Source organism: Dasypus novemcinctus, chromosome 1 (assembly GCF_030445035.2).
Source record: "Dasypus novemcinctus isolate mDasNov1 chromosome 1, mDasNov1.1.hap2, whole genome shotgun sequence".
In the NCBI taxonomy this organism is placed as follows: domain Eukaryota; kingdom Metazoa; phylum Chordata; class Mammalia; order Cingulata; family Dasypodidae; genus Dasypus; species Dasypus novemcinctus.
The window spans coordinates 162,864,476-162,936,564 of NC_080673.1; the positions used below are offsets into that span (position 1 = coordinate 162,864,476).

Genomic DNA, 72,089 nt, shown 5'->3' on the forward strand with positions numbered 1-72,089 from the left:
CTGGGCATGGCTTTTTGTTGTGTCTTCTGCTCAGGGTCTCACAGGGCTCTAGTCAAGGTGTCAGTTGGCTGGTGCATCAGTCTATCCGAAGGTCAGAGTACTCTTCCATGATCTATTGTTGCATGGAACATGCTCCATGTCACTGTTGTCAGAATTCATTTCCTTGTGTTTGTACAACTGAACTCTTCAGCATCTAGAAACTTCCCCCTCTCCATAGGCAGTTTACAAGATGGCAATTTGCTTCCATGAGGTCTGCAGAAGAATTTCTTTGAAATCCACTTTCTTTAAAGGTCTCACCTGATTAAGGAAGGCTTACCCAGGATACTCTACCTCTTGATGAACTCAAAGTCAGCTCATTAAGGACCTTAATTTTGTTAAAAAATACCTGTGCCAGATAAAATACAGGACACCCAGGTAAATTTGAACTTTAGATAAACAATGAAGTGTTTGTTTTCAAATTTTTGCTGTCTACAGTATGTTGTCCTTCCAAAATTTAGATCCACTCTCTTAATAAACATACTGTTTTCCTTCTGTATAACCTCCAATTCCTTAACTTCTTTCCATTTTTCAGCCCAAAGATCAAAAACTGCTAGTCAAGACCAAATCTACATGTATGTGAGTGTGTGTGGATAGTAGTAGTAGGCTAGCATTATTATTTGTTTATTTTATTTAAATTAATTTAGCCAGGGCTTATTCCTTCTAGTTGTTATAGGCCCTTCTTGCTACCACTGCTATCTGATATCCATTCCTAATTGTTCATTATTTCCTCTCACAAATCCTGATAGGTATTTAAGTTTGTGTTCCTTGTTGAGTTCATTAGCCATGACTTGCTCTCATTTGCTTCCCTATATTGATTGGACAATCTAATTAGTCATGTTGACATCAACAATGCTTAAAATTGTGAGCCCCTTCTTTACTCAATATTCTAGGGTTTCCATCTCTGCTTTGCAGGATTCCAATCTCTATCACCTGCTATAGATAACGTAACCCAACTCTTGCCTGTGGTTTCAATAACTGTGTAACTCTTGAACCTATATGTTGCCTTGAGTGGTGAGATTTATCTTTCTTGGCTTTCCTGGCATATGCACCATAGGAATCTACCCTAACCTTTTTCATTTCACCTGTTACTCTCTACAGATGAATAACAATCTGGGGGATTGAGAACACTCCAATACCCCAAACTTTAGTTTTTCTCTTTCCAGCTTCAAAATCAGTTCTCTTTCTTTTCCTGCCTCCCTTTGTTTCCCTTCTGTGAAGATGGAAGATTGTATATCCTCATTTCCAAGACTAATCCTCTCCCTGAGCTCTTTTATTGGTTTAATATAGTTTAAGGATTAGAGAAAATGATTTTCAAATCCTGCCTTGGATATCTGGCTCAAGTCTAATATTTTACTGATGGAGCTTAATTGTTCTTAACCTCAGGTTTTGTTTTGAAAATTTGTATTTCTCTATGGAATATTCCCCCAAAAATCAAATTTATTGGTGATACCATTATGACGTCTGTGTCCCAAAATTATTTTTAAACCTTCAGTTGGGCAATTGCTACCTTGTCACATCCAGTTTGTTATGCATCTATTTATACATCAGTCCATACCTCTGGTCTATAAGCAACTCCAAGATAAGGGCATGGTCTTATTAATACTTTTATCCCTACTATACAGTCCTTGATTGATAATTGGATTTAATGAGTACTTATGAAAGAAATAAATGCCAGTTCTTTTTTCAAATACCTTTACTAGCATGTATTATTCCTCACGTTTGCCTGTTTGATTCAGAGTCTTGGTGGTAGTGTTCAGATGAGTATCTGTGTTGCTCATCATGCCTCCATGGACCCACAGAGGTCCTGGGTGGGGGATATCTCTGTCCAATATAATTAGTAACATTTGCTGATAATTTTTTAAGTGAAAAGTTGTCAGGCTATAGCCCATGGGCCAAATCTTCCACATTTCTTGTTTTTGTATACGCTGCAAGAAAGAAGTGGTTTCCACAATTTTAAATGGTTAAAAAGAAAACAAAAGGAGAATAATATTTTCTGACAAGTATTCAAATTTCAATGCCCATAAACTGAGATTTGGATTTCATTTCAAAAGTTATTCATGGATTTATTTTTTCTCTCTTGTTATGGAAGTACCTACATAAAAGCCTCACTTGCTTCTCTACGCACAACTCCTAAAATATTTACTAACTGTCCCTTAAGAGAAAAACTTTGCTGACCCCCTTCTCTAAATGCTTAACATGTTAAAAGAGGGAAAGTGAGTGGCCCACACTGATTGAATTAGAAATTTGCTGGACTGGAATGTGAGCACAAATTCAGTGATTCATGATTCTTCCTTTTACCCTAACACTGATTGAAAGTGTTAAATTGTGATGGTGATAGATCTTAAATAGATCTAGTAAGATCTATTTATATGTATGATCTTAACTTGGAATCTTTCCTTAAAAATCAAATTTATTAGTGATACTGTAAGAATTACTCAACATAAATAAATAAATTGAATATATATATGATGACCCTGAATTTTAACAAGGATTTGTATGGTGGATAGCTTGATAATTATTCCCACTCATAAACTATGACTGCATAATCTATTGAGTTACACCCGTCTCCTCTCTCTTCAAATGTTTGCAGACACTACTCCAGCATCTGCTAGTGGCCATTGCCTTTTGAACGAATGCCAGTACTACTGCTCCACCTTTGCCAGCTCCTCACTTGTCTCATGTTTTGGCTTGGAGGTCACTGGAACTGAAAGTGCTGAGGTGGGGGATTGGCACAGTTACTTTTGCAGCTTCAGGTCCTTAATGCTGCAGTTTCACACCAGTGTGCTTCAGCACTTCTTAATTGTCAGCAGTGAAGTTCTGCAGCTGACTTTGTCAAATTTGTCTATGTGCTCACAAAATTCCTGGGAAGGTTGACTGGAGTAACACCTAGACACTGTTCTTATTCATGGTCATAACTCCGTTTCTTTTTACATAAAGGCAGGGAAAGTGCTCGTACTCTCTTTAGGTTCCAGGAATCTCTTCTCTGCTTCAAGGGCATCGTCTCAGCATTTAGATATGGTTGTGACCCCTCCGTCTTTGTTTTGAACTATAGCAAAGGCAGCTGATTGAAAGCTGGATTCAAAGATCCCAAATTTCTCCCACAGGCCTGAGGATATTTCTATACAAGTCACATTTACCAGTGATAGCATAAGAATTACTCAAAATCAATATGCAAATTGAAGACACATGATGATCCTAACACTTAACAAGGGTCCTGGCAATGATAATGGCTTGAAACCTGTATAACTCAATACATGATCTTTAATGAATAAATGAATGAATTAAAGAAAATATTCAACTATGAGAAAGGTCAATTATATTTCCAAAGATTCATAATTTTTTAGTGACTTAACCAACTCCATTCTTTTGCAGATACATGAATAGCCCTCTGGGTTCCCAAGGAAAAGTAAATTTGAAACTTTGTGTAAGCGACATATATTTTCAGAGTTACTAACTGATATAAAAATAAACACATATGTTATAAAAGTACCAGGATTCATATCATGACCCTAAAAGTGTTCCTATGTTTTAGTATTGTTTGGGAAAACTTTGCATATACAGATTTTGGTCTTAATTATTTTCCACTAAACTCAAATATTTTCTTTTTTCTTCTAAAAAGAAGCATAGATCATACTCCTTTTTCTTTCCAGGGAGGGGGGATTTGGTTGGAGTTTTTAAACTGTGATCTTCTTCAAGGCAAGCTGCCTGCTCAGAGCCAAAAGATACCTCCCAATAGCCATTTTCTCTAATGGAACAAGATGATAATAACTTTCCTTGTCCATGATTGCCTCACAAAACTATTGAGTTTCATGGAAAGTTTCTAGTGATGGCTTATTTCTTCAATACAATCTTTCTACCACAGAATTTCAATTTAGTTATAGATTTATAGATTATAATCCCAATTTGATAGAGAAAATATTGTCAGGGTACTTAATATTTTTCAAGCAAAAGCATCCCAAAGGTCTTTTCCCTTCCTCCATTTATTTGACAATATGGCTCTCTGCAATCCAGTTTTGGCATGGGTGCAATTTTCTGGCTGTAGTGATTTTGGCTTTTCTTGTCTGCAAATTCCCTTATCCTATTTCATCCTCAGGCACTCATGCTGCCTGAACTGACCTCTACCCTCTCTCTTTAGGAATACTTTAGATACCCATAAAAACCTGTCATGATTTAATTTTTGGTTATGGTAACTTTGAAAAATAAGACCTCATTCCTATTTTAAATTTTTTAATCCACCAGATAGGTTAAACATTATACCTCTGTTTACTGGCTTTGGATTTGGAATTATTGACATTATCAACATTTGTGTATTATGCATGTTCTTCTCATTGTATGATACATATTTCATGCATGAAATTGCTTAATCCTTTTAAATTTTGTCGTGATGGGGATACTGTTATTAGTCCCATTTTACATATAATGGAACTGAGCAGAGCTTGTGCTCAAAGCAATTTCTTTCTGACCCAAAGTCTCTTTTCTCAACATCCATCCTGTAACACTCAGATAATTTTTAGATGATGTAACATAAGAACTTTTTCAAATCCCCCAGATTTTTTCCTTTCATAAATAGAAGTTATATATTCTATCATGGGCTTACCTAGTATGGATTTCAATTTCTTCTTGTGAATGTTGTTTTATCATTCTGAAAGAGAATGGAGAATAAAGAACTGATGATATTTCTCTTTTCCTTTAATTTCTCCAAATGATTGCAGTGGTTGTCTATGGTTTTAAGAAGTGAGCCTATACCATATTTGTGTCTGCTTATATTGGATGAAATGAAGCACTTTGAGAATTACTGTTTTCCTCACACTGATCCATCTTGATACTTATGTTTCTGACTCTAATATTACAAGTCCATATTTTTTTCCTACCATTTCTTGTTAAATACCCTCCTTTTCAATGTTTCCACTAAAAACTACTACTGTAGTCAAGTTTTTGATAGGTATATATTAAGTAAAGTTCTCTAGAGAAATAGAACTAAAAGGAGATACATGTAAATATTATGAGCTTTTTATAAAAGTTGTTTCAAGTATGCACATTCTATAGGTCAGGCTGCAAGCTAGAAATTCTAATGAAGGTTTTCAATTCTTTCCCCAAAAGAAACTGGCTGGCTGAAGTAGAGATGGGAACTCTCTCTTCTGCCTGCTGAAATCATCGTTTCTCCTTTTAAAGCCTTCAGCTGATTATATGAGACTTCTCTCATTGCTGAAGTCTTGCTCCTTAATTGAACATAGATACAATCAGCCAAAGATGCAGTCACCTTACTGATGACTTAATTTCAAGAAATATCCTCACAGTAACAATCAGACCAATGCTTGCTTGAGACAATAGCTGGACACGATATCCTGGTCAAATTGACACATGAACCATCAAAACATGCTATTTAAGTCTTGAAGTTAAAGCATATGTAAGTTGTCTTAACTTGCCAGAATTGATATCACAAGTACCAGAAATTGGTTTTAGCTTAAACAAGAGGAATTTTTGGCTCACAATTTCAGAGGTGAAAGTTCAACGTCATAATTTCAGTAAGGCCTGCTTTCTTCTCCAAAAGAAAAGAAAAGAAAGACTTCAAGTCAGAGTTCTAAATTCAAAACAGGAAAAACTAGAAAAAGATGAACAAAACTAAACTCAGAGTCAGAAGAAGGAAGGAAATAACAAATATTAGAGAGGAGATAAATGAAATAGAAAACAAAACCAAAACAACAATGACAACAAAATATTAGAGAAAATCAACAAAATCAAAAGATCAGTAAAATTGACAAATCTTAAGCTGGACTAAGAAAGAGAGAGGACACAAATAACTAAAATTAGAAATACCCAGAAATTACTTCCAACCAGTTTGGAAAAAAAAAGACATATAAGAATATTGTGAAAAACTGTACGCCTATAACTTAGGTAAACTAGATGTATTGGGAAAATTCTTAGAAACACACAGACTACCTACCTACATTGACTCAAGAAGAAATAGGGAAACGGACTTTGGCCCAGTGGTTAGGGCGACCGTCTACCACATGGGAGGTCCGCGGTTCAAGCCCCGGGCCTCCTTGACCCGTGTGGAGCTGGCCCATGCGCAGTGCTGATGCGCGCAAGGAGTGCCCTGCCACGAAGGAGGGAGCAGCCTGCTGAGGAATGGCGCCGCCCACACTTCCGGTGCTGCTGACGACAACAGAAGCAGACAAAGAAACAAGACGCAGCAAAAAGACACAGAAAACAGACAACCGGGGGGAGAGGAGGGGAATTAAATAAATTAAAAAAAATAAATCTTTAAAAAAAAAAAAAAGAAGAAATAAAAGGCCTCAACAAACCAATTACTATTAAAGAAATTGAATCAGTAATCAAAAACCTCCAAACAAAGAAAAGAACAGGACCAGAAGGCTTCACAGGGGAATTCTACCAACATTCCAAGAGAAAACTCCAATTCTGCTTAAAAAAACTCTTACAAAAAAATTGAAGATAAAGGAACATTCCCAAATGTATTCTGTAAATCCAACACCACCCTCATACCAAAGCCAGGGAAAGATACCACAAGAAAAGAATGATTCTTATGAACATAGATGCAAAAATCCTTAACAAAATACTAGCAAACCAAATTCAAGAGCATATTAAGAGAATTATACACCATGATTAAGTGGAATTTACCCCCTTGTGATTTATAAGAAAATCAATTAATGTAATAAACCACATTAATAGAATGAAGGAAATAATCACATTACCATTTAAATTGATACAGAAAAGGCTTCTGATAAAATCAGCATTCATTCATGATAAAAACACAAGGAATAGAAGGAAACATCTTCGACATGATAAAGGGCATATATGAAAAACACACAGCTAACATCCTACTTCATGGTGAAAGACTGAAAGTTTCACTCTAAGATCAGGAACAAGACAAGGATGCCCACTGTCACCACTTTTATTTGATATTGTATTGAAAATCCTTGCCAGAGCAATTAGGCAAGAAAAAGAAATAAAAGACATCTGATTTGGAAAAAAAAGAAGGAAAACTTTCCCTATTTTCAGATGATATTATCCTACTATACAGAAAATCCTGAAAACTCCATAAAAGAGCTCTTACAGATAATAAATGAATCTAGTGAATTGGCAAGGTATAAGATCAACACCTAAAAATCAGTAGTGTTTCTATACACAATGAAGAACTGGAAGAAGAAATTAAGAAAAAAAATTTTCATTCACAATAGTGACTAAAATAATCAAATATCTAATGATAAATCTAACCAAGGATGAAAAGGAATTATACTCCGCAAAATACAAAACATTGCTAAAAGAAATTAAAGAAAACCTAAATAAATGAAAGGACACTCTTTGTTCAAGACTGGAAAACCAAATATTACCAAGATGTCAATAATACCAAAAGCAATTTATCAATTCAGTGTAAAAACAATCAAAATTCCAACAACTTTCTTTGCAGAAATGGAAGAGCTAATGAACAAATTTATGTAGAAGGGTAAGGGGCTCCAAATGCCTAAAACCAGCTTGAAAGACATGAAGTAGGAGGACTCATAGTTCTAGATCTTAAAACTTATTACAAAGCCACAGTAATCAAAACAGCATGGTACTGACACAAGGTCAGACAAATAGACCAATGGAATTGAGTTGAGAGCTCAGAAATCAAACCTCACATATATAGACTAACTGATTTTTGACAAGATGGAGAAGACCACTTAATTGGAAAAGAATAGTCTCTTAAACAAATCATGCTAGCAAAACTGGATCTCCATTTGCAAATTGAGGATGACCCCTACATCATATGCAAAAATGAACTCACAATGGATAAAAGACCTTAATATTAATATAAAAGCTAGAACTGTGAAAGCAAAGCATCTTTAAGACTTTGTGTTAGGCAATTTATTCTTAGACTTTATACCCAAAGCACAAGCAACAAAAAAAATTGGATAAATGGAACTTTATCAAAATTAAAAACCTTATGCCTCAGAGGACTTTATCATGAAAGTAAAATGGCAACCTACAAAATGGGAGAAGATGTTTGGAAACCACATATCCAGTAAAGGTTTAATAGCCAGAATATAAAAAGAAACACTTCAGCTTAACAACAAAAAGACAGACACCCCAATTAAAAATGGGCAAAAGATTTGAATACACATCATTCCACAGAAGATATTGAAATGGCTAGAAAGCACATGAAAAGATGCTCAACATCTTTATCCACAGGGGAAATATAATTCAAAACTACAATGACATACCATTTCACACGCATTAGAATTGTTACCATTTAAAAATGGAAAATAAGTGTTGGAGAGGATGTGCAGAAACAAGAACACTTATTCACTGTTGGTGACAATTAAAAATGGTGGAGCCCCTGGGAAAAACAGTTTGGCACTTCCTCAGAAGGCTAAGTTTAGAACTACTACATAACCTGGCAATCTCACTATTAGGTATATATACCCAGCATAATTGAAAACAGGGACTGGAACAGATAATTTGCACACCCATGTTCATAGCCACAATTGCAAAAGGATGAAAGCAACCCAAATGTCCATCAACCAATGAATGGATAAATAAAATGTGATATATACATATAATGGAATATTATTCAGCTGTAAAAAAGAATGATGTCCTGATCTATGAAGAAAAATAAATGAACACTGATGACATCATGTTGAAGGAAATAAGCCAAACACAAAAGAATAAGGATTATATATACTCACTGATTTGAAACAGTTAGAATAAGCACTCATTGAGTTAGAATTTAGAATATAGGTTATCAGTGAATGGGGCATGGATAAGGAGTGGACATTTAAGGTTTAAAATGTACAGCATTCCTATGGAATGGTGGAAATGTTTTGGTAATGGATAGTGGTAATGGTAGCACAACATTGTAAATGCAATTAACAGCACTGAAATATATATCTGATATGATTAAAAGGGGAAATATTAGATTGCATATATGGCAATGGGATTAAAATTTTTGAAAAATCCATGAAACTACACCACACAAACTGGGAACCCTAAGGTAAACGATGGATTTTTAATTAGTAGTATAATTATAAAAATGTGTTATTATAACTTGCAAGGGATGCTCCACACCAATTCAAGATGTTGGTGCTGGGGAGTTTAATGGGAATCCTATAATTTTTGCATGACTATTTTGTAAACCCACAGCTTCTCTAATAAAGAAAAATTAAAACAGAATCCTTAAGTCAGAGAGTCCTTGAAAGCAATTAGTATTTTTATTTTCTTTCCGCCAGTACCAAATATAGCACTGGATTCACAGTTAGGTCTCATGAAATTTTGAATTTCAAAAAATACATTTTTGTGTTTATGTGTATATTATTTTGTATCATGTTTTGCTAATTGAATTATAAATTCATATAGGATTTATGATGAAAGTTTAGTTGGGAATATGGCAACAATTAGATCTAATTTGTCAAAAGTTAATTTTCATCTACTAAGCAGCAGCCTATTTTTCATCTTTAGTCTAAGCTCCAGAAAGAAATGGCATACAGTGTTACCTCTACATTTCAGCATTTTGTACACCCAGAGCTTCTGTGGATCTTGCTGCCTTTATTAGCTTTTGCAGAAGGACACATTAACCTCTGCTGACCAGTTAGTATTCAGAATAAAATTCTGGATATTTTATAACTTGTGGCAATGCTTATTAGAGAGCTGTGAATGGGCATGGGATAGAAGTGAAGAGTTTAGGGTGCTACTCATGATATCCCTTAAAACCTCCTGATTTTTAAATATGAGCAAACTTCTTGAAATTCCAATTTTAAAGATAGCATCAAGGAGAACTAACATGAATCAAAAAAGTTCATTTTCCTTAGAAAAAGACTAATGCTTTCACATAAATGATTAACACTCTATGGTGTTGTCATGTTTAACGTCCTCTTTCCATTTTCCTTTCCCCCTTTAGGCTGTCACTCACTGCCAAAAAAAAAATGTTATTAATTTTAAAGTTGTGCTTGTTCAGCTTTTTATCTTCCTACTGTTTAGTTTATATGAATTGAAAGTTTTAAAATAAAATTCATATTTGGTTTTATTAAGCCCTTATTTCTCATAAAGCCTGTTTGCCTGTTTTATAGTTTCACAGATTAGAGTATTAATGAATAAGCACAAAACTTCAGAGTGCAATCTCCCTTTGTAATTTCAAAGGTGACATTTTTCCAGGTAATGAGTAATTTCCAATGAACAGGCAGAGCCTCAAAAAGTCTTTTTTCCTCATATTTTAGGTGATAGGTTTATAATACCTATTGTGAATTCTTCACTGGATCTGACCTAATCAATCCATTAAGATAGCAGAATAGTAAATGGTTTTCCTTTTTATATTTTAATATTAAGTTCACTAATATTAACTAAGTAAGTAATTCTGCCACTTCATCTTGAAGGAGCCATTCTTGTAATGCAAAGGATATAAAATAAACAACTGTCTAATGAGAGATGGAGCTTTTTTTTTTTTTCAGCTATTCAATCCAAAGCAATGAAATGTTATGGAACTGAAAATAGACCATGCTGGGTTCTAAATGACAGATGGAAAGGAGGGAAGGAAGGAAGGAAGGAAGGAAGGAAGGAAGGAAGGAAGGAAGGAAGGAAGGAAGGAAGGAAGGAAGGAAGGAAGGAAGGAAGGAAGGAAGGAAGGAAGGAAGGAAGGAAGGAAGGAAGGAAGGAAGGAAGAAGGGAAGGGAGGGAGGGAGGGAGGGAGGGAGGGAGGGAGGGAGGGAGGGAGGGAGGGAGGGAGGGAAGGGAGAGAAAAGAAACAGTGAAGGATGGAACATCCTGGGAATAGAGTCTCTTACGTTAGGGAAGAGTGTTTGCTTTTGATCCTTTTTCACTTTGGCAACAATATAATAAGTGGCAATAAAGAGCCCCATGACTTACTATAACACAAGGCTTTTAGTGTGATGGATTCAATTTTTCATCGCTTAATAAAAATATATCATATATCAGCTAAAAACAATGTCCCTGGGACAGACATGGGCAAATAAGCATCAAAGTGATATGGGTAATTTTATGACTTTACTATGGTTATTTGGCCATCTCTGGCCCAGAGGTACTCTGTTTTTACCTAATGATGATATTATTTATTTCTTTTTTGCATTTTTAGGTGTTTATGCTTGTATCTATACTGTGACTCCATGAATCAATCAATAATGGTTAATACCTGAAATATGGAAGATGACCTACACACCCACATCAAACCAAACACGCACAAAAATATTTTCCTTCATTTTGTAATAGAATTACAAAAATTATTAAGGGTTTTAGAGATATTAGGTATTAATCTCAATTTATAAGTGAGGAGACTGGGATTAAATATCTTGCTACGCTAATAAAACATGGATTTAAATTCAAGTCTGTCGGGAAACGGACTTGGCCCAGTGGTTAGGGCGTCCGTCTACCACATGGGAGGTCCGCGGTTCAAGCCCCGGGCCTCCTTGACCCGTGTGGAGCTGGCCATGCGCAGTGCTGATGCGCGCAAGGAGTGCCCTGTCACGCAGGGGTGTCCCCCGCGTAGGGGAGCCCCATGCGCAAGGAATGCACCCCGTAAGGAGAGCCGCCCAGCACGAAAGAAAGAGCAGCCTGCTGAGGAATGGCGCCGCCCACACTTCCCGTGCGGCTGACGACAACAGAAGCGGACAAAGAAACAAGACGCAGCAAAGAGACACAGAGAACAGACAAGGGGGGGGGGATTAAATAAATAAATAAAATAAATCTTAAAAGATAAATAAATAAATAAATTCAAGTCTGTCTCAAATAAGAGCCCATTTAATTAATTAATTTATATACCAAGAATTCAAAACATAGAAAATACATTATGTTTATATTCACCCTTTGTATTTTCTCACAATTAGTTTAGTAAGCATCAATAATTTATTTTTAAAATATTGATTGAGAATTTACAATTAATACTTATAACACTATAGTGTGGGCAGAGAACAAATATTTTCCTTCTGTTCTTGGGAACTTAAAAATCCAGTGCTGTACTTAGGAAAATGTAGGAACATGTCATAAGAGAGGTATAGGTGACACAATGGCTGAAAGATGGGAATAATCCCTTTGTTCTTAAAGCCACAAAAGTTTTCATGGAAGAGATGGCCCTTTTCTTTTCCTTACTGTGATGGGTTGGGGGAATGATGCTCCCTGAGAAGGAATGGCGTGAGTCATTGCATAGAGGTTTGAAGGTACAGAACATAGTTAAGGAGGTCTGAGGAGTACAGTCTGTCCAGAGTGTGCACAGTTGAAGCAATGTACTGCAAAACAACTTTGGATAGAAAAACCAGGACTATATTCCAGCTTTCCAGGTAGGCTGTATTTTCATTTAACATTTGCATTGGGGCTGTTTGTGTGGTGGGGAACAGTTTGTAGGGAAAGGGAAAGGTGCATGCTGTCTTGCAGAGGCAAGGCTTCCTTATTGTCTCCAATGAATGGAGAGTATGTGTGTGTGTGTGTGTGTGTGTATGTCAGGTGGTGAGGTGCTATTCCTTACTAAGGAGGTATGGGCTATTTTTGCAGGCTCATATGGTTCATGGGAATGTGGACTTTCAAGATTTTCAGGCGAATCAACCTTGATGTTCATATGCCATTTGTCAGTGCCCCATTCTTCTCCAATCATTAGCTTGAATTTAATTTAAAGACTTGTATTACGTTAGTTTTTTCAGGGGCTTGCCTATACTTACTGTTAATTCTTGTGACTGGTCAATATTCTCCAGCAACTCACTGCAGGATAAAATAATCTCTTCAGCCTTCACACTTATTTTTTTAAGTGCCTATTAATAACTCTTAGCTTTTTAATTTTTACCCCCAGCTTTGGCCAATGAGAGTTTTTTCAGTTGGCTCCTGAGTAACAGTATGGAGTATATATGTATTCTTTCATATGGTTGTAGGTTTACAGAAAATATTCCTCAAACATCTGATATGTTGCCCTAGCTAATCTCTGCTTTTCCATCCCAGGTCACCACCAGAGAATTATACTACGATTGTGTGCCACGGGCATTCTGAGCTCTTCCTGCCACCAGTGATGGAGTTCTCAGTTTCTCTGTAGCAATACCCCATTTTAGTTTCTTGCACCATACCTATCACCAGCTGTCACTGGCTAGGTTTCCTGGAAACATTCTCTGAGATGGAAGCAAGATTGGGCAGAAGTTTAGCTGTAATGCAGCTTCATCCAAGGTCTCAAGTGAACACACAGGAAGTTTTGAAGACCTGGAGCTTAGATGGCCCATACTGGGATAGTGGAATTCAGTCATTGAATATGTGTAGCCCCAGGAAGTAAGCATGACTTTAGGCAGGGCACTTTTCTTCAGCTGAATCAATCCTCATCCTTAAAGATGGTTGAGAGCTGGGGCCCATCTTCTGGTGGTCCTTCCAGCCCCTGGGGGGATGACTACTTCTATTGTGATTGGATATCTGGCAGCGCATAATGTTATAAACCAAAATCTCTGTTTCCACTTTAATTCTACTTCAGAATTCATCCCACTGCTCATTGACTTTCCTAATTCCCACTCCACTAAAACAGATCTAGTAAAAGTCACTAATGACTTCCTTAAGGCTGCTTTGGTCAAAAAATTCTGATACTACTATATTGTGTCCTTGGACCTAGAGCCTAGTGGTGGCCTACTGTCTCCTAGGAAACAAAGGGTGTGCATTTGAGAAAAATGCCTGGTTCCATGTGGAGAAGGGACTGACTCTCCAATCTAAGTGATTACCCCATGCCTAATTTGTCCTTAGACTTAGCTCATTTTCTCATAGTATTTTCTATATGTGTTCAGTTCCTAAATAGACAGTAAAATGCTTAAAGACAGAGACTTATTCATATTTGTATTCTCATCAACTTTTATAATTTTTAGTACATGTTATGATAGTTTCCTATTCCTTCCCTTTCATGATAATGGTGGCCCAGAGGGAGAACTTCAAGATGTGACATAAATGAAAATGCTACTATAGTAGTGCAAGCAACAGATAATAAGAGTGAATTAGAATGAAACAATGAGGATAGAAAAGGGATTAGATGAAAAGATAACAGATTAATTTGACTTGATTTTATGATTTGCTTTCAATGTTAGCTGAGAGAAAGGTAGCAGGAACAATTATGGTGTTGTTAAGGATTCCAAGGACACAAAAAAGACTGGTTTAGGAGCAAGGGGAAATGATAAAGTTCATTTTGGCTATTGGAATTGAAGGCGCATGGGGGCCAAAAATTGGAAATATCTAGAAGTCTATTATAAATGTAGGAATAGGCATTGGAAGGAGAAGAGAACAGTGTGAGAAACTAAATCTAGAAGTTATTTGGATAGTACTCATAATGGAAACTATTTTATTGACTTGCCTAAATAAAGCCTATGAAGAATACAGAAAAGAAAACCATGAACTGAATCTTGGGTTGTACCTCTCTTTGGGGGTGTAGGAAGGAAAGGACACCAAGAAAGAAATGATGAAAAGATAAGCATTAAACAAAGGCAGGGTGTTACAGATAGCATTATCAAGAGGTATTTCAAGAAGGATGAACCAGTAGAAGTAGCAGTGTTGCAGGATCTCTCTCTTTCTCTCTCTCTCTCTCTCTCTCTCTCTCTCTCTCTATCCCCCTCGCTCCCTCTCCCTTTCCCCTCTCCTCTCTCTGTTTTCATTCCATTTATAAAGGACTCCAGTAAGGTAATTAAGACCCAACCTGAATTACGTGGGTCACATTTTGACTTAAGTAGCCTCAGCAAAAGTCTTATCTATGGTAAGTTTACACCCACAGGAATAGATTAACTTTAAGAACATGTTTTCCTGGAGTACATACAGTTTCAAACCACCACATAAGGGAACAATGAACTTAGTAATTATTTACCATTATTCCATTACCAAATATTTACTGAGTCTCTACTTTGTTTCAGACATTGTGATAGGCTTCTGAAGATAACAGCAATAAACAAGATCGATGTGGTTTTAGTTCCTACGGCGATGAAAGAATCACTGAGAAAGCAGTTTCATTAAAGTTGTGGGAGCTAAAACAACATAATTAGTCTCCAAGACAACTCTTTAAACTTAATAGAGCAGGTATCTTTTCCAGCTCCTCTCATCTAACTTCTATTACTTCCTTTTCCTTTATGGATAATGACAAGAGGTATTTCCTTATTTCACAAATAAAGAAATAAGTACAGATACATTAAGTGTTTTGCCAGAATCATGAAGTGAGTTAGTGAGAAAGCTATGAAAGTAGTTTGATTCTTTTTTTCTGTTGAGTTTTCTCTATACAAATCTGAATATTTATTTTATTTTGCAGTTAGTATTTTGAAAGGGGTTTAATCTTATTTATCAAGATATCTTCATTTCTTCATTTTGCTTACAAATGAAATATAAGAAAATAACATCCACCCCTTTATCTATCCATCTTATCATTTATTTCTCCAACACGGCACTAAGTGTCCACTTTGTGCCCGACACTGAGCTAGGCACAGAGATTCAGAGATGAGCAAAGCAAAATATTTACTGCATTCACTAAGCATTCATTGAAGTAGGACAGAATAGGCAAATGTAAATAATTATACAAATAGATAAGAAACTCTACCAATACCTATGAAAGAAAATTATAGGTTGCTATTTGTACTTTATCATTATAATTATTTATTTAACCATTTTATTCAAATATCTGCTAACCTACACATATTTGCTCAGGGAAGCAATTTATACGCAAGTGTTTTTTCTGGATCTTTTGGCACAATGATTTTAAGATAGTAGAGTTGTTTGCTTGTCATTTATTTCTATTTATGTATATTAACAAAACTTTCCATTGCTATCAATTTTCAGGTAGCCAGGTTATTTATTCATGCATGCAAATACTACCTGACTTCTGTCTGCCAATAATTTGCTGAGTGCTAGAAATGCAAAGAGTAAGTCCCACGCTTTGCTCTGGAAGAGCTCCTAACTTCTGCAATATCAGGATATGAGGAATTTCATAAAATTGCCTTCCCCAAAGAAGTGAAATCTACCCTGTAGTGGATAGAATTAACATAAGCAAAAGAAAACAATTTCAGGGAAACGGACTTTGGCCCAGTGGTTAGGGCGTCCGTCTACCACATGGGAGGTCCACGGTTCAAGCCCCGGGCCTCCTTGACCCTGGTGGAGCTGGCCCATGGGCAGTGCTGATGCGCGCAAGGAGTGCCGTGCCACACAGGGGTGTCCCCCGCGTAGGGGAGCCCCACGCGCAAGGAGTGCGCCCCGTAAGGAGAGCCGCCCAGCGCGAAGGAGGGAGCAGCCTGCCGAGGAATGGCGCCGCCCACACTTCCCGTGCTGCTGACGACAACAGAAGCGGACAAAGAAACAAGACACAGCAAAAAGACACAGAAAAACAGACAACCAGGGGAGGGGAATTAAATAAATAAAAATAAATCTTTAAAAAAAAAAAAAAAGAAAACAATTTCAATTAGATCTATTTCTAACATGCATTATTTCCTAATGCATAATCCTGACTAGAATTTAATCATATGTTACTGACTCAGACTCTTCTTTACCAACACTTCCCAATGTAAATGGTTGTAATACATTAAGGGTTTAAGAGATAATTGAGGTATAGAAGTTGTAAATAACTCCCATCTGGTCGGAAACTAGAACTAGAGTTTTTGGTTTATCTTTTCAAAGCTGTCTATATGTTCACTGTATCCCTTATTCTATAAATGAGGAAATATATACTAAAAAATGAAGTGCCTTGGTATAATAATCATGAAGTATCTTAGTGACTATCCTAGGATTAGGATAGCAGTTCTATTACTTTCTTCTTTTCAGTTCTGTTTTCACTACACAAGTGTAAACAATTTGATTTATTGGCTATTTATTGGTCATCTCCCTCAGAAGTCTCCTTTTCCATCTTATTCTTGCATATAAATATGCTTCCCATATGCGCACTCTACTTTTTGGGTTATAGAAACAAAGATTATATCCCAGTAAATGTGGTGAATCCCACTAGACTGCTGCAAAAACTCTCTTTACTTTTGGTTAGGGATGCTCTTCTACTCACCATGTAATGCTTGCAGATTTTACTGGCAAGGATCAAAAAGTGTGAATAGGTATTTAAAGACAATCTAAAATAGGGTCACACATCCCATGGTGGTTTCTGTGAAGCATGAAAGAGTCATTAACTACTGGCTGAAGCTGTTGGCTGTAGGAAGGTTGCAGTGGAGGTAGTGAACTTTGTTGGAATATTTCTGTTGTCTCTAAACTAAAGAAACATAGTGCTACTCCCTTGAATCCATTTTACATGTCAGATTCTTACAGACTTCTGACCAGGGTCTGCTCCAGTAGGAGAAGCACCACTTTCTCTGGAAAGGTGAAGAGAAGAAATTAGGACATGAAATACTCAGCCCTCGGAATCCAAACTCATATTCTTCCTCTTGCCTCAATCATTTAGTTGTGATAAGGACGTTTACCAGTTTAGGGTTGTTGAAAGAATGAGGATGCCATTTTTAGAGTAAAATTTTCTATCTGAAAGCTTTATTCTTGGCATACATGCTAATATATATTTTCTTGTGAATGATAAATAATTCAGGTGATAGTTCATCTTATGCAGTTTTTATCTATGAGAGACTGACACCACTTTGTCCAGTAGAATCCTAATAATTGTTCTTAATACAGCTCTCTCATCAAAATCAGATTGAATCTCTCTGTAAAGATATATGTTTTTTCCCCCCAAATTCAGATACATAGAGAACCACAGTAAGCCTTTTATGAAGGACTCTATTGATGAATTCCCAGCTTAATGCTTTATATCATGGAGTATTTGTAAAAGTGACCCAAGTATCTGGGAAACTATATTGAGAACTGATATTCCACTGTGGTCAGCCCAGACTTTTCTCATGGTGAACATGTTTTAGGAAAACAGGGGGAAATAATTCTATCACTAAAATGACAATATAGGATTATAGGGTGCCTTGATCCATTTGGGGAGAGTAGAATAAATGAACACATATAGAAACAGAAAAGAGGCTAAAAGAATTTAATGACACAAATTGCACTGAGCTGTTCTGAATACCTGATAATGGCTTTCAATATGAAAGGCCACATCAAGATGACACTTAAGACAGCCTACTTTTGAGCCACTGAGTTAAATAGATGCAGGGATGATCTCCAAAGTTTTCCACAGAAGAAAATAATAATAATTAGAAGCCAGCAAAAACTGCTTGGTTCGTGTGGTGGTTTGAAGCTGAATGTAGCCCAGAAAAACATATTTATGAATTTAATCCATCATGTGGGTGTGACTGCATTGTAAGTAGGACAGTTTGATGAGGCTACTTCAGTTAAGGTGTGACCCACCTCAATCAGAATGGTCTTAATCCTCCTCCTGGAGTCCCTTATAAGAAAATGAAATTTTGACTAAAAGATAGAAATCCACAAGCAAGAAGGTACAATCATTGAAACCAAGAAGAAAAGCGAGAAACCAACAGATACCACCAGATGCCTTGCCATATGCCATATCTGCCAGAATCCTTGGCAATTGCCCTATTTTGCAAAGAAAGCATTGCCTTGAAGATACCTTGATTTGAACATTTTCTTAGCCTCAAACTGCAAGCTAATAAATTTCTACTGTTTAAGCCAACTATTTCATGGTATCTGCTTTAAACAGCCTAGGAAACTAAAACAAGTCCTTTCTTAAAATGTCATCTTTACTTACAACCCATTTTTCAACATTATAGAGGGAAAATATAATTTTGGCTTAATAGATAATGCAGGCATTATTATTAACACTCGTTTACAAATGTGGAGAACAAAGTATAGTTAAGTGATTTTCCCCAAAATCAAACAGTGTGCAGAAATCACAGTATTTCTCACTAATCCTATTTTCTCCTAATTAATTTGAACTTTTTTCTTTTTGCTTCAACATCTTAGTATGCTATGCTTTTATTTGCATGTTAAAATAGAATGTGGTATTTGGAAGTACATATCTAGTGAACAAATTTTCCCTTCGTTTAATCTCAACATAAACTAGATCTCAGAGATCCCCAGAAATGAAGTAAATCATTGATCAGTTACATTCATTTAGGTATAAGACAGCGGTGCTCGTCTATTAATGTCCAAGATTTATTCTACCAATATAGATAATTAGATGGCTACTGAGAGTCTATCTGAATGTGTCAGAGTGTGGAAGACAAGAACCTTCCCATTTGGATATTTCATAGCCATGGATAGAGTGTCAACTGATTCTAAATTATGCTCCGGATTAAAATCCAAAGATTAGAGTTTGCTCTAGCCCCCAGAGATGTAAAGATCTAATAGAAAATATTCTTTAACTAATAAGTGCAAGATCACAATTTATGATTGTTTAGTAAAAGAAGTTTCATGAAACCAAAGAGTCTATGTATCAATGATTGCATTCTCAGTGCACTCTCAGTACCTGAAAGCATGTTTATTAACATGTCAGTAATAGTAAATGTTTATTAAATAATGAACGGGTACAATAAGGGCTATAATAGAGGCATGTACAAAGTTTATTCAAATTAACTCCAGATTGTTTGAAAACTCAGCCTATAGGGGAAAAGCTTTGAGCTGAGGCTATAAACATTATTAGGAGTTCACTAGGTAAAGGAGATCAGTGAGAGAGGAGAGCATATCAAATAAAGGTAAGTATGAAATAACATTTCATAATGTGTGTGCTTTTAATTTTTTAAAGCACAGACTAATACCTGCATGTAGTAAAGAATTGCATGCAATAAAGAATTATAGGATGAATAGCTGGAAGCACAGGATACAATATCTAAGGTTCCTGTGTAAATTAGAGAAGACTTCTCAAAAAAAGTAGATGATTAGAATTCTTATCAAAAGGAATGCAAGTGCAAGCCTGGGGCATGAAAGAAATAAAAGGTCAGGGTATTACAAGAGTCTAGACTTGAAAATACAAACTCACCTAGAATAATCTATGGGTCTCTATACAAAGAGAAGCGATCAGTTCATAAAAGGCCTTGTAGTAACATTTAAAGAATTTAGATTATTTTTCTTCTACAGGAAAAAGGCGGCTTTGGACAGTTTTGAATAAAGGAGGAGCATGTTAGATTGGCACATTAGAAAGTTTCTTCTGCAGAGGTTTGGACAACATTCAATGTATCTCCACATACCTCACACTCTAGGTCCTTACCCTTCTTTGTTTCTCCTCATAGTACCTTTGTTTTTTATTTACTTTACTGGTCCTTGTATGATCTGCTTTTAGTTAGGCTAATTGATTGTTTAAAACATTATAATAAGTACCTGTGGGCCTACTAACACAAAATATTGTAATAAGTACTTGTGGGTCTACTGATACAAACTAAAAGAGGGACCTCCACAAAAGATTTTACCTAAATATTATTTGCTCTATCAATTCCCCTATTGGAGCTATCCAATACTACAGGAGTCTCTTCTCTCTATATATATTCTGAAAAAAATGAACAAACATATTTTACTTTGTTTTTAACTTTATTAAACCTGTATCGTAGTTTGAACTTATTGTCACTGTTTTTGACAGTTTTTATCAATGTTGATAATTTTTTTGACTGTTACATAATTCTCTTATAAATAATTTATCTGTCTTCCCCTAAAGGAGATTTGGACGATTTTGGAGCTTCTACTCTGGTGATCAGAGCTACTATGAACATTATTATACATGTCTTCTATTTTACTAGTACAAGGGTTTCTCCTGAGTATATAGTAGTAAGTATAATATCCAACTCTGAAGGTACATAAATATTAAACTTGAGGAGAAAATGTCAAACTAGTTTTCAAAGAATTTGCAACATTTTATGCTCCCACAAGCAATGTGTGAGAACTCTTGTAGATTTACTTCCTTTCTGAGAATTGTTTTCAAACTTTTCAATGTCTCCTAATCAAATAGGTCTAAGCAGTATCTACTTTTTTCTTGATTTGCATCTTCAAGGTCACTTAATGATATTGAATATTTCATAAATGTCTATTATTTTGTTGGTTTGAGTCTTTTATGTGGACCCCAGAAAATTGTGTCCTTAAACTGAATGAATTGTGAAACTGTGATTAGATTGGACCAGGTAAGGCATATTTGATTAGATTGCTCCAGTAGGGAGTAGCCCAGGATGGGTCTTAATCCTCTTATTGGAGTCCTTTATAAATGAAAGAATAAAAACCACAGACACAGGGGGAAAAAGCAAGTGACAGAAAGAAGCCTCCGTAAGTTGAAATCAATGAACCTGGGAGAGAGAAAATCCAAACGTGGAGCAGCCTGAAGCAGAACCAGCTATGAGGCCTGGCAAAGAGAGGAGCCAATGTTGCCAAGATGCCCTGCCATGTTTCTGATCACCCAAAGCTGAGCATGGGAAGAAAGTGGGCCTGGAGGAGAAGACAGAAACTAGCAGAGCTGCCATTGTACCTTGCCATGAGGAAGAACTCCAGGAGCTGACGTTAAATGCCTTGATTTGAACATTTTTTCCCAGCCTTGTAATAGTATGGTTTTAACTTAATCAATTTCTATTGTGATAACCAACTCATTTCTGGTATATTGTTCCTAGCAGCTTTTAGCAAACTAGAACAGATATCAGTACCAGGAAGGAGCGATGTGGGCTGCTATGAAAATACCAAAAGTGTAGAGCTGGCTAATTGATTGGATATGTGGAAAAAATTAAGAGATGCTTAATAGAAAAGGTATAGATTGCTTTGAGGAACCTTTGGTAGGAAAATGGATGTTAAAGATACTTCTGATGAGGACTTAGACAAAATGATGAGTGTGTCATTGCAAACTGAAAGGAAGGTGATCACTGCTCAAAAGGGGCAGAGAATTTGGCAAAATTGACTCCTGATGTTACAGGGAAGGCAGAATTTGAAAGTGATGAGCTTGGATATTTAACTAAGGAGATTTCCAAACTAAACATGGAAAGTGTGGCCTGGTTTCTCCTTGCAGTTTATAGCAAATTGTGAGAGAAAGGGATAAGCTGAGAAATGAACACCTGGACACAAAGAAACTAGAAATTGATGGTTAGGGAAATTCTGAACTTTTAGAAAATGAGTCCCTAGAGATTAGTGCCTCATATGAGGATTTAGCTGAATTTGGAACAAGCCAGCCATTTCATTGTAAGTCTGGATTGGAAATGCAGTTATCCAGAAAGGATTTGTGGAAAGTCCTATTGTTTGATGGCTGGAGCCCCTGTGAACTGCATATGAAAACAACAAGTTTATTGTGAGAGCTGTATGAACAAAACCACTGCCAGCCTGGAATAAAAGGTACAGAAACGGGAGAGACTGAAGGAAAAATTACTTTGAGGGCAGAACAGGACTTAAGACATCTTCCTGGGCCAAGAAGGGACCCCACCCATGTGTGTGAAAAGGGTAAAATTGCCTTGGCACTTGGATGAGACAGATCTTCTGCTCCATTTTTCAAGAAGAGGGTGGCCTCCTTAGGCTTCCGAAAGGGAAGCACATTCTCCTGGGACTGAGGAGAGTTTGGTCTCCACCCTACTGTGATAAGGGTGTTTAGCCCGTGCACAAGAGGTTGGGAAGAGTGTAGCCAACACCTCAGTGTTCTCAGAGGGTGAGGCCTGGAGCTCAGATGCCACCTGGATGTTTGATGAGAAGCCAAAAAGATGACCTCCATGGGCCCTCCGAGGAGATGAAGAAACCATCATTCTATAGATGGCTCTCAGACTGTGAAATCTAATGTAGCAGGCCCCTGCAGGTTTTTAGAACTATTTGGGACCTGTGGCTCCTGTTTTCCTTCCAATTTCTCCCAATGGCAATGGGAATTTTATCCTGTGACTATCCCTCCTTTGTATGTTGGAAGCATATAACTTGTTTTCCAAGTTTCATGGTCTACAGCATGAGGGGAGTTTTGCCCTAAGACAGACATGCCTATAAGCAGTTTTGCTGAGATTTTGTACTTTGTGTTGTTAGTGAAGGTATTTAAGACTTTTGAAATACTGTGATGGAATGAATGTATTTTGCACATATATGGAAAGAACATGTATTTGGGGGGCCCAGAGAGAAAGAATGTGTTCATTTGTTTCTTTTATGTGGACCCCCAAAAATTATGTTCTTAAATTGATCCTATTCTGAACATTTGATTACTTTACATCAGTTAAGGACAATTTGATTATATCACTCCAAAAGGACATAGCCCAGTGTGGGCCTTAATCCTCTTACTGGTATCCTTTATAAATAGAAGAATAAAAGCCACAGACATAGAACAAGCTGCAGAGACAGAGAAGAACCCAAAGGCTGGAATCAATAGAACTTAGTGACTCAGAGGAAGCCACTTTAGCCCAAAACTGAGAGAGGCAAGGCATAGAGAATGGAGAGAGGAACCATATGCCTGACTGCCCAGAGCTGCAGCTTGGTGAGGCAGAATCTCTGAGAATGCCTTGATTTGGACACTTTTACAGTCTAAGAACTATAACTTTTAACATAATAAATTTCCATTATAAAGGCAAACAGAGTTCTGACACATTGCTCTGGCAGCCTTTAATAAACTGAAACAATTATCCATATGTGTTTCCTCTGAAATGCCAATTATTGCTTTCTGTTCCTGTTTCTTTTCTAACAGTGTGCTTTTTTAAAAGTTGTTAATATTCTTTGTATAATCTTGACTCTAATTCTCTGAATTGTGACTATCTTCTCCCAGTTCTCTAACATGTGTTTTCACTCTGTTATAATAAATTAATTTTAATAGAATCTAATTTATCAAATTTTTAAAGACTATATTTTGTGACTTGTTTAAGAAATCATCCCCTTTATGATATCCAGAAGATGTTCTCCTAAATTTTCTACTACATTTTCAAAAGGAAGTGTGGTTGGTTTTGTTCTGTTTTTTTTTTCACATTTGAGGTTTTACTGATAACTACTTCATACTGTATAACATAGATTTGATTTTAATCTTTTCTTCCATTTCAAAGGAGATTAACTGAACATTTCTTTATTTTCCATTGATCTGGCATGTAATATTCCAAATTTCCATTTATGCGTTAGTTTCCGGAATTTCTTTTATATTCCCTTTAGCAATTTTTTTTAAATCCAGCACCCCCCCCCCCCACAGCTTTTTGCATGCTGTCTGCTTTCTGTGTCCATTCTCTGTACCTTCATTATGTGTCTGTATTTATTTCTTTTATTTCCCCTCTCCCCTTGTGGCTTGCTTGCCATATGCTCTCTGTGTCCATTTGCTGTGGGCTCTTCTGTGTTCTCCTTGTCTCCCTTCTTTTTGTTGCATCACATTGAGTGGACGCTCCACAGTGTCTGCAGGCTGGGTGGCGATCCTCGGTGTCTGCAGGCCAGGCGGTGCTCTGCAGCGTGCGGTGAGCCTGTCTTTACAAGGAGGCCTCAGGACAGGGACCGAGGGCCTCCCACATGGTAGATGGGAGCTCATCGGATTGAGCCACAGCCGCTTCCCCTGTCGCAGTGTTTTTAAAACTGACTTTGTTAATTCTCACTATTGCATTTTATTTCTTTTCATAAATCCATGCTCTTATCTTTATTATTTTTCTCTTCTACATTTTAGAAGTGGTCTTAGTTTGAATAATTAATTCATTAAATTATTTTTTTCTCTCTTACCCAATATAAGCTTTCATTCTACAAGTTTTGATAAGCAGTATCATTGTTACAGTTTAGATGCAAATATGTTCTAAATTTTATTTTTATGATTAGCTTTTGCCCCCTGATTTGTTATAACTGTGTTTTAAATTTTAAAAAATGGATTTTGTTCAGTTATATTTTTGTTAATTATTCTCAGATTAATTGCATCGAGGTCAGAAAATGTTTCTCATTTATTCTGTGATATTTTTGAGACTTTATAACCAAGTTTTTGTCCACTTTTCAGAAATATTCCATGAGTAATTAAATATAAATCTTATTTGTGAATAGAAACGTTTCCTTTTCTAAATTTACCTGCTTTATTATTGGAAATTATCTTTGTTTTAAACTCTCTTTGGTCTGATTTTATATTGCTAAACCACCTTTCTCTATTTTTATAGTTGTCCAATATAGAATGATTTTATCTTTTATTTTAAAGCATTTATTTGTTTTCTGTATATCTCTGATATGCAGAAAACAGTTATATATTAAAAATTGAATCTGAAAATCTCTTTTTAATAGTAGCTTAGATCAATTTATATTTGCTTATAACAGATGTATTTTGATTTAACTCCATCAACTTTTTGTGCTTCTCTTTGTTAATTAAAATTATTCTGATACATCTTCTTTCTTAAATTCCTCAAGTTTAATTGAAAATTTTCATATACCTAATGTCTGGAAGTAAGTCATTCTATTTTTATTTTTTTAAGAGTCATCCTTAAAATTGTAGAATACTTGTTAGTTAACATAAACTAAATTATTTGCCATATCCTCTCATTCTGTGTTTAGATTTATCAACATCTTATTTGCTCACCATTCTTCCTAACCTTTTTTTGTGGGTTATTTTCCTTATTTCTGAAGTATATCCTTTAGAAATATCATTAGTGAGAGTCTGTTGATAGTAAAATAATTGTTTTTATTCCTATTATTCAAAAACATCTTTGTTTCATTTTAGTTTTTAAATTATTACCTAGCCAAATACAAAATTCTAAAATGACAGCTATTTTTTCTCAGTATTTGGATAATATTATTCTGTTGTCTTCTGGTTTCCTTTGTTGTTATTAAGAAGTCATTGCCTGACTAAATTTTATTCCATTTAAGGTATTCTATCTTTTCTCTCTGGAATTCCTAAATATATTTTCCAGCTTTTAAATATTTGAACATTAAATATTCACATTAATATTTAATATTCTAATTTTTAATATTAGCTGGATTCCTAACATGAATGATGATATCTCAGACCACCACCTCCCATAACTTTTTTTTGCTTTATCATTAACATTTATTGATGAGATGGATAAATATAGATTGAGAAACACACTTGACAGCAAAACATCAAACTGACAGCCAGACTATAAAACGTAGGCAACATCCTTTTAATTTTTAAAACACATTTTCTATTTTTTCACAGAGAGCTCTTACTGTAATGTCAGTTATATACTATCACTCAGTTGTTAGCAGTAGAGATGCCCAGGGTAGCATCCAGAACTGAGTAGCACCAAGGAGGACGGAGGCAATGGCAAAACAGTATATTGAGAAAGGACTTTTAAGAACCATATAAAGAAAGCAGCCAAAAATATAACCACAAAATTGTACCTGAGTGACTTATATTGGTAAAGGGTCTTACTCTTTTCTTCCTTTTTTGGCTCTTTGGTTTGATATGAAAAGAGACAGTTTTCAGTGTGTGGAGTAGAGTAGGAGGAAAGGTCGGTTACAAATCCAGAAACCTACGTTAACACTCAATTAGGCTGCTGCATTCTGTTCTTTGGGTGCTTAAACCATCCAGCACGTCTGCTTAATTAACAATTTCAATATAACCTAACCACTAATCAGTTAGTTCTTCAGCTTTCAATGGAAAACTTTCTGATTATCTGATGGAAACATACTTGCTCTGGCTTTAGTTAGTATGCTGTCAAGCATCCTTCTCCATGTTTACTGTAACAAGAGTCCTTTCTTTTCAGTCAACCACAGAAATTCACTCATAAAGAGGAAGAGTAGACACTGCTTTTAGTAAATATTCTTTTTCTTTCCCTCCCTATCCCACAGCTAAGTTCATTTTAAAAACTTTAGGAACATTAAAATGGAGGGTTCACCTGCTGGAAAAAAAACAAACAAAAGAAAACCTTACTCCAGATCACTATATCAGGTAGAATTATGTTACCACACTTATTTCCAATTCACATCTACAGAGAGATAAAAAGACAAACTGAAACTTGACTGTGGTACAACATGAACATTTCCTAAACCATCAGGAACACACACTCAGTTAAGGGCAGCAAGATACAAGATTTGGGGCAGTTTCAATGTCACCATGAGGTTAATGGGACTGCCGAGGGCTTATTTCTCACCATTTGATGGATCACATGGACTACTTAAATTCTCCCAAAATCAAGAGAATATTTGTATTCCAACTTCAAAATGTTCTAGAAACTTCTTTTCTAGCATTAGTATCAAAATAACTCATCAACAAAAACAAATCTTTTTTTTCCTTAAAGAATCAGTTCCCAAAAGACGTATATCTTTAAAAACCAACCATACTGGACTAGATTCCCTCTAATTACTATTCTAAGTTTTAATATTAGCTGGATTCTTAACATATGAGTGATGACATTTCTATTTCAGAGCCCCACCCCTCTTAATTTTTATTCTATTTTTCTTCTCATTATTCATCCCTGATGCTTTCTGGAGAGACCTTCCAGTTCACAAATTTGTTCTTTAAATATATTTGATTACTTATCATCACAGTTTACATTATTCATTATGCTTGGAAAAATTTCTTGGTTTGTCTGTTCAATTAATTTTGGTTAATTTACTGTAGGTATTCAATTCCTTTTTTTAGGAACTGAGTTTCTCAGAAACTAGTTAATTTTGCCTTCAGGGCCATTTTCTCATGTGGATATTGGCTTAATTTCAGAGTCTTACTCTTCCTTTAAGACTTCAGAATGATGTTCTCTTTCTTTTACCTTGAATGAGGTAATCTAGCCACACTTGAATCTTAACCATTAAAGGTATATGAGGATTGCAATTAACCCCCCGTTCTTCACTGGAAACTGGTTGATTCCTGTCCTCAGAAAATAAATGAATGTCATGGACTAATAGGAGTAGAAATCCATAAAGAGATTTAATATATGAGTAAAACATGCCAATATATGTTTCCTAGCCATATAGTTACCAAATAATATTGAAATGTGCCCCAGTGTAGTACACAAAATATATACTGGGTCTACTCTCAGGGAGATAACATTTTGAATTATATCTGTGTCACCTGATTGTATAGGTACTTTTGGAGTACTATTGAGGAGTAGATGAGCTAGTTTATGAGAAGAGCAGCTTGTAACAATCACAATTTTTTACACAATAAAAATGATGCCAACATACGATGAAAATAGTATAACAACAGACTTGAATAGGTTGAAGTAAAAATATGTCCAGATGTCACAGAGTAGCTGGAGAATGTGGTTAATATAGTAGGCTCTGAACAGATCATCTGGGTTTCAAACTCCAGCACCACTTCTATAGCAATAAGATAGTAGACAAGTAGGTTAAATCTTTGACATTTATCTTTCCCCCATGTAAAACAGGAAAAGTTTTTATCATGATAAAACAAGATAATACATATAAAGTGCTTACAGTAGTATCTTACTCCTAGGAAATACTCAATAATGCAAGCCATTAGTAATATGGCCACATATAAGGATTTCACTAGCATGTTTTTCTTCCATTTCCTAGAGATGATTTTGATTTATGAGTGTATAAAGAAGATTTTTTAGAGATTTTGAAATTATATAATCATAGAACATTAAAATTTAAAAGGAATATAGGTTTAATAGAATCTAAATATTCCATACATGAGGAAACTGAGACACAGAAAAGAAATATTTTACCCAAGATCGCATTAGTAATACCAGATCTTAGACTAGAACCTCTGTCTTACTACCAGTTTTTCATTGAGTAAACTTTCTACTGCCTAAGATGTTGGTCACCATAAGCATTTGCAAGGAGGAATGTAAAAATATTTGTAAGAATCAGATGTGAATATTTTCCAAATGTAAATGTACCATAATATTAATATGAAATTTAAACTTGCATGCTAACTTCTTCTCCATCGTGACCCTTCCTTCATTCTTACAAAAAAATGACTCCATTAAAGTTTTCTACATCCATCAGAATGAGACCTAAATGTATGTAAAACAGTAAAAAATAGAATAAAGTTACAATTTTTGTGCACCTGATTCTATTCCTAAGAAATTTCTTTCATGAAACAAGGAACAATCACTATAAAGTCCAAGTGTAATGAAGGAAACAGATTTGTTTAGTAAATGATTGAAAATGAATAGAAATGGTGAAAATACATCATAGGATTTGTAATTAGTGGTGCTAAGCTATGGGTATAACAGTGGTTTGTTTTTTGTTAGTTTTTTTGTTGTTGAAGTAATAAAAATACTTTAATTTGATTGAAGTAATGAATGCACAATGTGATTAAACCAAATGCCATTTTGATTGTATATTTTAAATAAATTGTATGGCTTATTAAAAAAATAGGGTAGGTTGGGGTAAAATACACCAATGTAAGAGATGGACTATAGTTAGTAGTAATACTTTGATGATGCTCTTTCATAATTTGTTGCAAATGTTTCACAGCAATGCAAGATGTTAGTGGTAGGGTGATGCACAGGAGTCCTGTGTGATATTATATTATGCATGTTTATTTAGTAAGTTCACAACTTTTACTATACATTTATTTTTTATATGTCTTCATATATGAATGATATACTTCAATAAAAACTTTTAATGAAAAAAAGAAAAAAATACATATCATAAAGAAGATGTAATTCCAAAATTCTTGAAGTTTAGAAATGCTAAATTAAAATGTTTGGAATGAATGAATTATAAAAGAAACAAGGATGGATTAATTAGTGAATTAGCACTTAATTTTTAGGACTTCATGTAAAATGCTTTCATCTGTAAAATGCTTTTCATTCAAGGTAAGTTTGGGGATAGGATCTCTCTCAGTCATCTGAGAAGGCTCATCTGCAAAGGCTCTTCCTGAAATGCAGGAATAAAAGGACATTTTAAATGTCAGGTCTACTAGTCTAGCACATCCCCCATCTATAACATAATGAGATTCACTAAAGCAGAAAAATATTAGAAAAATAAATCCTTGTAGGTTGGCTGGTATTTAGGGGATTGGCTCAGGAAAGAGGATGCATGTGTTTTCCAAATGTTACTGTTTTCTCAAGGATGGAAATTAAGCGGATGTTTTCCCACCACCACCTACTGCTGCTTTGATAATTTTCTCTGATGCACCAGATGGTAGCAAACACAATTACTTGTTCACAGCCCTCTTGGTTGAACAATTATTTATGGGATGATAGAATCATTTTATCCACCTTTTTATGGCTTTTCATCCTTACATATAATAAATCCAAATAACACGATCCTCCTGGTAAGTTCATATAATTTATAAAACTGATCAACTGGAGTGGTATGGAGTTCTTAGTTGAACTTACTGGTCACTAAACAGTTCATTACTTTCTCTGAAGAGCAGAGGAATGCAAAAACTATATTACAAGAAAAATCATGTGTTGTGCCTTAATAACTGCACTTGAATAATCAGTTTAGGAAATGAAACTCACTTCTTATAGCATCCAGGAAGAACTGCTTTCTGTTTGCTTTTTCCCAACTTTTTTTGACTATACCATTATGCAGCAGTTTGATATGGTTTATGAATTCCAAAAGTAGTTACTGGATAATGTTTGTAAACTGATCTTACCTGGGCATGATTAAAATTATGATTAGGGCTTTTATTGGGCCATAGTAGTAGGGTGTTGAGAGCCCAACCGTTGGTGGGTGGGACTCACAGATAAAAGAGGATGCGAAGGACAGGGTTGGAGTTCTGATATTGGAGTTTTGATGCTGGAGTATTGAGCTGGAGCCCCGGAAAGTCAGCACACAGAGGAGCTTGGTCATGATGAAAGAGAGACGGCCCCAGGAAGAGAAAGAAGCCATTCACCAAATAGTCTACAGTTAGCCTTGTGGAGAAAACAGAGTAGCTGAGCCTGAAGAGAAATGAGCCCTGGGAAGAAAGGAACCCAGGAAGCCTGAACCCTGGCAGATGACGGTAGCCATCTTGCTCCAACACTTGGCAATAGACTGGTGAGGGAAGTAACTTACACTTTATGGCCTGGTGACTGTAAGCTTCTATCCCAAATAAATACCCTTTATAAAAACCAGCAAATTTCTGGTGTTTTGCATCAGAACCACTTTGGCTGACTAATACACATTATAATGACATTTTCCTATCATTTATTGATTTAAACCTGTATGTCTGTTTATGTTAGTCCACAATACTACTGAAACTTCTAATGTGTAAATGTGTTTATTGATAAATATTTCCCTGCAGATTTTTGCTATTCCAGGTTGTTCATCAGCTCATCATTATATTGTGATCTTCTCTGACCTCTAAACAGAAGCCATGAAGATAACTATTCTTTAAATGTTTTTGCTGGACAGTCTCACAGAGTCTTTTCATTTTCAGTTTCAAAGGGGATGCTCACAGTCAAATTGTAAAGTTTAAATGCTTATTCTAAATTCTCCCCAACTTACCTCCACTCTCATTTAAGGCTAAGTGCAATCTGAGTCATGGGAAATATTGGATTTTCTTTTACATATGTTATGATGACAGCATCTATTGGCCTTGGGCTTTTAAACATTACTTCTCAAATTTTAATGTACATATGAATCACAGATCAGTTTTAAAATGTGGACTCCATTTCCTTAAGTCTCTTGTGGGGCCAGAGATTCTACAGTTCTAGCTAAGACCTGTTTTGTATCACCCTTGAGTAGCAAGATTTTAGAATTTGCAGTGCATTTTCTTATAATTCAACTGATTGTTCTTTTATAAAACTTTGTGATATAAGCAAAGCAGGTACAATTAAGTTACAGATGAAAATTTTGCAGTTGTTATAACTTTACTAAAGTTACACGATGAATAAAAATTTGACTCAAGAGTCCAAACCAGATTTGCTGACACTATGCTCAATATTCTTCTCACCACAATCTATGTTGCCTCAAATTAGTGGGTCTCATTTACAAACAGTTATTAGACGCATCTGGGATATACTGATTCACAGTGTCTGAGGTGAGTCTGGGCATCCACATTCTTCAAAACTGTCCTCAGATTATTCTGATGTTCAGATTAAGAACTATTAAGAACTATTGTTAAAGATTGTTAAAGGTGAAGACTGAAGGTAAGACATATATTTGGCCAAGATTTTAACTATGTGTGAGGCCAGTGTTTCTCAAACTTTACCTGCATCAGAATCTGCTGGAAGACTTGTTAAAGCACAGATTGCTCGACCATATCCAGAATTCCAATTCTGGAGTGGGGGCCTGAGAATATGCATTTCTATCAATCTCCCAGTTATTGCTGATGTTGCTGGTCCAGTACCATAATCTGAGAGCCACTGGAATAAGCTAAAGCATTAACTCACTTTCAAAGGTTAATGAATTTACCACTAAACTTGATTATTATAGTTCCTTAATATCTAGCAGACATGATTTATTCAGGTGCCATACTGTAGATACTCTCTAATAAATCATTTCCCAGCAAAAATAACATGACAACAAGGATGCTCTGTAAAGAAAAATGTTTGCCGTAGGGTGTGTTTGCCATTGCAACACTAACAGATTGCATATGGGAAATTTCAAGGTACTAAACTTTTTTCTGTCCATATATCCAACGAATTAAATTCATGCACCAAAGAAGAGAAAAAGAAAATGCCAGTCTTCACAATGACTTTCTCTCTGAACCACTTCATTCAATCATTTAAATTATTTTAACAGTGCTTTCATTATTATCTGCAAGTAGTTAATCTCATTCTAGAGACACCTAAGGTGAAATTTCAAATCACTCAATTCACAGGGAGCAAAAGAAATTTTTGCTAACTTTTTTCATTCAGGTTATGAAAGAATATTATTATTGTATCTTATAAAAATTTCTTTTCCTAAGGAAAGGATTTAAAATGCAAAGGACACAAAATAAATGTAATTTTTGTAGTAACTTTGGGTCTTGCACATTTGTTCCAGATGCAATATAAGATACCAAGTTGCAAAATTATGGAATGGTTTTCCACAGGGACATGTATGTTGTCAAAGAAACAAAAATTGTATTGTTAATGACTCAAAAGGATATTCAAGGCAACTTTGTTCTCTCTGAAATAAGAACATATGATTAGTATCATACATATTGGAGTTAAATCCAAGATCTGCCACTTAATGGCAATTTGACCTTAGGTTATTTTTGTAAATTTTCACAGCAGTGAAATTAATTATAAATTTTCATCAAGATTGCTCTCCATATCAAATGAAATGGCATCAATAAAGCTTCAATATATTACCTAGAATATAATAAGTGCTCACTAATGATAATATTCCTCCTCATAAAAAGTCATGATGTTTCAGTTTGAACATATTTATTCCTGAGCTATTCACTATTTTGTAAATACATTCCGTTTATTGGTTAGTTTCTGAATTAAAAATGGTCTTTCTTGTGTCACATGTGCTTCATTTCAGCCACCGTAAATTGTATCAATCATGATACATTGAAGGGATTAAAAGATGAGACCATTCAGCAATAAAGTATTATACAACCTAATCTGGGCCTAGAAAATCTTAAAGAAGCACAACAAATGCAATGAAGAATATAAATATCAAAGAAAGCAAAGAACTATAATACCCTTAATGTAGACAAGTTTGTCTTAGTTTTATAAGTAAGAGGAAACTTTGTCAACAAACAGGGGTCCAACTACTGCATCATAATCCTTTATGATATATATACTATAGATATAAGCTCACCAAATGGGGGACACACCGACATACCTGGCCCACCTCTGACCAGAGTCCTGATTGAATGCAATATAAATATATATATATATAGTTAGTGAACCTTTGTTGATTGAAAGAATACAAAACAAGTGAAGGATTGTCCATAAACAGGGGTCCAACTGCTATATCCCAGTCCCTCACAGTATGCATGCACACATTCACACACTCACCAAATTGGCCCACCTCTGGCCAGAGTCCTGATTAGATGCAATATATATATATGCTCATATCTAGTTTAATAAGTCTATACTTATTAGTATAGTATACACAAAGGGAGAAATAAGAACAACATAATCAGTAAAAAGATTAAATCAATATTGATCAAGGTCACAAAATGACAGAAAAAATAGAACAGTCTTACATACAAACTCAACATCTAGCTCATGTCAGGGAAGCCCCAAATCAGCAGCTGATATCAGAGTCTTGATTGAAAACAACACATATGCAGAGCACCCTCTCCCAGGGTGGGACTTCAGCTGGCCTGACCAGAGACTGTCCCTTTTATTGAGCTCATAAGCAATGAACTTGGTACTATAGATGCCAACTTGTGAGTACTGCATCAATCCCCATGAGAGCGGTCAGCCTTCCCAGGGAGGAACACAGCACTCCCCGGAATGCACTCTCTCTGTTCTTATTTGTTACAAAATATTCCTAATATGCCCACTGTTGTGAAATACGAAGAGTGCTGACCAGTAAGGCATTGGTTCACTGATTTAGAAAGCTTCATGAGTGAGATATCATTTTTAAGTTTGGACAACTTCCCAATACTCATTTCCCAATACACATTGCAACCAGCACATGATGCAACCAGCAGGGAGCAGAGGTGGCTCAAGCGGTTGGGTACTCGCCTCCCACATGGGAGGTCCTGGGTTTAGTTCTCAGTGCCTCCAAAAGAAGATGAGCAGACAGCCAGCAGCCATTGCGGGTGGGGTAAAAATAATAAAACATAAAAACAAACAAAAACGATTAAAAATAAAAACAAATACACTAAGGCATGACTCTTACACTACAGGTCCAGTGAGGGTCAGCTGGAAGATCTAAGGTGTCCCCACTTCTTGGCCCTGACTGATAGAGCTAAACTTTCTGGAACATTGTCAACAATTGTGGCATGCTCTGGCATTTAAAGCTTCTACCTGTTACTTCTGTTCACATTTTAGTGGCCAAAGCAAGTCATTTGCCATCCTGGGAGTTAAAAGGTGTTTAAGAATAACCGTGAACCTATGATGTCTCAGGAGAGAACCAAATATTTGTGAACGGTGCAAATAACTTCCACACAATTCTTTGCTAATCAACTTCTGAGAATGATGAATTATATTGATTCTCCCTCCATCTCTACCTCTCATCCGTTAATTCCTTTCCTTTTCCTTTTCCCTTTATGTTGACATTAACTGAGTCTGTAAACTTGAACAGTTGTGCAATTTTTCATTCCCTCTCATAATTTTATCTACTCATACAATTTTATTAAAACTCTGTGAAAAAAAGAAAAATAAAAAAAACTGTGCAGATAATTTCTATACCAACAATTCTCCATCTTACTTGAGTTCCATACCCACATTTTTATTGAAAATTTCTACCTGGATGATCATGACACTCTATTTTCCTAGACTTCTGAGAGTTAAAGCCTCTAGTAATTTCATACATCAACTTTCTTCTAATCTATCCACTCCCTTTTGTATTCCTTCATTTTTATATTGTTTTATAATCTAGCCTTTCTTCATAATCTGTTCATTCAACCCATTTTCACTAGAATCAACTCTGTTATTCTTTTTTTCCTACTTAATAGGGAAAACGAACAAATGATTGAACAAAAAACAACACTTGATGAATCCAACTGTTTTTTTTTTTTTCTGTTCCTTTGCCAGGAATGTTGGGCAACACTGGTAAACTTCATTTGCTTGCACAGAATCTGTCATAGCAGATTCTTAATCACCTTCTTCATATTGGCTCTTGATGTTTTCTAGTAAATCTTCACAATACTCTGCTCACACAATTATCTTTCTTATTTTCCAGAATAATTTCAAACTTTCATTAGTTTCTTTGGATCCTTTTCCAACCACATTTATCATTACTTTTAGAAGATAATTTCATATCTCCTTTACAGAAAAATCAAAAAACCATCGGGAGTGAAATCCTTCAATTCCTAAACCCCAATCATTGTTTATTTATCTTATATTTACATATCTTCTACTTCCTCTATTGAGAGGATTAAGTCCCCAAGTCTGGTCAAAGGCAAATTCCTTCCCCATGCTCTATATTCTACTTTTTCCCATATGCTTTGTGACCCATCCCTCCTTCTTCCTTTCTTTCAGTTGTATTTTCAAACTCAGTCTCTATCAGTGTTTTAAACTGTCAGAATACACATATGCTGAGGATAATCTCATAGTTCTAAAAGAAAGTCAACTCTTTTAGTCTTCCATTTCTTTCTTTTGTAATCACTCTCCTTTATTTTAGCTTTCAAATACACATAAGTGAATATAATAGCCTATACTCCATTTCCCTCATATCACCTCTACTTGTCTTTGCTACTCTCAATAAAATTACTTCTGCTCAAGGTCGTGAACAGCTTTACTATTAAATCATAGCTTTGTGTTACTTACGTCACTGAATGTTTGCAAATATTATCCATATCAATATCCTTAAAATCCACTCTTTCTTTGATTTTCCTCCCATCAGTCTTTTGGAGTACTCATTTTCAACTATTTTTTCCAGGTTTTCTTCCTCCACTTGTTCCTTAAATAATATTTAATGGTATAGTCACTACAAATACCCTCTATACTTAAAATTTCTAAAAATATACACTTAAACATTTATAGGCTCTATCCACCTATTGGTCATTTATATTTGTTTGTTCCGTAGGTTCCTCAACCTTAACCTAACCAAAATGAATTCATCATATTTTCCTGTCACGCCAGCAAGACACACATTCTTCCTTTTCCTTACTGCCTATTTATGTATATGGTACCTTTATTCACTCAATTACCCAAGTTGGTATCCTTGGAATTACCATTGAATTCTTTTTTTTTTTTTTAAGATTTATTTTTTTTATTTATTTAATTCCCCTCCCCTCCCCCGGTTGTCTGTTTTCTGTGTCTTTTTGCTGCGTCTTGTTTCTTTGTCCGCTTCTGTTGTCTTCAGCGGCACAGGAAGTGTGGGCAGCGCCATTCCTCGGCAGGCTGCTCCCTCTTTCGGGCTGGGCGGCTCTCCTTATGGGTGCACTCCTTGCGCGTGGGGCTCCCCTATGCGGGGGACACCCCTGTGTGTCATGGCACTACTTGGCGCATCAGCACTGCGCATGTGCCAGGTCCACATGGGTCAAGGAGGCCCGGGGTTTGAACCGCGGACCTCCCATGTGGTAGACGGACGCCCTAACCACTGGGCCAAAGTCCATTTCCCCATTGAATTCTTAATTTTCTCTTATCATGATGTTATCCCCCCCAAGTTTTATTAATCCAACCGCCACAATTTTTTTTTTTTTTTTTTTTTTGTATCTCCTACTCCCTCCTTTAAATCTCCATGACATTATTAACACCGGACTTCTGGAATTTCTTTCAACCAGCCTCTCTGACAACAGAATTGCTTCCAGTGTGACCTTTCTAAAATATAAATCCTCTTGGTTTACTACTTCACTTTTTATCTTCCTTTTAATAGCCAGAATAAGATAAAAATGTCTCAACAAAGTACAAATAAAAGCCTTTGATCTGTCTCTATCATCCAGCTTCATTTCTAGCCAATCCATTCCTACACTTCCTCTTGTGGTTCTTAGATTATTGACATCTTCCCTAATTCACTGGTTCTCAATCAAGGTCTGTTATGTACATTTCCCTCACCCTCCAGAAGACCAAGCCAATTCGTAGAGTCATTTTTATTTGTTGTCTCACAGGGAAGGGTAGTGAGTGCTAATGATGTCTATTGGATAGAGGCCAGCAATGCTGCCAAATATCCCACAATGAATAGCCCTACTTCAGTATCATCATTCTCACCTCTGCCTTTGAGCGTACTGTTCTTTCTGACTTGAGTGCACACCCCTTAACCTCTGACTGACCTCTACCAACTCTTCAAGGTTCATTCTTCATATCACTTCCTCTAAAATTATCTTGACTAAACTTCTTCATTCCAAATTATACTTGAGAAAATTTAATTTACTGCAATCAATCATGTTATCTCCTTTCTCAAAAGTGATTCACAGGCTTTCCATTGCCTCCACTGCGATGACAATACTCCTTGTCCAGGTATTAAAGGCCCTGAACAATATGGCTGCAAATTACATCAAAGTCTCTCCACCCACGTGTTTTCCACTCATATTCTATAACTCATCTAAAATGGGCTATTCAACATTTCTACAACTTATCCATTATTTTAGTTTGTGCTCATTGGTTCTTTCTAATTTAAATGCTTCCTTATCTGTTCACCTCTATCCACTAAACTGCTGGCAGTTCTTAAGGTCCTTGCTACACATAAACCCTGCTCCTCTGAGTCTAGCTATCTGCCTCTATCATTGACTTACCCTCATTCTGGTTATCCGCTCACTTATTTATGGTCATTTACCTTCATTCACCAAAATTTTGCTTAAACACCAGCATCAGAGCTTTTATCTACATAAATTCCAGTATAGTTTTGGAAGAAATCCCCCTGGATGGCATTTCTAGGTCCTTTAGAGTTTTGTTTTTAGCAATGTCAATAATATTTTTAAATGATAATGATAAAAGTAGGTAACATTAGTTGAGTACTATGGTCCAGGCACTGTGATAAGCTCCTTAGCATCAGTTGCTTCCAAACAGCTTCATCCAATTTCCAGATTTTTCAACATTTTTACCTTGATAATACAAATCATCTTTTTTCCTGTCTTGTCAGCAACGGGTATCTCCTTACCCCTCCAAAGTAACTGGTCACTGCTGTTACCCTAGGAGGTGGGCTCCTTTGCCTTCTGGCTTCCTTTGGGCTAAACAAGTAGGGAGTATTGGCTTGAGATTAGAGAGGAGGAAGTTGGGGGTTTTATTCTGGCTCTCACCAACTGGGTTCTCTGTAGCTTTGCTGCCTTCCTTTACTGATGCCTTTTAGATAGTCCTCCCCATGCAGGCGTGTGTCCCTTTTGCCCTTTCAGGCCTATGGTTAATAATGAATTCTCTCTGTTACTGTCCCTGAGATACTGCACCAGCCCTTGTAGGTAACCAATTCACACCTTTGTAATTCCCGGTACTAAATTCTTAGAAAAGTACCCAATTTGAGTGTTCCAGAATTGTGACTGATATACTACCTCAAATATTAACTCCCATATTCATAACCAAGATCTTATCATCTCCAGTAAGTACAACACTCCTGAAAGATAAATTTTAAGCTTCCCACATTTTGCTTACCTCACCCTTTCAGATTTCTTATTCCCAGTAACACCACTCCAAGCAACCCTTCCCACCCCTTAGTCACTACCATTCCCATTCTAAGTGAAGCCTTGCTGTTAGCCAGAACTCAATGAGTTTTTCCTCTTTCTTGTCCCACAATACCTTGAATATTCATTACAGTTATAAGTCTTTGTTTAGTATTGCTCTTCCCCATTATAGGATATCTGGGAAGAAGTGATATTGAACCAGAGCTTGCTTCTATTATAAAATATTATAAAATATTTCCTCATTTCCTCCAAATTGGATTGTTCACTCATTCTTTTGAATTTGCATGACATTTTGCTCTTTATTAAAACATGTATCTGGATCTAACTTTTATTTCTTTCCACTGGTGTACTTGACACCTTACTGTACTTCTCCACACCCCACCCTACATGATTATTAGCTGTTTAGAGAATGCAAGCCTTCCTCTCCTTTACATTCTCTATAACATCTATCAGGCAACTAGACATTGAGGTGGTACTTAATTTTTATGCAACATGTAGATCGGAAAATTCAATTTCAGCATTTTACCCCAATATTCCTTAGTTAAATATTTTTAAAGCACTTAGAAAAAATACCTTGTTTTTATCAGACCCTGTTTTCTTACCCTGAAACTACAGCTGCTAAAATCCTCAGCTCTTTCAAATGAACTACACCTAAATCGTCACTCAGCTCCCATTTTTCTGTAGTTAATTTTTGAATTATGAATGTATAATTTGCATGTAATTCTGTTAAATTAAGTGTGTCTATTTTGGCTCATTTTCTAAGATTTGAGGTGGTAATTTTGAAATAATGCCCATAGAGTGAGGTAAGAACTCTAGGTCCCTGACATTGAAGATATACCTGTAAGAATCAAGTATTTCTACTTGGGATGTTCAAATATATAAAATTCTAGTCTTGATAATAAATTCTGTTGGAATATTTACCTTTCCATATTATGTTTTACTCTCTGTTAAAAGTAAATATGCTGTTTGGGCATGTTCTGTGTGCAGGTATTGGAATGGTGTCCTTTATCCTTCCTCTGAATTTCATGGTGCTATAATCCATTTTCCCTTCGATGATTACCATGAAAAACTCAAGAGGAGAGCTTTCAGAAATCAGCAGCAATAGCTATAATCTTAAAGCGACTAAATTGTAGAATAATCAGATTTCTCAACCAATGGAGCTTTCTGATGCTATCCATAACTTGTGGCACTTGGATATGTCAGCATACATTCATCTGTCTGCTTACAGCTAACATTGCCGCTTGTATAGAATGCTCTCGCAATAAAATCACACCTTTTCTTTTACGGTGGTATTGATATAAATTCTAAATAATCCACTGTTTAAAAAATCAATAGTAATTTCTGAAAATTGCATAAAATAAATTATCCTTGCTCATATATTTTTATGTTGCTCAGAAGAAACAATTAGCTGGCACATTGTATTCCTTTGTGAATCATTTGAATCTATACAAATAATATTATCACAAATTGCCCCTGTATTTAATTTCATTTACTTTTCTTATTCATTTGCACAATAAGGTTGTGGCTCTAAACATTTGGTCTAATATTTGGACTTTGTAAAGTACCTAGATATATTTTAATTAAAATCTTTCATTCACAAAACATAGCACTCTGCCCTAAGTCAAGGCTGGAAATTTAGTAGCCCCTGAACACCTACTCTCAGGCAAGAGATGACCCTGAGCAGGAGCTTTTCTGGATGCATGCAGCACATTCAGAACCCACAGATGATTGATGGGCCTCAAAGCTGTGGATTTTGTCACAGGTTTGTATCACGACTTTCTAGTTTCAAATGATGTCTCCTTGGAGAGTGATTTTCCAAACAGCCTCCAATAAAACCAGCTCTCCTTGACCCAATTCTTAGTGAAGAGGAGTTTTCCTCACAGTATATATTGAAAAGAGATAATGTTTCATATCCACAAGCAAAATAAAGCAGGAACAAATTTCATTCTTTAGGATTGTGTATTATAGAAGCTCGTTTCTATATGTCAGGACTCTCGATTCCAAAATATGGAAGCTCCAAGGCCAGATTACTGACATTGTATCTGAAAGGTCCAGAATTAGTGCTGGCAAATCCATTGAACCAAGCCATTTTTATCTCCTTCACTGATGACCTCATAAACAATGATTATATCGACTCAATGGGTACACAAATGGTGTTTCTTGAGAAAACAGACCTGGGATAAAATTCTCCAGAATTCTAGGGTCATTTGAAGAGACTATAAAATTCTTGTTTTACTCATTTTTTTTTTTCACAGACAAGATGCTTTATAATTTATTAAAGACATGTATCCTAGAGTCTGTTTTGGGACTACGCAGCCCAATGATATGTCTATCTGTATCACCCTGTTTAAATTATTACAGATTCATATTACATATTAGTCATTTTAATTTAAAATATTTCATTCTACTACTCTTTTGGATTAAATTTTGAAATAATTTTTAAACCTTTGCAATCATCAATTAAATTTCAATGAGAAAAATGGTATATTATCTCATTTAATTCTTCTCTATCTCTCTGATCAAGTTTCAAATACGTTCCATATTTTTGTGATGAATACCTTAAGGTAAGTGTGCCTAGTATCAGTAATTTTATTTATCTGATATGAACAAAATCCCCAAGTAATATTAGTTTGAATTAAATAAGGTACATTTTCTCTCATGTTAGTAAGTCTGGGTTTGAGCTATCCAGGACAGCCATTGTGACTTCATAATATAAATATTATAGGCTCTGCCAGTCTTAGATTGCCTCATGGTTGAAAAATAGTCTGCTAAGCCATCCAACACACTTAAAAAGCCATCTATAACATCTAGAATTCAGGAAGGAATGAGAAAAATGGGCAAAGATCAAAGGCATCTCCCTGGTGAGTAAATCCCCATAAGAGTTTTACTAGACATCCTGTCCAATGACTTCTACTTACGTGTTATCAGCCACCCTTGTCTGCAAGGGTATATTGGAAATGTAGTGTTTTTTTTTTTTAAAGGTGGGAATATTGCTAAACCAAAATAATATGGATCTCTTTCCATGAAAATGGGAGAGAAGGTAGCGATCATTTACCGCTATCTTTAATAATAAATAATCCCTCTAATAAACTAAAGGGAAGCTGATGTGACAAAAGTTCAAAATATGAATATGAAACTGACTACCAAGTTTCAGTTCTTTCAAGATTTTTATGCCCCTATATATTATGGCTTCATTTGTGTGTGCTGCAAATGCTTGGTTAACTTATTAAATTCTTTCTCTATTATTTTTTCCATTATCTAGAGACAAAATAAAACATTACTGTGGTTTACCATGTCCTTATTTGTGATGTCAAAAATCATACTTTAAATGTATTAAATAGCTTAGGAAGCAAAAGTCCAATTATATGCAAGTGTATTTCAATTAAATTTAACCCAGCACTTTTTCAAGGTTCTAGCAGAAACATATAAGATTTTTGCAAATAAAGAAAATTTAATAGTGGTAAGTGCATACACAGGTGGTGGAAGATCTGGGAATCTATACAGGCAGCCATGAGATAACACAGACAGTAGGAAGCGCAAGAAACTTTACCATCCCTAGGCTGACGGAAGGAGTGTTACCTCAGCTCAGGAGTCTGGACTTGTACTTGTAGCTGAAATGGTACTGCTGTAATGTCCATCTGCCATACCCAGTGGGTATTGGGACCGTGGGGAAAAGGTCTGTCCAAGGGGAAATGAATCATGGAGGATCAGAAAACACTACTGGAGATAAAGTCTGAGGCAGAGAGACATAGGAAAAAACATGAGGCTCCTGGTCTCCTTCAGTCCTCCAGTCCATATCCAAAAGCTCCCAATGACCAAACATGGAGAGAAACAAGTTGCAAGGGAGTCTGCGGCCTACAGTTCCCTGTATTATGTCAGATCAAGGAAAGGGTGGGTAATGGTTTTGAAATCAGATAAACAAATGACTATCATGCCTCTCTGTTTTGCCCTTCAGATTCATTTTCTGCTCTTTTCTGCTCTAATTTGGGCACCTGAAGACTGACCTCCATAGATTGCACCACCTGTATTCTTTTGCCTTTTGCCTTCCAGTTGTGTTTGATACTGGCTGGAGATTGAGGAACCAGCATAAAGGCAGATGTGGGTCTCTATTCCCCCAACTCCTTCCATACCATCACAGTCAATCCAATGGGTGGTCCTCCTTTCATGGCTCCAACTCTTACTGACAGCTTTACTCCCTACCTCCACCCCTTTGTGCCTAGGAGTGGTAACTTTCTTGCTGTTGCTAGTCCCAGGCTACTGCACCATACCTTGTTCTCTTAGTTCTGCAAATATCTTCATAAATAGCCCCTTCATTAAGCTAGTTTTATATAACCCTATGAATGTGAAATCCAGTTTCTGCCAAGTCCAGGTCTGCTACATTGAACATATGAGTTTTGTCTGTATAACCAGTAGAATAATACATGAATAATTCATGAGTGAAGGACAATTGTTATATTGGCATTTGGACTTGATTGTTTATTTAAAGCCAGACTCATTTACCAATGCATTAGAAATAAAACCCTCTTATTTTAGATGATTACTTAGAGCAACTTAATCTTAAATTCACATTCAAATGCAAGCATTAAAATTAAATGTGATTTCTACATTGTAAAACAATGGAAGGATGATCCTCAAAGAGGCTTGAATCTGGGTTTGTCAAGAATGTTCTTTTTTGAAAAATTCCATCATCCAGTCTCATAGAAATCATTGAAGTTGCTCTCTCATTATTTTGTACAAGTTATGCATAATTGGTGAGCAGGCAGGCACAGAGCCAGTTTCCAAAACAGGTGGATAATTGATAGGTGAGGAGTGGAAAAATGGTATGGCTACTGTAGACTGCCCCTTTGCATCAATTTTAACAAAGAATGTAACTTTTCATGAGCACCACACCCATGTGGAATGCAAAGTTTGGGGAGTAGAAAGCATATTTTTATAAAGAAAAAATTTTCCTTGTTTTGTATGAGTCCAGCCCTACCAGAAAGCCCAGAGCTACACGGGTACATTAACAGGAGAGCACTCAGGCTGTGTGTTATATACCAACCAAAACTATGTATTTCTATATTTTAATAACCAATATAAATATTTATGCAAAGATCACAGTTTGAGAAATATTGCTTTATATGATAAGAATTAATCTGATTTTTTTGTGTGTTTTGCTACACATTATTAGCAACTGTGTGAGGGAATTAAACATGGTTTTCACAGTGTATAACCCTTGCTTTCTGTGACTGTTTCCCCTGGCATCATGACTATTGCAGCAGGAGCGTTTTTTCCTAAAAGGAAAGGTGATGCAGTTTGCAGAGCCTGCGGTTCATGGAGCATTGGGTCTGGCCTGACAGAGCAATGGGAATTGGACTGGCCTGCAAAGGCTAGGGCCCCAAGGCACTGTGGTGAAGGCAGCAGATGGGGAGGGAGGAGAGGCAAAGAATCATTACTAAAATTGCCATAAACCTGGATTGTTTTGCAGTTTAAAAGGGAGTAAAAGTCTCCTTTCTTGAAAAACTTTACAGAAGTACATTGGTTCCAAATCTTACTCCTAACCAATCCTTGGCAACTCCCTAACCCAGTGAACATTCACAGGTTGAATTGTCCTTTTGCATTAGTTGTGACTGCATTGGTAGAGATTTCAGAGTTCTTTAACCCACGTATCAGTCTTGAGCTTTGCCCAGATACAATCATGCTCCCTGAAATTTATATTAAGAATTCTATTAACCTCAGGAATCATTTTAGACCTTGCAGCCTCTTGAACTTTATTCTCCCAAAGATCTTTTAACATGCAGTAGATTAAATTGAGTTTGACAAGCTGAAGCTAATGAGATTTTGTATCTTTGTCTTTTTGACATTTTTCAGCTTCATTTTCATTTTGCATTATGTAGTTCACTCTTTTCTGGTAACTTAAAATGCCATCTCCTCCACACTCAAACAGTTTACACCCCACTCCATCACTCCCCATTCAGGAGACATAAAGAGAGAAATTGAGCAAAGAAAAGAATTCTTAACTATTGGGTTGTTGTATTTGATCCTAATTGTTTTAAAAATTCTCCATATAATTTTCATTTAACTCTTATGTCTATAAGAGCAAAACACTATTTCAATAAAATGGATTTTAGCAAAAGATAAAATAGCATGCAAATAATATATATGTTATATATATACATGTACATAACATCTGATCTCAAACACTTAAGCCTCTGTTCTTAATATTACACAAAAGGTCTTCAATATTGACCTCTATTTTTCATTATCTAAAAATTGATGTTTCAGGTGCAGGTTCAACAGATAATTGAGATGTAATTCCTCAATCTTCTAAAATATTTTGCTTTCCTCTGAAATCATCTCCATGGTAACTAAGGTAAAATTTCCCAAATGAAGTAACACTGGCACTTTTTTTTTTCATTTTTTCTTTATACTTCTTTAAAAGTCTATTTTCTTAAATACTATGTTCCTTTAGAAGTACATTTTTATTAGTTGTCTAAAAATCCTTCAAATGTTTATTAATAATTTTTATTTTGTTTATTGACTTTGTCTCACCCATCTATGCATCTCTCACTCTGAGACTGTACTGAAAAAAAATAGAAATCTTATTTAAGAAATACCAAGTCAAGAACAAGGAAAGGCTTTGGTTTGTAGTAGTAGATCTATCAGTGACTACCAGCCTAGAAACACCAGAATTCCCCACCTCCCCACCTATATAGATTCAGACATGATAGATTTCATTACTTTATTGTAGATTCTAGTATCAATATATCAGTTGATTGGAGCAAGGTAGCTAAGCCAACATAATACAAATAAGTGACTAAATTTCTGTTTCTCTTAATTATTTCTATAGCGATTAAACCACCATTTAATGATATTTGTTTGTTCTTACCTTCATCTTTACTGAAGTGAAGAACTCTAGTTGCTCTGTTGACTTCCTTAGTTTGCCTTTTCTCTACTTTTCCATTCTAATCCTTTCAGAAACACAAGCGAACTTGACACCATCCACTCAATTAACCTTAGCAATGTAATGGCTTCTAGGGACGTTTGTTCTATTCTGGTATAAAAACAGTTTTCACCCTCTGCAAGGTTAAGTTCTCGCTTAGGATCTGCATCCTTTCTCTACTCCAAAGGTGAACCTGTAAGGATTGCATTCAACTATGCAGAATAGAAACATGATTATAGTACCTTAAAAAAGTAGCAGGTCATTTTTTCCTCACATAAGAAGTACATGGATAAGTACATTAGAGAATGTACAGAAACTTCACTAGGTTATCAATGTCAATGCCTAAGCTCATTCTATTTTTCTTTTCCTAAAAGTTAAATGATTTCGTACATCAACATTCTATACGGCAAGAAGAAGAAGGCAGACAGAAGGAAGGGATAATACCAATAGCAGAAAATTAAAACTTTTCTAGATTTTTTTAGCATTCTCTGTCTTATCACTCATTCATTCAGACCTTAGTTACATGGGCTTACTTAATAGTGGATGAGAATGCAGTTTTTAGGTGGGCACAGGCTGCCCAGAACAAAGTAGATGCTCCTTGATGAATAGGAGAGAACTGATATGTGCTAAGCAGCTATCAGTGTATGTCTCAGTGCATTTTCTTCATGCAGAATCCACACACATTTGTTGTTGTGTGTATCAAAATAGTCACCTGCTTCCCAAGGAAGATAATCCCAATGTCTCTTTCAATTATTTCAACCACTTCAAAGTCATGATCACTGAGTGATTTGCATTTTTCTCCATCAGATCTAGCTGTGGTTTCTCATGGTCCAGCATCTTAGATATCAAAAGACTAGTGATCCTCCCTAGACATATTAAATAGTCAATGGTGGAGAATGAATAGGATTTATAACAACAATATAAATTTACCCTGAAAAACTAGGAGAAGGAAAATACAGATACTGGTGAATAGCAAATATCAAATCTTTCTGGGCAGAAAAAAGGGAAAATAAATTGCCCTGATAGTTGAATATGTTTGCTAATTAAGCAATTTGGTAGCACCTAGTTCTGTTATTTTGCAAGACTCTCCCTTGGCCACTGTCCTTCTTGGCCACATCTGAAGTGGGATTTAGAGAATGTAATGTTCCTAGGGATATCCAGCTTTCCAAGTCAGTCAAACATGGCCCAGGTATGATCCCAGCTTGTGGTCATCAGACCAAAGGATTCTATAGCAATACAGTTCCCTAAAGAACTAAATAGGCCTTTGTTCAATTTCATATGCAAAAAGCCACTGTTAAAAATTGTCTTACTCACCCACTGGCATTTGTGCCCTTATGTATGGCTGCCTGAAAGTAGGTGAAAACAACAGGATACCAAATTTTGTCACAGTCAGAAAATTCCTCAGGGAAGTTACTTAGAAAGGACCTGGGGCCCTATTTTAGGCCAGGGATTCTTAACCTTTTTTGTTCCATGGACCCCTTTGCCAGTCAGGCGAAAACCACAGACCCCTTACTAAGTCCATACTACACTGTATATTATTAATGCATATATCACATCTGCACAAACACATCCACACAAGAATAATGTTTTTCTGAGTTTAAATTCAAGCTCATTGGCCCCTTGTTAAGAGCCCCTGTTTTAGGATAAGTCTGTCTCTCTGCAGCCATTTCTTATAAATACCTTATTTTGAGGTAGTGCTTTTTTACATACTTGAAAGCTCCTAGTTAAAGGACTTTCAGTCAACAGGTTTACGGACTGTTTTCTTATCAAGGCAATGTTTTCTTCATTTTTCTATCACTGTCTAGATATGTTGGCTAGTTTGAGCTGGAGTTCAGTCTACTCTTTCCGGATTTTAATAAAGGCAGCAAGAAGAGGCCAGAGCAGTGTAACATCATAAATTGTTTCTACTAATTCCCAAAGCCTTTAAGCTCCACCTCCAAATTACAGAAAAAAGGTTGACCATGTGTGGCTGTTTTTTTATGTAATAACAGTTACCTGTTTTCATCCTGTGATCTTCCTGTTCAGACTCTCACTGCCACCATTAAACTAATTCCACATTTTAGGAACTTGTGACACCCTAATTTCAAGTATGGAATTCTCCATCAGTTAAGAGTGGCTTTGGTTCCATTATAAAAGAAGGGTGACTATAGTGATTTAAGCAAATGTGGGTTTATTTTTCTCCTATAACAAAATTCAGGTGAGGGTTGGTGCAGCAGCTGCTTCATCATGTTGCTTGTGAGCCAGGCTCCTTCTAATGATCAACTTTGCTTTTGTTCCTCCTCCAGTCTCCCATTCCATGTTCCAGGGAAGAAGAAAAAGAGCAAAGATACGAAGGGAATGGAGCAAAACTTCCCTAAAGATCTCTAGCAGATTTTGGTTTCTGTTTCAATGGCCACAACTATATAACGTGATGCATGATTTACCATATGGCCTCCCATAACTCCATGTTGAGCCAGAAATGGAAACTTTTAAAACAGTCTTTATTTACTTGTTTGTTTGTGTGAATGCTTTTAGTGTCCTAAGGTAATAAAGGGAAAATAAATAATTTACAGATAATTAGAGGGAGTGTTTGTCACACATGGCCTGCTGTTTCTCTTAGGCCACTGTCAATTTTGCACCAAAGTTATAAAATATCCATGCAATCCTACATTTTTATCAAAAGTCCAATCTAGTTTGCTACTTAGAGATGGGATTCAAAGTCCCAGTGCCTAGGCTGCCCAGGTACAAAATTCAAATCAATCTATAATGCATGAGGTGGCTTTGGCCAAATTTTTTCTAACTCTTGGTTTCATTGTCTGTGAAATGGGATCTTTAATATCTTGCTCAGACCCATTGTGAAAGTCAGGCAGGCTTACCTCACATAAAGTGTTGACCCAGTCCCCCTTCCCTTAAGGACATTCTTTCACACAATGTTAACATCAGAAAGGACAATTGAGGAAGTGTGACCCCAAGAAATATTTATTTACACGACTTATGTAAAGGGTCACCAGGGGACAAAATAAGTTCACTGGAACTGAAGAAGTTTCCTACTAATCAAACCCAATTTAATTCCTTTCATATGTAACTCAGATTTTTCCTTCGTCATCCTTTGTTTGATGTACAAAATTTTCTAAAAAGCCCTTCCCAGATTATTTTACAAATTGGTGCTATATAAATTGCATGTTGTCAAAAATATATCTTTTTGCTCATTACTACTGACTTAACATAAGATTTCCTTTGGCCAGAACTACTAAATGTAGCTTGTACTTAGTCCAATCTTTGCTGAAGCCTCTCTACTTGGTCAAACTTCAACTTTGCACTTGACTTCCTCTACTCTGGTGGTCGTAAGAATACAAATATTCTAACACCTTCTCCAAGCTCTCTCTGCTTCTCCCCAACATGTCACTGACCTGTTTGCAGTATTTTTTGAATTCAACGAATTTAAATTGTTATCTCTTCTAACTACTGACAATTTTCTCTTCTTCAATAAAAAAATTATCTTTATGAGCAAAACTACCCAAAATACTAGCCTGAATGACAATTTATCTGAGAGGCCTTGCACATGGTAAGGGTGCAAAAAGGCTAACTACCATAGCTAGATAATATATTTGAGATGATAACCTTTTTTCCCTTATGGTTTATCTTCTCCTTTCAGCCTTAACTGCTGATAAAAGTAGCACTCTGGTTCACCTTGCCTTTTATTTCCTATCTTCCTACAGGGTACAGGTAACATATTTTGACTCATAACTGCAAGAGATAAAGATTCCTTCTGAGCCTAGAAAGAAATTTTTGTGAAAGGAAAAATGAGAGCAGAGAGCCACATCTAAAGGCAGAGGATTCCTGAGAGCCACTATATTGGCAACTGACTTACGAACAAGGTGGATATCTCAGAGGCAAGCTTTGTGAACTGATTATTGAAGTCCACCGCCCGTTGTTTCTTTCCTCTCAATCCTTCCTTTTTTCACTCTCTCTTATCCCTGGCACTGCATTAGATCCCTGATCCTAAGGACTTGGAATGAATGAGGAATCTAAACAGGACGTGGGTTGTTTTCTCCCAAATGAGTGTCATGGGGACTCAAATAGGAATTAATGTGTCAGAAAAATAACAACAAAAAATTCTAACAACTGAGTTTTTGGACTATGAGTTATAAGTTTTATGTTATTATTTTCATTATTATTCTATTTTCATTCTTATTTTTCTGTTTTATTAATACTCCATTAGTGAAAGCACTTGTGGAAGATAAACATACCAGGATCTACAATTCACTGCTGTGGAGGTGAGGAACACATTACACCAAGCAACTTATAATAAAACTTAGCTGGACATAATGGACAAAGGGTATGGGGAAAGGCAGGAAGAGATGAGAGGTGGAGGCATCTTCGGGACATGGAGCTGCCCTGGATGGTGCTTCAGAGGTAATCACCGGACATTGTAAATCCTCACAGGGCCTACATGATGGAATAGAGGAGAGTATGGGCCATGATGTGAACCAATGTATATGAGGTGCAGAGGTGCCCAAAGATGTACTTACCAAATCCAATGGATGTGTCATGATGATGGGAACGAGTGTTGTTGGGGGGGGGGGAGAGGGGGGGTGGGGGGGTGGGGTTGAATGGGACCTCACATATATATTTTTAATGTAATATTATTACAAAGTCAATAAAAAATAAAAAAATTAAAAAAAAAAATAAATAAATAAAACTTAGCAACTTATAACTTATAACCAATACTGAAAAGCTCATCCTTTACTTACCTATTCTTATCATACATGTACATAATAATGCATTCAGTTTATCTAACTGCCCACCTTATCAGCAAATATCATTAAATTTTCATGGGCTTGCTTCACATTTAAATTTTTGTCTCTTTCCTGCCCTAGTTCATTCCCTTATGATTTGTGTAAAGTCTCAGGCAGCCTGGAGATATTGTGTGAAATTCCTTGCCCCTGCTTTTCACTCTCAGGAGAGTTTTCCCAGAAAAGGTTTTGGGGGCTCTCTTGTGGTAGTCTTTTCTCTTCCTCTGGTTCCCTTCTTTATTTTCTTATATTATATTCTTATAATAATATAATTCCTAAATGAATGTACCCTAGAATTTTAGCTATATTTTTCACTTTTATATGATGTAAAGCTAAGAATTTCAACCATGTTATTATTAGAGATGTTTCATTAACATCATTTTAAAGGACAGGTATTAACAGTTATTGTCATAAATGTCACTTCAAAAATATTTATTCACTTGCTGAACAATAATTCATTGAACTTTTACTGTGCAGTAGCCTCTGTGCCACCTTCTGTAGTTGAAGAGACACTGTCCCCATCCATAGAAACTTTGGCAAAGGTAGATATGCCAAAAATTACAAAACAAAATAGCTTTGCTATAATATAGGGATGTATAATGTTAGAGTAAACTTTGGGAGAGGGGTACTACAAAGAGGGATTCAAGTCTTGATATAAAGGATTGAGTATACCAGGCAGAAATGAGGAAGCAAGGAAAGCAGTGCACTACATAGAAAGGGGACACCATATGGTGGCATGAAAGAGTTAAATATGTGTTTCACTATTATTACAATAGCATCAAACATTTGTTGTGTATTGTTTGGGGGTGTTGGTAATGGTGACAGCATGAGGTTGGACATGGCCTATGCTAAAGGATCTTTTAGACTAAACAAAAGGGTTTATATTGTGTTTTGGAAACTTGTACTTTTCAAACTAAAGTATGTAGACCTTGAGGATGTGCTTGGTTATGTACTAAAAGCTACAGGATAAATATGGTGGCTCCTTTGGGAAGATGAAAGAGTACTCTAAATTTTCAGTGTATGCTGAATTGATATTTCAGAGGTTATTTCTTATTAAAACTCATATGAATATCTGTAGTAGGAAATAAATTCCACATATTTGAGGTAAAACAAGACTTCAAAAAAATTCAATATTACAGCGAATCACTTTGAGTATACCTTAGCTCCCAGGATTCAGCCCCTCAATTCTCAATGAGAATATTTGGGAATTAATGATTAAGGATGCAGAACCACCAAAAACTTTTGAACAGAGTCATGGCATCATGAAATTCACAAGTGTGCAAATCTCTCATCATAACTGGGATGGACTGGCAGGTTGCATGGATTAGTGGAAGGGTGACAATTCGGGAGCCTAGGACATTAGTGCAAATGAGAGATGATGGTGGCATTTTGTAATGTAATAAAGAGCCTCACTCCATTTTTTGCTGTTTACTAACAGCTTTTAAGCCTCATTGCTCCATTCTGCTCACATCTTGGCAAACCTTGGTGCTTTATCCTTTGGTGCTTATGGGAGATTCAAACAACACAAGTCCATACTCACACCCAGGAACCTTCATCCTGGTCCCAGACTCTAACTGCAATGAGAATTTTAAGCCAGTCTTCTTTCATTACTCTCTCAAGTCATTCTCAAACCAACTTGGGAAGGCTGCTCTGCTATCCCCAGAAAGCCTCACTGTGTACGTAATAAAGCTTTTCATAATCTTCTGGTGTACAAGTGGTGCCATCAGTCATACTATCTGAACCAAATCTTGAGTGGGATCCATTCTGTTTCTCTAAGGTTTCCATGCACATACGGTAGATATTTAGGATATAGGAAGGAAAAGACGTTGGTTAGTTGGATGAGGAACTATGGGAGAGGGTGAAATCTAGAATAACTCAGATATTTCTTGCTTCAGTAACTAAGTGTATGATGAATAATTCTCAGTGGTCAGGACCAGAAGAAGAACAATTTGAGTGGCATGAATTAATTGAAAAATTGTAATACATTGCATTAGAAGTATATGTAGGCTATCCAAATGGCCTTTCTATAAGACAGAGGAATATATAGATCTAGAGCACAGAAGAGAGTCTTGAGTAAAATATAGATTTAGGAAATAGTCATTTTATAGGGAATGATTAAAGTTCTAGAAATGTATGGTAATTATTAGAGAGAATATTTACAATGGTATTACCAGGAGGATGGAGGATACAGGATGTCGTAAATTTGATGACTGAAGTTACAGAAATACTTATTTAAAGAGTGGATACTTTCATCTGGCTAAATTCTCTTATTCACTAATGTTCTCTCAGTCATCCAGAATCTGTTATCACCATCTGAGGCTAGGTTAGGAGGTCCTCCTTTATGTTTTCTTAATATTCTTTTCAAATCTCTGTTCCTGGATTTATAGTTACAATTTCTGATTATGTGACTGCTCCTTATTCAGACTATAATTGGTTGTGAATAGGAACTTTTCATATTCACTTTTGTTGTTCCAGTGCCTAGTAGAATGCAAATTATTGAGTAGACATTTGTTATATGTTAAATGAATCAATGGATAGGTCAACTTATTTTACCTATTTCATTTATGCCAAAACTTAAAGGTAACCAACTGCATTACAACTCTGGTGTATAGATGTGTCTGGACAAAACTATGGAAACTATTAAAATTTCTCCACATTTTAATTTTCTATTATTTCTTTTTATACCACTTTTTTTGAATAGTAAATATTCTTTTTTTTTTTTAATGTGCTTGTGACTTATTGAGGACATGCTCCCAGGAGACATTGAGAATGAGCTCCAGGTAGGGGAAACTCAGGCAAAGTTCTATAGAGGGTAGCTTCAGCCTTAACCCACAGGGAGCACTGGAGTATAAGTTACACCTCAGAGTTGCCTTGACCTGAGAGAATAGCAGGTATTCTCTTCCCAAAGAGAGTGTTTACCAAATATCAAGATCAGGTAAATAATTAAAAATTTAAGTATAATAGATATATCTCAAGCCATCAGCTAGTAATATAATAGGGTGACCGTAAAAAGGTTACAAATTGCAATTCAATCTCTCACCAACTTTTACTGCCTAGATCAAAGTGACACAATCTCTGAAAAACCCCTCATTCTCATTTTAAGAGTTATGGTCTCTGGAGAAACATAAAGACAGTGTTTTAAATTCTAGAGTAACTAGAGGGTTCAAATGCCACACCATCTGTGCTGCTTATTAACATGACTTTTAGTGAATTACATGACCTTTCTGAGCTTTATTTTTTTCCTCACATCTAACATGCCTATAACAATGGTGGCTACCTTATAAAGCTATTCTGAGAATTAAAAGAGATAATGCACTTAAAGTGCTTAGGCCAGAATGTCAGACATAGTAAATACTTAATAGATTTTTGTTCTTGTTGTTAATGATGATGATATTTTATTACTTCCTGATATTGTATCTGAGCAGAGCTCTTCCATTCCTTTTTTGCCTTCTTATCTCATGCAAGAGCCTTCTTCAGGACAGTTCTGTTCGAGATGAATCTCTCTACCTTGCTTTAGATATTGGGGTCTTTCACTACTTCATTCATAGAGATGAATGCAAGTGTGCCTGCCAATCCCACCACCATTTTCTATACTGTATTTCATGCCTCTCCTAAGGAAACATCTGTTTCTCTTCACTGTCAGTTCTGTACCACCCACCTTCCACTCTCCCATTGTAAAGGTCAGTGTCATAGATTACAAGGCCAAGTCACAAATACGAATATGAAATCAGATGTACTAGGTGTGGATGAATTGGGGAGTTTTAAGAAGTTTTTAAGTAAAATGAAATGCAGGGTTAAAGGAAAAAGCAAAATAGTAAGAGAGGGTCCTTTTGTATCTTAACCCTTTTGACTTTTCAATACTAAATATTTCCGGGAGTTAATATGCACCAATCAAAACATACTTAAGTGGAAAAAAAAAAAAAGAGAGAGAGAGAGAGAGAGATTTTAAAGTAAATTTAAAAACTGAAAATAATTTAACTCAGACACACAGTTATATACCTTTAATCATATTATCAGTATAGTTCAAGACTGGGAAACATAAGAGTGAGAAAGGGAGAGCTAGAAGAGCCCTTTTTCTTCTCTCTCTCTCTCTAACCCAAACTTTAATACTCTTTTGATTCATTTGGTAGTTTGCTGCCAGCTTATTTTTCCCTAAAAATACTAATTTTATGGTAAAGTAAAGGGTTTGTGCAAAAGCCTTCGACATCCCCCTTCGGCCTATACAATAATATAAGACAAAGGAGCCCCATCCAAACACCACTAATTTCTTCAGTAGATCATCACTATTCTGCCATATTCCATCTTCATCAAAATCTATTCCTATTCCTCATGTTCATAAGCCATACCCATACCTCAAAAAAATGCTTTTTATTAGTTGTATATCCCCTGTGGTTTTACTCATACCTATTTCCCCACCTGAAGAGTATCTTCTCCATTTTTGACTCATTCTTCACTTACAATCCATTTTCAAATCTGACTAAGTCCTTCCTCTTCTGGGACACTGGCAGTGAGCTTCCATCAGGCACTAACATCTCCTTCTTTCAAATCATTTATTGTCTTTACCTTTTCATTTTATTTTGCTCATTTCAAAAATATGTTTTTAGACCTAAGTTAAATATTTCTAAAATATGTTTGGAATCCAAGGGTACATGTGTCTGGTTCTGGTATCAATGAATTTTCAGGATAAGGAAGAAATGAGCATGCTAATCCATTTATGGAATATTATTTTATTTTTCCTCACTTCTATCACTAACTAGATGATTAAATCCTCAATCTCAGGAGGTGATTATATCTTGTAGATTTTTGGATTGTATATTAGTGATCAAGTCAATATGTTTGGAGAGGACCATCTTTGCTGTTCTTCATGCTTCCATGTGGAACAAACTTCCATTTGAATAACACAAGAGTTTTTTCACTGTCCCCTTACTAACCCCCCTGATTAAGCCATAAAACATTGACTAGCTCCATTATCACTCATTCTAACTCATATTTTCCAACTTGGGCAGTATCATTAAACAATGCAACATCTTAACCTCCACTTACTTTACCCCTGAACTTGATTCAGGGGAAAGGGCAACAGTTATTAGGCTCCCTCAAACTGAGGCATACTTCTTTTATTTGAAGTTACTCAACAGATATTTGACCCATGTAATTCTTAAAATAATGATTGCCAAGGTCACTTAAGATAACAGGAGGAAGACTGATTTAGCCTGTTTAGTGAATAATTGCTCTTATCCTGATGGTTAAAGTAACAGAAAAAATTTCATTAAGGTTCAAGCATCTGAGTACAGGTACTTTTAAAACACTTATTGTAGTAGGTAAACAAAATTGTGATAAATTTGTGAAAAGGTCATACATTTTATTCATAAAATCCACTCATATTTTTTAAAAGCGAGGGGTGAGAGGGTAGTGTCACTGGCCTCTAAATCAAGATACACTCTAGTTCTTTCTACCCTATACATTTTACCTCTGCAGTAAACACGATGCCTATTTTTATGAGTACAGTAATCTATTCAGAGACTTGAAAACTACTCGTTTTACCTTTGAATTTATGAGCAAAATCTACAAAGGCACATTTTACAAAGTTAACGGTAGAATACCCCAAAGTTACTGATAGCTAACAATACCCCAATGTAACTGATAGCTGTGATATACGTTCTTTTGATAATATTTTCTACTTATACCTTTAAAGAAAAATTTTTGCTAGTAATATAAAAATCTTTGACAATTTTGTATATAAAAACTATATCACTATTTAAACATGAATCTTTTCAGCCAGCTATGAAGTGTGAATCTCTAATAACATGGATAAGTTGTTAAACACAGTGATTCATAGTTATTAGATTAAGGAGTGCAAATGACATCCTTGTTTAAAATTGTGTGAACAATTTAAGCTAAGAGAACACAATTTCTTAGCATGAAATTGAACTATTTTTGTTTAAAATGCAACCAGAGGATCGTGAATGAAAATTATTTTGTGTTTGTTTCATTTGAAAACTCAATGAATATGTATTGTGTACTGAGTTTTTTCTTATTTTACAAAGCTATTTTCATTATAAAATAAGCATAAACGTATGTGAGAAAATTTGAAAAATAGAGGAAAAAATAAAACATATTTTTCCTCTTACAGAACTAATTTTGGTTTGAAATATAAGTTAGACTATTAGGTGAATTTGAGCGAGTTATTTAGCAAGTTAGAGACACGGGTTATATTTTGAAACAAGCAAGAAAATAGTTAATAATTTGCTGAGTTGGCATAAAGATTGGGAATAAAGTATGAAAATTGACCAAATCTACACAAGTACAAAGCAAGGCATATAATTACAGAAATAATTTAAAATTACATAGAGAATTATTTGCTATATTTCTTTCCAGTATTTTTAATGCATGTAGTTTCATCGACTTTTATAGTATATGTAATATGCATACAAACACAAACACACATATTATTTTACAACTTGCTTTTCTCCATAATATTTTATGAAAATATTTTCCATGTTATACAGTCTTTATAAGTAATCTAATCTTTCTGAAGAAGTGTTTTCTAGAAGATAAAGTTCTACTCCATTTTGGACTGATATTTCTCTAGGATGCCTGCACAAGTATCATTTGGTGATTTTCTTTCACCATTATTCTGGAGATTTCCCATCTTCTCTCTTTCTCTCTCTCTCTCTTTCTCTCTCTCTCTCTTTCTCTCATTTGTTTTTTATTTTGTTGTGTTTTGGTTTTTGTTTTATTTTCTTTAGGCACTGGCAACTGCATCTGGGACCTTCCATGTGAGAAGCAGGTGCTCAACCACTTGAGCCATATTCACTCCCCCTACCCTTACCTCTTTTGTTGATTATTGAATTCTGTAAGTTCCTCTTTCTTGATTTAATACTTCGTTTTGAGGAACACATCCAACAGTAGCTCCAAGAATGCATTAGTTCATTTCCTGGAGTAATGACTGGCACCCTGCCAAAAAGAAAATTAAATCTATATCCTTGATCCCAGTCAAGATGAAAAGTTTTGCAGTTCAGAGTGAAGAGGTCCATGAAATCAACTTGCAACCAATGACTACTTTACTACAAAATATTGCCATATTGGTAAAGCAGACTAGAGAAGGAATCAATAGACAGATCTGGAATCTGGCAAAAAGTTCATGTGGACAAATGTTCCCCCAAGATGGCTGCTGGAAGACCCTCATGCAAAATCAAACAAGCAGACAAAGACCACTCAATTGGGAATGACTAACCTCTTCAACAAATGGTGCTGGGAAAGTTGGAACTCCATTCGCAAAAAAAAAGAAGGAGGACTCCTACCTCACACCTTATACAAAAGTCAACTCAACATGGATCAAAGACCTAACCAGAAGAGCCAAAACTATCAAACTTCTAGAAGAAAACCTAAGGAAGCATGTTCAGGACTTTTGTTAGGCAACGGCTTCTTAGATTTGACACCCAAACAAAAGCAACAATAGAAAAAAAATAGAGAAATTAAACCTTATCTAAATTTAAAACTTTAGCACCTTAAAGGACTTTATCATGAACATAAATGACAATCTGCGCAATGGGAGAAAGTATTTGGAAACCACATATCAAAAAACGTTTAATATTCAGAATTTATAAAGATATCCTTGAACTCAAATATAAAAAGTTAAGCAACCCAATTAAAAATTGGGCAAAAGACTTGCATAGACTTTTTTCCAAAGCAGATATACTAATGGTAAAAAAGCACATGAAAAGATGCTCAATATCATTAGCTATCAGGGAAATGCAAATTGAACCCATGAGATACTAGTTCATATCCACTAGAATGCTATTATTAAAAACAGGGAAAATTACAAGTGTCATAGAGGATGTAGAGAAATAAGAATACTCACTCATTTCTGGTGGGTATGTAAAATGTGCAGTGACTCTGGAAGACACTTTGACAGTTCCTCAGAAAATTAAATATAGAATTACCATATGACCTAGAAATGCCACTTCTCAGTATATACTCAAAAGAATGGAAAGCAGGGACTCAGACAGAGATTTGTACACCAATGCTCATAGCAGCGCTATTCACAATTGCCAAAAGACAGAAACAACTCAAGGGTCTATCAATGTATGAATTCATAAGCAAATGTGGTATATACATACTATGGAATATCATTCAGCTGTAAAAAGAATGAAGTTTTAATACATGTGACAACATGTATAAACCTTCAACACATCATGTTGAGTGAAATAATCCAGGCATAGAAGGACAAGTATTGTATAACCTCACTGATATGAAATATTAGAATAAGCAAACTCAAAGAATCCTAACAGTGGAGAAGGTGGGGTAGTTCATGAGAAGTTAAGACTTAAAACATACAGTGTTTCTATTTGCGATGATAGAAAAGTTTTGCTAATGGATGGTTTGACAGTAGTACAACATTGTGAATGTGTTTAAGAGCACAGAATTATATATTTGAATAAGGTTAAAAGAGGAAATTTTAGGCTGTATATACATTACTAGAATGAAAATTTTAAAAACTGCACAGTGGAAACAAAGTTAAACCATGGACTATAGTTAATAATACAATTATAAAAATGTGCCTTCATCAATTGTAACAAATGTATCAAACCAGCACAACGTGTAAAATAGATAAACATGTCCTTTGAATAGAGTTGAGAGTTCAGAAATAGACCTAAGCCTCTATGGCCAATTGACTTTTAAAAGTGTTCCAAATCCATTTAATGGGGAAAGAATAGTCTCTTCAACAAATGGTGCTGGGAAAACTGGGCTTCCCCATGCAAATGAGGGAAAATGAACTCTTACCTCACACCATACACACATATTAACTCAAAGTGGATCACTGATCTAAATATTAAAGCTGAAAATATAAAACACTTAGAAATAAACATAAGGAAATATCTGCAGGACTTTGTCTTAGGCAATGGATACTTATACTTGAATTTTATAGCAAAAACTGGGATTACTACTTTGTTGGTTTTGCAAAAGCCCATTGTCACATCTAGAATCTATTTCTTAGTAGTTTCAGACTTGTTTATTAAATAGGTTAAATGGGACATAATGGGGGCCATCTCCCTAAGAAAAATGTGTCATTGATCTCTACCATTATCCCTGGGGTGATAAATATAATTTTAAATTCATGACGTTGGCTAAGGTTATTGTGCTTTTTAGTCTTCCATCTGACCTATTTCAATATTATAGCTCTTATACTATTCCAATTACACATTTGGCAACCAAGAATATGGTCATCAGATGAATCCTGTAGATCCAGTTTGCCAGACCCAGGCCAGTGCTCAATATATTGAACTACAACAAAGAATATAAGTCTTAGTCGATCCTAAAGTAAGCTCTAGAGCTGGGATGGTCTTTCAGAGTTATTGCAAATTGGGGATAGGTGATTTAGAATTTGTACCCCTACATTGACCAGTCATTAATTGCAGGTTCCCCTGGGGAAGAAAACATAACTTTGGATAAGAAAACTTCCTTCGGTCAAGAGCAATACCCAAAGATGTGCTTAACTATGAACAGTCAGCAGCCAATATCCCTAGCACCTGGGGAATGAGTGCCTCTATCCTAGTGGAGTTCATGGATGGTGAACCACAGCATCTGAAAATGCTGTTATTCTAGCTTCTTGCATAATTATTCATTTGGATATAGAATGCTATCATGGAAAGAAATTTATTTCCTCTGAATTGTAAAGCAGTATGCAACTGTACTCTAGCTCTTATTGTGTGGTAGGCAGCCCCCAACAACAGCTCCCAATGTTTCCTGCCTCCTTCCTTTCATATTCTTGCATAGTCTTCTAATCTTGTATGTTGCTGGACCTCATTATTCACTTCTAATGAATGGAATATGGCAAAAGAGATGGGATGTCGCTTCTGACTAATGAAAGATTGTGCCCTCTGTTTGGGACATTCGTTCTCTCATTCTCTCATTCTCTCACTCTGAGGGAAGCCAGTTGCCATATTGTAAATTGCTCTAAGGAGAGACCCACATGGCAAGGAACTGATGTTACCATCCAACAGTTTCATCAGTGAACTTGGAAGTGGGTCCTCCACTAAGCTTGAGATGACAAGCCCCAGCCACACCTTAAATGAACCAGAGAACCCAACTAAGTCATTCCCAGATTGCTAACCTATAGAAATTGTGAGATAATAAATGTTATTTTAAGCTGCTGACTTCTGGTGAAACTGGTTATGCAAATAGACTAATAATTAAGTTTTCATTGAGATATTCACTGATATTTAATTCCAAATCTTTGTATAAACTTCATGCTTTTTCTCTCTCTTTTGAATGAACTTTTCTTTGTATCCAGTGTTCTTAATTTTCACAATGATGAACTTTATATAGATCTGTTTTCATCTACTGGACAGGACATTCTATGGATCCTTTTATAACATATATTCAGTTTAGATAGTATTCTGGAATTAATTCTGCTTTAACATTCTAATTACTTATTTCTAGAACTTTTACCTTTTTTTTTGGACAACTAAGACTTAGTTTTGTTATTTTCTCCCTCTAACTTTCCACTTATAAATTTTTTGCTTATACTTCCGTTAGGATTCCTAAACACTATTTTTAACTCCTTCTAATGAATTTTTTATATTTCTGCTACAATATTTCTGAGTTCGCTTTTAAATTTTTCATAATACTTTTTATAGCATTTTATCTTATTTCATGAATATATCATCTCATCTTTAGATATAAATGATAATGAAGTTTTTGTTTGTTTTCTAAGTTTTTATCTTCCTAGATATTTACTATTTGCTAACTTTTCTTCCTGTTGGTTTGCTTTGCTTTTCTCAAATGATCATTGACTAACTATTCATTTAAGAGTGATGAATTAAAAAGCTCATTGAAAGTTGCGTAATTGTCCATAAGACTTGTTGATTTGGTCTTTACTGGGCCATATCTCTAGGAAACTCCTGTTGTTAGTGTATCTGGGTCTTTTCATTTGGTCTATTGAAAGTCACAAGATGAAACACTTCTAACCTAAACATTGGAGGGTGCACCTTAGCTATGAGTATTGTAGGTGTTAAATTAATTAAGACTACTATCAATCTCAAGATTTAGTAGGTAAGTTTTCATGCATCCCCTGTTTTAAAGTAATACTTCTATGTTTGAATATGCCTAATACTCCTAAAACTCTGTTTTAAACTCCTGTATTCTGATGGGGTTTGGGAAAGGGCTGCTTCCCAGGAATCAGCACAGAGAAAAGCAGGCAATGCGGAGTTCTTTTCTAACAATATATTAGTCCCCTCAAAATCATTTTATTATACTCACAAGTTTTTATGGGTCAGGAATTAAGAAAAGACCCAGCATGGATGGCTCTTCCCTCTCCATAATGCTTGGAGACTCATCTAGGGAGGCATAAATGATTGAGGTCACTTGAATGACTGGGTAACAGAACAGCGTGGCTAGACAATCCACTTTCAATTTTTTTTCTTTAATCAGTGTTCAGATAGGAATACTGAAGCGTGGATTCTATTGAAATAGTAAGTGATAACGCCTCTATGTGGTATCTACAACAGAGCAGCCTCAAGGTGGCTCCAAGAACAAGGTAGACACTGCTTGGATTTTTAAGAACCAACATTGGAAGTCATATGAGATAGCTTTTGCTGAAATCTGTTGATCAAAACAGTTACAAACCTGTCCAAATTTGAGGGGAGGACACACAGACTTCACCTCATGATAGAAGAACTTCCAAAGAATTTGTTGGCATATTACAGAAAACACCATAAGTTCTAATTTCATCTTTAACTATTTTTCAACTAATACTCTTTTCCTTAGACCAAGTTAATTCCATTTTTCAGGTGTACAAAAGTCTTTTGCAGTGCTGTGGTATAAATCTGAATGCCAGCTAAGGATGATGCCTTTTCTGACCAACTAAGTCAGTTATCAAACACTCATTTGCTTTTCAGTTTCTAAAATGTTGGAGTGGGAGGGGGCAAGATGGCGGCTGAGTGAACATCCCTGTTAGAGTCTTCTGCAGGGAATCGGCTGGGTGGCGTTGGAGACTCTTTGGGACCGGATTGTTTCGGGATTTTTGCTGGTCCGGAGGTGTCTGGACATCGATTTGGAGGGAAGGTAACAGAGAGGATTCGTCTGTGAAATATACACGGAGATCCCAGCTACCTGTAGAGGATTCCCTTCTTGGGTAGGCGGAGACGAGGCATCTAGCCCCGCTCGGTGGGGCTGAGCCAGGCCGGGCCGCGCTGCGCCGGCGGTGAGCGGGGCCGGGCGGGGCCGAGCCAGGCCGAGCCGGGCCGCGGTAGCGTTTGGAGCCGGGCGGGGCCGGTGCAGGCCCCGGCTGCGGGCCGCGGTAGCGCTTGGAGCCGGGCGGGGCCGGTGCAGGCCCCGGCTGCGGGCCGCGGTAGCGCTTGGAGCCGGGCGGGGCCGGTGCAGGCCCCGGCTGCGGGCCGCGGTAGCGCTTGGAGCCGGGCGGGGCCGGTGCAGGCCCCGGCTGCGGGCCGCGGTAGCGCTTGGAGCCGGGCGGGGCCGGTGCAGGCCCCGGCTGCGGGCCGCGGTAGCGTTTGGAGCCGGGCGGGCCCGGGTCAGGCCGCGGCGGGTACGGAGCCGGGCAGGGCCGGTTCATGCCGCGGTGGCGGGAGGTGGACGCCGGAGCCGGCTGGGCCGCTGTAGCGAGCGGAGCTGGGCGGAGCCAGGCCAGGCCAAGGCGGCGTGAGGAGCCGGGCAGAGCCGGTCCAAGCCTCCGCGGCGGGCGGAGCCGGGCCTGCGGAGGGGTTTCTGTTTTTTTTTGTTTGTTTGTTTGTTTGTTTTTTGTTTTTTTGTTTTTTTTTTTTTTTAATTTTACTTAATTTTTTTTTTTTTTTTTTTTTTTTGAGCATCTGCAGTACTGGGGAGTTCGTGGGCCCTGGGCGGCCTATTAGGGGTTTGTGGGAAGGGAGGTGCTTGCAGACCCATTTGGGCAGACAGACGGGGGGGTTTTAGGGCAAAGCGGGGGGAAGTTGTTGTTTTAGATAGTGTTGCAATTGTGACACGTGTGTACCTGTATCTCTCTTCTCCCTATCCGTTCCCCACCGTTTGCCCATCCTCTTTTTCTTTCTTCCTTTCTTCTTGCCTTTCTTTTTTCTTTATTATAATTAGTTTGTTTTTTTTTTTTTTCTTTTTTCGGTTTTCTCTTTCCCTCTTGTCCCTCATCTTCCACTTATTTTTACTTTAATTCAAGTATACAATAGGTGCTACAGGGAACACCTCACATTTGCTGGGTTTTCCCATCCTCCACTGCCTCATTTCTGTGTGAACTGATTTAGGCTACCTACACTATCCCCCTTCCCCTGCATCTTGATATCCACTATCATCTACTGTCTCTCCTATATTCCACCCCCCACCTCCCGTTCTTTGATCCACAAAGTGTCTAACTCTTAATTTCTAATACCTTTGTTCTGTTTTCTGTCTATTATCCACTCTTGAAACTATTACCTTTCTTTTCTTTTTCCCTCTCTCATGAAAACAATAGCTGTGTAGTTCATACCATATTCCTCCCAAATTCAGTCATCAACTTCATAAAAGGTACTCTACCTACAGCTATAACTCTATACAATCTACATGAATCTAACCTCCATCCTTCCAGATCTCATATTCCTGCTTTATTAACATACATCACCAATACAACTTTACACTTTTCCCTTGCTTACACAATTGCCTTTCCCCAACACTAATACTTTCCTCTAAAGTGAACTTAACCAACAACAAGTAACTAGAATAAGAAGAAAAAAGTGACAAAGAGAAGATATAACACCTGTGCAAAAATAACAACTAATTAACCTCCAAGAGCAGACAAAGAAGCTAAGGAACTGATTAAATTCGTCAAAATAAAGAGATGACCAGAAAGCAACAAAAATCTACGAACCAAACCAATAATCAGGAAAACATGGCTGAATCCAATCAACAAACCAATAATCACGAAGGGGGGCAAAACTTGGCACAAGCAATGAAAGATCTCAGAACATTTATCACCGACAAATTTGATGCAGTAATGAAAGAGGTTAACAACATGAAGACATCACTTGGAGGGGAAATTGCAGACATACGCAAAAACATAACAGATATGATGGGAATGAACACCACAGTTCAAGAAATCAAAAATACACTTGCAGCAAATATCAGCAGACTAGAAGAGACAGAGCAGAGAATTAGTGATGTGGAAGACAGTACATCAGAAATCAAACAGATAGTAGAAGGGGTCAATAAGAAGATAGAAAAAATCCAATTAGGATTTAGGGACCTGAATGACAATGCAAAACGCTCAAACATACGTATTATAGGCATTCCAGAAGGTGAAGAGAAGGGAAAGGGGTCAGAAAGAGTGTTGCAGGAAATAATGGCTGAAAACTTCCCAAATCTACTGAAAGAGACAGATGTACATATCCAAGAAGCACAGCGCACTCCACAAGTCATAAACCCCAACAGGCCCACCCCAAGACATATACTTGTCAAATTATCCAATGCTCAAGACAAAGAGAAAATCCTAAAAGCAGCAAGAGAAAAGAAAACCATCACATACAAGGGAAGCTCAATTAGATTAAGTGCTGATTTCTCTTCTGAAACCATGGAGGCAAGAAGACAGTGGTATGATATAGTCAAGGTACTAAAGGAAAAAAATTTCCAACCAAGAATACTCTATCCAGCTAAACTAGCATTCAAACATGATGGAGAGTTCAAAATATTCGCAGACAAACAGAAACTGAAAGAGTATACCAACAAGAAACCTCCCCTTCAAGAAATTCTAAAGGGAGTTCTGCAGGAAGAAAGGAAAAAACAGGAAAGGCAAAGTTGGAGGAGAGTATAAGACCAACAACAACAACAAAAAAGACAAAAAAAAATATACAAACAAAATATGACAAACACAAATCCAATCAAAATATGGCTAACACAAATAATTCCTTGATAGTAATAACACTGAATGTCAATGGATTAAACTCACCTATCAAAAGATTCAGACTGGGACACTGGATAAGGAAATATGACCCATCCATATGCTGTCTACAAGAGACACATCTTAGACCCAGAGACGCATGGAGATTGAAAGTGAAAGGCTGGAAAACAATCATACAAGCTAACAATAACCAAAAAAAGGCAGGAGTAGCTATATTAATATCAGACAAAATAGACTTTAAATGTGAAACAATTGTGAGAGACAAAGAAGGATACTACATTTTAGTCAAAGGGAAAATCTGTCAAGAAGATCGAACAATCATAAATATCTATGCCCCTAACAAGGGTGCCTCTAAATACGTCAGGCAAACGCTGGAAAAACTAAGTGAAAGAATAGATACATCTACAATTATAGTGGGGGATTTTAATACACCACTATCAACTCTGGACAGAACATCTCAAAAGAGAATCACCAAAGAAACAAAACATCTGAATAGTATATTAGAGGAGCTCGATCTAATAGACATATATAGATCGCTACACCCAAACACAGCAGGATATACATTTTCCTCAAGCGCACATGGATCATTCTCCAAGATAGATCATATGCTAGGCCACAAAGAAAGGCTGAACGAATTCAGAAAGATTGAAATCATACAAAACATTATCTCTGACCACAGTGGAGTCAAGCTGGAGATTTGCAAGGGAAAGAAGCCCAGATTTCACACCACGATTTGGAAATTAAACAACACACTCTTAGAAAAACAGTGGGTCAAAGAGGAAATCTCAAAAGAAATCAATGACTACCTTGAAACAAATGATAATGATAACACAACATACCAAAATTTATGGGATGCAGCAAAAGCAGTACTGAGAGGGAAGTTTATAGCCATAAATTCATATATCAAAAAAGAAGAAAGAGCAAAAATTGAAGAACTAACTGCACATTTGAAGGAATTAGAAAAACAACAACAAAGTAACCCAACAGGAAGAAGAAGGAAGGAAATAACAAAGATAAGAGCAGAACTAAATGAAATAGAAAATAAGAAAGCACTTGAACAGATAAACAAGACCAAGAGCTGGTTTTTTGAGAAGATTAACAAAATTGACAAACCTTTAGCAACACTAACAAAGAAAAAAAGAGAGAAGATGCAAATACACAAAATAAGAAATGAGAAAGGCGATATCACCACTGACCCCACAGAAATAAAGACTATCATAAGAGGATATTTTGAAAAACTATATTCCAACAAAAATGACAATCTAGAGGAAATGGACAAATTCCTAGAAACACATAAACAGCCCATATTGACAAAAGAAGAAATTGATGATCTTAACAAACCAATCACAAGCAGAGAGATAGAATCAGTTATTAAAAATCTCCCAACTAAGAAGAGCCCAGGGCCAGATGGCTTCACAGGTGAATTCTATAAAACATTCCGGAAAGAACTGACACCAATCCTGCTGAAACTATTCCAAACCATCGAAACAGAAAGAACATTACCCAACTCCTTCTATGATGCCAACATTACCCTAGTACCAAAGCCAAACAAAGACATCACAAGAAAGGAAAATTACAGACCAATTTCTCTAATGAACCTAGACGCAAAAATACTTAACAAAATACTTGCTAATCGTATTCAACAACACATTAAACGAATTATACACCACGACCAAGTGGGATTCATCCCAGGTATGCAAGGATGGTTCAACATAAGAAAATCAATCAACGTAATACACCATATAAACAGACTGAAGGAAAAAAATCACATGATTATATCTATTGATGCAGAAAAAGCATTTGACCAAATACAGCACCCTTTCTTGATAAAAACACTCCAAATGATTGGAATACAAGGAAATTTTTTGAACATGATAAAGAGTATATATGAAAAACCTAAAGCCAATATTGTTTACAATGGAGAAATCCTAGACTCCTTCCCTCTAAACTCAGGAACAAGACAAGGATGCCCACTGTCGCCGCTCCTATTTAACATTGTCTTAGAAGTACTTGCTCGAGCACTGAGGCAAGAACCAGAAATAAAAGGCATTCAAATTGGAAAGGAAGAAGTCAAAATTTCATTATTTGCAGATGACATGATCCTATACATAGAAAACCCTGAGAGATCTACAACGAAGATTCTAGAACTCATAAATGAGTTTAGTAAAGTCGCAGGTTATAAGATCAATGCGCAAAAATCAGTAGCATTTCTGTACACCAATAATGAGCAAGATCAGGAGGAAATCAAGAAACAAATACCATTCACAATAGTAAATAAAAAAATCAAATACTTAGGAATAAATTTAACTAAAGAGGTAAAGAACTTATACACTGAGAACTATACAAGATTGTTCAAGGAAATCAAAGAAGACCTAAATAAATGGAAGACTATTCCTTGTTCATGGATAGGAAGACTGAACATTATTAAGATGTCTATCCTACCAAAATTGATCTACACATTCAATGCAATCCCAATAAAAATCAATGCAGCCTTCTTTAAGGAACTAGAAAAACTAACTATGAAATTTATTTGGAAAGGAAAGAGACCCCGAATAGCCAAAGACATACTGAAAAAGAAAAACGAAATTGGAGGAATCACACTACCTGACTTCAAAACATACTATAAAGCTACAGTGGTGAAAACAGCATGGTATTGGCATAAGGAGAGACATATAGACCAATGGAATCGAATTGAAAGCTCTGATATAGAACCTCACATATACAACCACATAATATTCGATAAAGCCACCAAACCCTCTCAACTGGGAGAGAGTGGCCTATTCAACAAATGGTGTCTGGAGAACTGGATAGCCATATGTAGAAGAATGAAAGAGGATTACCATCTCACACCTTATACAAAGATCAACTCAAGATGGATCAAAGACCTAAATATAAGAGCCAAGACCATAAAAACCTTAGAAAGCAGTGTAGGGAAACATCTACAGGACCTTGTAATAGGTAATGGATTTATGAATATCTCACCAAAAGCACGAGCAGCAAAAGAACTAATAGATAAATGGGACTTCCTCAAAATTAAAGCCTTCTGCACCTCAAAGGAGTTTGTCAAGAAAGTAAAAAGGGAGCCCACACAGTGGGAGAAAATATTTGGCAATCATATATCTGATAAGAAACTTATAACTTGCATATATAAAGAACTCCTACATCTTGAAAATAAAAAGATAAACAATCCATTTAAAAAATGGGAAAAAGACTTAAACAGACACTTCTCCGAAGAAGAAATACAAATGGCAAGAAAGCACATGAAAAAATGTTCCAAATCTCTAGCTATCAGGGAAATGCAAATCAAAACCACAATGAGATACCATCTTACACCCATAAGATTGGCAGCTATGAAAAAAAACAGAAGAATACAAGTGCTGGAGAGGATGTGAAGGAAGGGGAACACTCATCCACTGCTGGTGGGAATGCAGAAGGATCCAACCATTCTGGAGAACAGTATGGCGGTTTCTCAAAAAACTAGCCATAGATTTGCCATATGACCCAGCAATACCACTGCTGGGAATATACCCAGCAGAACTGAAAACAAAAACACAAACCAATATATGTACACCAATGTTCATAGCAGCATTGTTCACTATTGCCAAAAGTTGGAATCAACCCAAATGCCCATCAACAGACGAGTGGATCAATAAAATGTGGTATATACACACAATGGAATACTACTCGGCTGTAAGAACAAACACACTACAAACACATGTGATAACATGGATGAATCTTGAGAACCTTATGTTGAGTGAAGCAACCCAGACATTGAAGGACAAATACTACATGACCTCAATGATATGAAATAAACAAGCTGCCCTAGATAGCAAGAGACTGAACGATAGGCTTGCAGGAAATCGGAGAGTGGAGGAAGGATATGAGCCGATGTCTGCAGGGGTGGAATTTAAGACGAGATGGTGGTAAGTATGAACACAAAGAAGAGATAAAAGGGGGGCAAGGGGTTGCCTTTGCTTGGGGCTTTGCGGGTTTGAGGGTGGCTGGGGAGGGACGGGTGGGTAACGTTGCCCAAAAGTGGGGGGAGGGAGGGGTAGCATACGAACCAGGAGAGGGTCAGGTGTTGGTGGAGAGTATAATGCCGAGAAAATCATATCAAAATATAATAAAGAGGGTTACCTGTTTAGAATGCTCGGAGGGGAGGGTCTGATGCAGGACGGGCTCCTGGGGAATGTCTAAATGCTCATTCTGCCAGAGTGGGTGACACCATGGGGTAGAAACCCAAGTAGTGAGAGTGGGGGTGGACCCACATCCTGGGGAGGACTAATGCCATCCAATAGAGGGAACTGTATCCCTCGAGAGAAAGGGTGGCTCCCAGGGCATTGGGGCAGTTGAGCAAGTTAGGCCCTGAACACTATTCCATCTATCTCTGGAAGTGGCTCCTCAGGAAATGGAGGTTGGCTATCACTGAGGGCACCAAGGTGGAAGGGAAAATGGACGTTAAATGTGTGGAACCAAAGTAAATGGGGGGTAAGAGAGGAGTTTCTTGAGAGTACACAAGGATGGATATAAAACATGTAATATTACACCATAACATATAGGAGATGACAGACTGATAATGTAAACCATAATGTAAAACATAGGATAACTAAAAATGTAAAGAACTGTGTATCCTAAAGTATGCACCATAATGTAAACACAGATGTCACCTTGTTAGAAAGCTAATGTCTCAGACTCTGTACATCACTTTAAGTAAATATGATATGAATAGGGCGTAAGAGTATCACTGTGGAAGGGAAAAGGTTTTCTGGTGGATGTGTGGGAGTGCTGTATATTATATATATACATTGCTGTGGTCTAGGACTCCTGTGAAGAAAAGCTGAATAATTAGGGGGGGGGGGGAAAAAAAAAAAAAAAAAAAAGAAAAAAATAGGATGTGGAATTTTTTCAAGTCAACATTCTTTATCTAAGTTCTTTATCTAACTTTATCCAAGTTCTTTATCTATCCTTTAAACTCATCGCTATATGCCATTCCCTAGTAAGGGACCATGACATTATATTGGGCTTCAAATTTCGGGGAGTTCTGGATCACAGAGTGTTTCAACAATGGCAATGGAGGGATACTGGTATGGGATACCAATGACAGGTGATATATGACTGACAGGGAGCTGTACAGAACATATGTCCAGGGTGCATGGTAATGTTTGGATATACTCATAGTGGCAACAATTAAAAACCACAGTAGGGGGGGGGTACTGGGTTCCTGGCCAGTGGTGCTCTGTCGTGGTCCCTAGGGGAGCAGCGACAGTCTCCCAGGTACAGTGGTGGGGACCGGGAGGGAGTGAGGGTTCAACAGTGAGCCCCTGATACTAATGACTATGCTTGTGAGCTGATAAACCCAAAATAATAACAAGGCCTAGAGCAACTTTGTGCCTGGGAATTTCCTTCTGTCAGCCTTCATGCTACTCAAATGTGGCCAGTCTCGAAGCCAAACTCAGCATGTAAATGCAATGCCTTCCCCCCAGCGTGGGACATGACACCCGGGGATGAGCCTCCCTGGCAACGAGGGACCACTATCAACTACCAACTGATGATGCAACTGGAAAATGACCTTATACGGAAGGTTCAATGTGGATCAGCAGAATATCCATGTCTACATAAAATACCATGACTTTAAAATGCTGTTTGACCTAAAGTAAGGGGGAAATGGAAAGGAGAAATGAGTTTATATGGCTACGAGTTTCTAAAAAAGAGTCTGGAGGCTGGCAGAAGGTTTGCCCTCATGCACAACTGAGCAGAGTCAGAGAGACAGATAAAGCAGATACAACCCCCAGATATTGGTTCCTTTGAGGGCTAAAGAGACCCATGGGAGTTATGGTCATGGCCGATGGGGTTAACTACCAGGGCAGATGGCCCCTCTTTGGAAATGGTGTTTATGTGTGATGAATCTGGACTCAGATGGGATCTCCCTTCATAAGACTTTCATGCTAATGTGCTGGAGGTGCAGTTAATGTTGGGGTTTAAGATATATTTAGGGGATTTGAATCTCTGGACTGACAATGTGATAGCCAGATCCTGAGCCTCAACAGACTCCAGCACCTACAATCTGATTTATTGGACTTACCACACTCAGCTAAGATGGAGGTGAAGAAGGACAACCACCACACCATGGAGCCTAGAGTGATTACAACTGAAAATGGGAGGATTGCATCCAGCATCCAGGTGGAATCTGAGCCTCCTCTTGACATAAAGGTGCAATGGACACAACCAATCCAGTGTCCACATAGAAGAGGTGGCATTGGATTGGGAAAAGTGGACATAATGGACAAAGGGTATGGGGAAAGGCAGGAAGAGATGAGAGGTGGAGGCGTCTTCGGGACATGGAGCTGCCCTGGATGGTGCTTCAGAGGTAATCACCGGACATTGTAAATCCTCACAGGGCCTACATGATGGAATAGAGGAGAGTATGGGCCATGATGTGAACTAATGTATATGAGGTGCAGAGGTGCCCAAAGATGTACTTACCAAATCCAATGGATGTGTCATGATGATGGGAACGAGTGTTGTTGGGGGGGCGGAGAGGGGGGGTAGGGGGGTGGGGTTGAATGGGACCTCACATATATATTTTTAATGTAATATTATTACAAAGTCAATAAAAAATAAAAAAATTAATAAAAAAAAGTGGAATAGGAAAAAAATATAATAAAAATGATTATGAACCATGAAAAAAAAAAAAAAATAAAA

The 72,089-nt window shown here is 36.6% G+C and overlaps 2 long non-coding RNA genes across 2 annotated transcripts; one reads left to right on the forward strand and one right to left on the reverse strand.

Annotated features, from left to right (window-relative positions):
* Positions 1-1,884: 1,884 nt before the first annotated feature.
* LOC131278770 (uncharacterized) lies at positions 1,885-57,419 on the reverse strand. The gene is made up of 3 exons (XR_011649390.1): positions 57,339-57,419; positions 4,637-4,681; positions 1,885-1,964 (listed from the first exon to the last, which is right to left on the reverse strand). It is a non-coding gene; the product is annotated as an uncharacterized lncRNA (long non-coding RNA).
* On the forward strand, positions 41,565-50,027 carry LOC131278806 (uncharacterized). Its single transcript, XR_009186239.1, has 3 exons — positions 41,565-41,673; positions 49,433-49,591; positions 49,936-50,027. It is a non-coding gene; the product is annotated as an uncharacterized lncRNA (long non-coding RNA).
* Positions 57,420-72,089: the final 14,670 nt, after the last annotated feature.